The 72,089-nt window shown below is 40.6% G+C and overlaps 2 protein-coding genes and 1 pseudogene across 4 annotated transcripts; all 3 read right to left on the bottom strand.

Annotated features, from left to right (window-relative positions):
* Positions 1 to 14,471: 14,471 nt before the first annotated feature.
* LOC311081616 (uncharacterized protein) lies at positions 14,472 to 36,661 on the bottom strand. The gene is made up of 3 exons (XM_084112188.1): positions 36,599 to 36,661; positions 35,437 to 35,593; positions 14,472 to 15,534 (listed from the first exon to the last, which is right to left on the bottom strand). The coding sequence occupies exons 2-3, from the start codon at positions 35,519 to 35,521 to the stop codon at positions 14,606 to 14,608; spliced, it is 1,014 nt and encodes a 337-aa protein (XP_083968314.1). The 5' UTR covers positions 35,522 to 35,593; positions 36,599 to 36,661; the 3' UTR covers positions 14,472 to 14,605.
* Positions 36,662 to 45,869: 9,208 nt separating this feature from the next.
* LOC311081619 (uncharacterized protein) lies at positions 45,870 to 64,266 on the bottom strand. Of its 2 annotated transcripts, XM_084112193.1 has the most exons (3): positions 64,192 to 64,266; positions 63,347 to 63,503; positions 45,870 to 47,065 (listed from the first exon to the last, which is right to left on the bottom strand). In XM_084112193.1, exons 2-3 carry the CDS (start codon positions 63,429 to 63,431, stop codon positions 46,221 to 46,223), a joined length of 930 nt encoding a protein of 309 aa, XP_083968319.1. In that variant the 5' UTR covers positions 63,432 to 63,503; positions 64,192 to 64,266; the 3' UTR covers positions 45,870 to 46,220. The 2 variants fall into 2 exon arrangements, with proteins under 2 accessions (XP_083968319.1, XP_083968320.1); XM_084112194.1 differs by lacking the exon at positions 64,192 to 64,266 and having other exon boundaries at positions 63,347 to 63,547.
* A 993-nt stretch (positions 64,267 to 65,259) lies between these two features.
* On the bottom strand, positions 65,260 to 66,662 carry LOC311081384 (putative nuclease HARBI1; annotated as a pseudogene). Its single transcript has 4 exons — positions 66,230 to 66,662; positions 65,942 to 66,055; positions 65,717 to 65,828; positions 65,260 to 65,633 (listed from the first exon to the last, which is right to left on the bottom strand). The product of its transcript is annotated as a putative nuclease HARBI1 (transcript).
* Between the last annotated feature and the right edge of the window lie 5,427 nt (positions 66,663 to 72,089).

Raw genomic sequence — 72,089 nt, 5'->3', positions numbered from 1 at the left:
GTTCCCCAGATAATTTTACAGAGTTTACAGTGGTGGATTATAGCCCATTTGTGCTGAAATGCATGCACTAGCGCACTTTGCGCTTGAATTGAATTATGTCCCATTATCAAGTTCCAAACCCAACCTACAAACCTATGCCCTTGGTGCTCAGGGTGAAGCTTGTGATGTAGCAGAACTGCATTTTTTTGAAAATGAATTACTATTCAAGAGCGTATGAACTCTGTTGATTTCTACACACACACTCACACCATGAAAATTGTGTTTTGGCGTGTGTATGATTAGGAGTGTATAGCTGCCCTTTTTGTTTAAGGTAATTAGGTTGATGTTTTCTGCATAGGTGATTGACACCAGTGAGGAGGAGGAGGACGCCATCCCTCGGGCGGAGTCTCAGCGGCCAGGGACAGTGCCTGCAGTTTTTGTTGAAATGGATGAGGACAGTTTGAAGGCTCTGAAAGGTGGGTGGGTGTATATGTGATGCCAGGGTTATCTCTGCCACCACCTGAACCCTCCCATACACCTGCAGTCATTGTCATTGAGGTCATGAAGTCAACTTTATGAATTCAAGACATGCATCCCACTGTTAATTTTGAAGAACATGCATGTTACGTGTTATGTCTTAGAATACAGACCTGACTTCCCACATTACAAATTTAAAAATAATCCACTTAACTCTGCCATTTTTGCTGTCATTGACTACTGTTAATACTCCTTGTTTGAATTTCACTGATTAAGCAATATAGTTGGGTCATATATAGCAATTCCGTGACCGTGGAGAGGGAAGGTTCGTTTCTCACTGGATTTGTAATCTATAAAGGTTAAAGAAAAAAATTAGTCGGGGTGCCCCTCACAAAAATGTGGGGAAAATCTTTGAGAGCCCTATATCCAAAATGGCTGCCTTCGCTCTAGAGCCCTGTGCTTTTGGTTTGTCGCCCGGGGCGGGCCCAGGGTTCTCCATGCCGATTTTGGGGCCCCCGGGACCTTTCTATAAAACTCCAAATCACCAATTAAATGTCAGAGGCTGAGAATATTAGTTTTAGGCTCAGGGTTAGGGAAAATGTTTTGCCTTCTCTCTAGAGCCCTGCCCTTTCGGTATGTCACCCAGGGCTTGGTCAGGGGTCACCGTGCCGAATTCGGGGCCCCTGGGACCCTTCTATAAAAATCCCACTCGCCCATTAAATGAATGCATTTGCAATAGTGGTTTGGCGGACACCTCTTCGAAAGGGCCAATCGACTAGGGGGCGCCATTTTCCGTCTCATCACGGCCCCCCGGAGCGGGCGGAAAAGTTTGGTGGCCCTGCGACCTCGTTCAGGGGTCGGAAGGTCCAAAAAGACACCGCACGTCCGTGAAAGCACTACGCCGACAAATGGCCCGTGGGACGGCCCCCGTTCGTAGACGCAGGGTCGTGGCACCTTGATATTTGAGATTTTGACTCTCCAGGGGCCCCCGACGCACGGCCCCGAAGCGTGAAAATCTAGGACCTTCCTAACAGAAGTGTGCCACTTATACCCAACTTTCACTCAAAAGGCTCTTAGGGGTTTATGAGTCAAAGAGACTTGAGACAGAGATTAGGGTTAAAGGGTGAAAATGTGTTGCCTTTCGCTCTAGAGCCTAGCGCTTTCGGGGTGTCGCTCGGGGCAGGCCCAAGGGTCACTGTGCCGAATTCGGGGCCCCTGGGACCTTTCTATAAAAATCCCACCCACCCATTAAATGAATGCGTTTGCCACAGTGGTTTCGCGGACACCGCTTGGAAAGGGCCGATCGACTAGGGGGCACCATTTTCCGTCTCGCCACGGTTCCCTGGAGCGGGCGGGAAAGTTTGGTGGACCTACGACCTCGTTCAGGGGTCGAAAGGTCAAAAAAGACACCGCCCGTCCATGAAAGCACTACACCAACAAATGGCCCGTGGGACGGCCCCCATTCGTAGACGCAGGGTCGTGGCACCTTGATATTTGAGATTTTGACTCTCCAGGGGCCCCCGACACATGGCCCCGAAGCGTGAAACTCTAGGACCTTCCTGAAAAAAATGCCCCTCCCCCGCCATCAAATCATTTAAAGGCCTGAAAGACCCTTTCAAGGGTGACAGTGAAATAGCCTTGAGGTAGAGATTATGCACAGAAGCTCAAACATTTTGCCTTCGCTCTAGAGCAGGGGTCGTCAAGTAACTTTGGCCGCGGGCCAATATTTTTTTTAGCCAGTAGATGGCGGGCCAGCTACACAGAGTAGGCCTATGGATACAAATTAAATACTCTTATATAGGCCTATAATCGCAGAATATGATGGGTCCGTCACCATCCGTGGATCATTCGTTCAATCGTTTTTTCAAATTAAAACCAAAAATAACAAGATGAAAAACGACTTGTTTTTCCATTATTTATTTCCTGAACTAAAATGAAAAAACGAATAACAACGGGTTTTCTGATTTTCTGATTGTGCTCAGATCAAAAATAGAAAAAATGAATTACTGGATTAGACAAATTTTAATTTTGATTTTTAATTTAACACCTTAGGCATATATCAAGGAAATCATTTTAAACAGATCAAGTACTATTGTGGTAACAGATTACAGCCATTTTAATAAAGGTGTGAATAGCAATCATACCTCATTCGCTTACAGTCCGACTTTTGAACTTTATTCCTTTTTTATTATTATTATTTATTCGGGACACACACATACACACCTAAGGTTTAAGGAGGTCTGCGCGGGACTGTTTTTTTTTCCGTCCCGCTCCCACAAGGTTCTATTCAGCAACCGCTTAAAATACACTCTGTGTTCACCCGCTTTATTTCCCGACCTCACGGGTCCGCAAAATTTAGATCTCATTTCCATAATCTCACATTCAAATGTCTCTAACGGAAAGAATGAGATTAAGTAGCCTATAATAAATGCTATACAAAAATTGTGTTCGTGTCAATTAGGCTATTTTAACATTGTAGCCTACTGTCAGCAGAGAAAAAAAATGCCACAGAAAAAATTATGAAATATAAATAGCCTAACATAAATTAAATAGGACAAAGCCTATCACTCAAATTTCTAAGCAACATAAACGAAAATCATATTGCCCTACTGACAAATAGGCTAAAGTAGGCTATTTTCTGCCGAACTATTTCAAACATCCTTGCAAAAAAAGAATGTTGTTGACTGACAATGGTTTCAGTACCAAACAGCTCCTCAGAGCTAGGTGTACAGGTGGTCAGAATTAAGTGCGGATACGCTGTCAAAAGATGTCGGGAGTGGGCTATTGTCAGTCAGACCGCCCGCTCCGTCCAAAGTACACCAGAGTTCCGACCGCTACCGTCTTTTGACGCGCGAATGGACACAAAGTGGTCAAGCGTATAACTAGACGCGGCAGGCGCGAATTTGACGCGCTATTCGCGTCCGGTGTGAACGCACAGTTACGCCCGTTTCACACATACTCCGTGTGCAGTGCGTGTGCAGTGCGTGTTGCAGTGCGTATGCAGTGCAGGAGCAGCACGCGCAATAGTGCTTTCACATATGCTGCGTTTGCAGTGCGTAACTGATCCGCTGCTGGCTATACCACAAATACATACTCTCAATTTGTATTTCAAATCAAGAAGTTATCAGCAACTTTTATTTAAAAAATGTTTTTTTGTCAGCATTGCTATTCTCTTTGTACACATATAGCCTACACTCTTTAATAGATGTATTCACGTTTAAACACAATTTAAACAACATATTATTAAATGCATTACTTCTATATAATTATATATTAAGTTGCTCAAGCAAGTGGTAAAATATTTTACCATGTAGCCTACTTAAAATCGCAAAGCTTACATTTTCAATTAAAACGTAAAATTGACAAAAACAGCACTCATACCCTTTCCTTGCATAATTTAAATCTTTATATAATAAATCTTGCATGTCACAAATAATGTTTTTCCACCTCCACGCATGAGACGAGTGTTGTTCATTATGTCGCCTTGTTGAGGTAAATTGTATTTTCCATTGATTTACCCCGGTCTTAACGTCTCAGCATTGCGATTCTCTTTGTACATAAACTCTTTAATAGACGTATGCACGTTTAAACACAATTTAAACAACGGCAGCCTATTATTCAATGCATAGCCTACTTCTACTTATATTAAGTTGCTCAAGCAAGTGATACAATTTAACCATGTAGCCTACATATTAAATCGCAAACATTTTAAATTAAAACTTAAAATTGACAAAAACAGCCCACTCGCATGCCTTTTCTTTTTCATTTAAATTTTAATACAATAAATCTTGCATGTCACAAAGAACTTGTTTTTTTTTACCTCCACGAATGAGACAAGTGTTGTATGTCGCCTTGTTGAGGTAAATTGTAGCTTTCCTTGCTTTACCCCGGTCTTGTGGAAAAAGTAGTATAATTAAATACATTTATGGTGAGATTACTACATTTTATTTCATTAATCGCATTTATGGTGAAATTTCTACATTTTCAGGTCAATATGTGTTCATTTCGACCACGAAACATGCGCTGTCACTTTAATTCAGCGTTTGCAGCACAGCAAAAATAGACTCGGTGCGGAAACGATCTCTGCACTGCTGTATACGCACCGCAACTGGAACGGATCGACGGACTGCAACCGCGTGCAGTGTGAAAGCTCTAACCTGTTAACATGGGTACGGAAAAAAAAAAACACCGCATACGCACTGCAAACGGAGTATGTGTGAAACGGGCGTTATACTTTAAAATGTAATCCCGCGCCGCATGATTCCCTATGGGTGTTTCACACAGTATGCGGCGGTGAAATCGCCGCGCGACTACGGCTTTTCTCAAGTAGTGGAAGAGTTTTGTGCAGCATTTAGGACTTCCAAAATAATCCGGCGGGCCAGAAAATATTGCTGGCGGGCCAGTTTTGGCCCGCGGGCCGCCAGTTGTCGTTCCCTGCTCTAGAGCCTCGGCGCTTTCGGTACGTCACTCGGGGCGGGCCCAGGGGTCACCGTGCCAAATTTGGGGCCCCTGGGACCTTTCTATAAAAATCCCACTCGCCCATTATATGAATGAGTTTGCCACAGTGGTTTCGCGGACACTGCTTGGAAAGGGCCGATCGACTAGGGGGCGGCATTTTCCGTCTCGCCACGGTCCCCCGGAGCGGGCGGGAAAGTTTGGTGGACCTACGACCTCGTTCAGGGGTCGAAAGGTCAAAAAAGACACCGCACGTCCGTGAAAGCACTACACCAACAAATGGCCCGTGGGACGGCCCCCGTTCGTAGACGCAGGGTCGTGGCACCTTGATATTTGAGATTTTGACTCTCCAGGGGCCCCCGACACACTGCCCTGAAGCGCGAAACTCTAGGACCTTCCTAACAGAAGTGTGCCACTTATACCCAACTTTCACTCAAAAGGCTCTTAGGGTATACGAGTCAAAGAGACATCAGGCAGAGATTAGGGTTAAAGGGTGAAAATGTGTTGCCTTCGCTCTAGAGCCCGGCGCTTTCGGTATGCCGCTCGGGGTGGACCCAAGGGTCACCGTGCCGAATTCGGGGCCCCTGGGGCTTTTCTATAAAACTCCCACCCGTCCATTAAATGAATGCGTTTGCCACAGTGGTTTCGCGGACACCGCTTGGAAAGGGCCGATCGACTAGGGGGCGCCATTCTCCGTCTCGCCACGGCCCCCTGGAGCGGGCGGGAAAGTTTGGTGGACCTGCGACCTCGTTCAGGGGTCGGAAGGTCGAAAAAGACACAGCAAATCCATCAAAAAATGGCACCTGGGACGGCCCCCCGTTCGTAGACGCAGTGTCGCAGGGCCTTGACATTTGAGATTTTGACCCTCCAGGGGCCCCCGACACATGGCCCCGAAGCGTGAAAGTCTAGGGCCTTCCTGAAAAAACGCCCATCCCCCACTGCCACCAAACTCAGTCCACTTTCGCATCCCCAATAGAGGCTGAATTTTTTTGCCTTCGCTCTAGAGCCCTGTGCTTTTGGTATGTCGCCCGGGGTGGGCCTGGGGTTCGCCGTGCCGAATTCGGGGCCCCTGGGACCAGACGATCCCTGACTAGTGATTGGACGACCTTTTCCTCAGTCTGCTTTCACATCCCCTAGAGCTGAATGTGGACCTCAAAAGTCTATAAAGGATCCCTGCACTGGTTAACCTTTGTCATTTTCACCCACGATTTTAACATTTTTTACACTCTCACTCTATTTCAATACCATTCACACACAAACACACACACCGCACCCGGTTCTTGACACGTTCCTCACCAGTTTTTTTTTTGTGCTCAGTTTGCTCATTGCTTTGTCTATTCCCCCCCCAGCCGTCCGAGCAACGGGAGGAGCACCCCTTCCCCGACCACGTGGCGGCTCTGAGTGAGTATCTGTCGCTTCTCCCTCTCACCCCGCAGCCGTTGTTCCGACCGCAATTGTTTGTGTTCTTACCCCATTGTTCTTGTGTGTTTTCTCTTTTCACAGACGTCCTCCTCGAGGAGTTTCGGGGCCACCAGCTGGGCGCCGACCCCTCTCCGCGCTTGGTGAACAACGTGGGGTCCAAATTGTTCCGGATCAGGAATTTTGTGTCCTTTATGGCGGTCGGGCAGCCGGACCTGGCCAGTCTGGGCTTCTTGAATGACACGGCGAGGATGCGGTCTTGGCACGCCTCAAGCACGCCAAGATCGCGGAGCCAACGGTACAGATGTACCTGAAGAATGTGGCCCAGTTCCTGGCCTACGTGGCCGAGACCCCACCGCCCACCTGCCGGCTCTCCCGCGTCACCATGGTCGGCCTCACTAGGGAGATGAGGTCTCTGATTCGTTCTGTGAGGCGGAGGCCACCATCTCCAAGGCCACCCTCCGCCGATGAGCTGCCTCCGCCAAGGCCGCAATTCCTGGAATCCTGGGTAAGTTTTTGCCCCCTCTTGCCTCTCAAACTTACTCGGCTTACCACACGCCCCCTAACGCTTGTCCTTTTTTCCCTCCCTCACAGCCCGCCTCAAGGCAACGGGTGACAGGAAGGCCCAATGGTCTTTTTATGGGCACCTCACCGCCTACCTGGCCTGTATCTATGAGCATCGCGGTGGGGTGTTCCAAAATATGACCATTGGGGAGGTGGAGGCAGCGCAGCAGACCGCCATGGACGGGTGCTACGTGATCAATGTGAGTGGTTTTATCTCTCTCTCTCTTTGTCCTTCTCCCTCCCTCTCTCTGTCTGCTCGGTTCTCTCTTACGCCACTTCGGGGCCGCTCAGCTGGCCTTGGTCGAGGAGGAGTACGGATGGTTGTCGGAGTTCCTGGCGGTGAGGAAGAACTTAGTGGGAGGTAGAAACGCCCACTATTTCTTTTTCACCTCAAAGCCCAGCTCATGCAAGAACTTGAACCAATACTTTCAGGAAGCATGGGCTGGGCTGGACCTGCCAGGAACTCCGACGTTCACAGACCTCAGGACCTCCATCGCCACCCACGTGAGTCCCCCCCCCACCCGTGTATCTGCCTCGTGAATTTCTGACGTGCGTGTGTTTGTTTCTAACTGTGCTTTTCTCTTTCCGTACAGGCCAAGAACACCCACAGCCCCGGGGACAGGCAGAAAGTGGCGAGGTTCATGTGCCACGACACCTCCACGGCTGACAGGTTCTACGCCCTTAACCTGGACGCCAGGCAGGCTTTGGAACAGCGAAGCCTCTTCGAGTCAGCCGTGGAGGGTGAGGATGCACCCCGAAGCACCCCGCCACCTCCTCCGGGCCAAAGCAGAGGACTCGTAAGCGGCCGTCCCCCGCCGCCATCCCTCCGCAGATGGCAGACGACGGCTCGAGGGGGTCCACTTCGGTAAGTCCATCTTTTATTGGGTCCGTTTAACCGTTTGTCTGACGGGTGGACGTGTTCGCTGACTCTTTGCCTTTCTCGCTCTTTGCAGGAGGAGCCCAGCCTGGCGAAGCGGCGGCAGCTGAACAGGGTGTTCGTGCCTTCCAACCTCAGCCTGAAGTACCCGGTCGTTCGGCTGTCTCCACTCAAGTCCCCGCACGCAGTCGCCCAGAAGCTCCTGAGTGCTGCCATTAAAAGGCAGCGCAGATGATTTTTTTTTTTTTTTTGATCTATTCTTCTTTTCTAAATAAATTTTTCAAATGATACATCTGTCTTGTCTTTTTTTACTGAAAAAAAATGCATAAACACATTTTATTAAAAAAAAAAAAAAAAAAAAAAAAACATTGATTAAAATATAGATTAGAAAAAAATCACAAGTTATTTTATTCTATAATTTAATGGTGGAAATAAGCCTCATCCCTAAAAAAATACTTGGTAACACTTTATAATAACTGCACACTATTAATCATCAGTTAAGCATTAGTAAACACTTGGTTCATCATTTGTAAAGCATTGATAGACATCATAATAAGCTGTTTACAAATACAGTTGTACATGCTGTATTCTTGATTCAAAAGCACATCTGTAATGCGTCTAATAATTGTATTTTCATAATTTATTAACGATCAATTAACCATTTTTAAATGAAGATTTTTACTTCATTTAGAAAGGATAAATTGATCGTTAATAAAGTGTGAAAATACAATTATTAGACGCATTACAGATGTGCTTTTGAATCAAGAATACAGCATTTACAACTGTATTTGTAAACTGCTTATTAATGTCTATCGATGCATTATAAATGATGAATTAACTGTTTACTAATGCTTAACTGATGATTACTAGTGTGCAGTAATTATAAAGTGTTACCATACTTTTTTAGGCCCTAGGCCTGAGCCCTGAATGGCTCAGTGGGCCTTGTGTGTTATTACATTGTTATAATGCTAGATCATAACTATAACATATCAGTACTGCCTGGTGACTTCACAGTACAAGTAAGTTTGGATAGTGATGGGGGGGAGGGGTCGGTGACAGTTAAGGGTTGTCATGGTGATTAACGAGCGCTGCTATTGGTTGAAAAAAGAGGTGTGTTAAATTCTTTTCACTGAGATGTTCATTCATTCAATCATCAGACGTCAAGGTGAGAGTCTCTAACCTCTTCTATAATATCTTAATTCATGCAGAACTATGTGTTGATACAACTACACTATTATCGTGTTATAAATGTAATATAGTGCAAGTTAAGTTAGTCAGTTGTGTTTATGTACAATTTTCGGTCAGGGTCAGGGTCGACGTTAATGTCAACTGACAAAATGTAAAATGTGTACGTTGAATGCAATGTAAGTCGCTTTGGATAAAATAAAATGTTTTTATTCTTTAAAGATAATGCCAAGACGTTATAGAGAGGGTAAGTTGATCGTAGTTCCTTACGCGGTCCTGTTATAAATGGTTTATTGCACATTACGTCATTTTGTGGTTCATGCACTGTGTGTTTGGACTTTTTTGACACGTCTTTTCTTGCAGCTATTCAGTGCCCCATGTGCCCAGCTCGGCTGGTGTACATCACGGAGCACTTGAGGGACGCCCACGGCATGCTCAACCTCGAGCAACGGGCAATTGTCACAAAATTTGCCCACCACAGAGTGAGGCTGGCCAACTTGGCCTGCCCACTCTGCGGGAAGGTCGTCAAGTACCCGGATAAACACCTGCTCAAAGGGCACCGGGACTTGACGGTAAGCCAGTGTTAAAACTGACACGATCGTGTTTGACCCGTTGTTTTAAATCAGTGTATGAAACAGCTGTCTGTCTATTGTCGATTTGACGAGGGCAGTCGTGTTTTTTATTACATTTCAGACCCGCTCGAGGTCGAGGGCAGTGCGGGCGTTGGAGAGGTCGGTGACCGTGGGGAAGCTGCAGCTGCTACGGGACAGCGACCCAGCCATCCCCATGGTCCACGACTTCTCCCAGCCGGAGGCCCCAACTGAGGTGGGGCCCCCGCCGCCTCAAGCGCTCGACTCACCGGTCGAGCTGCAGCTCATAATTGGTATGAATCCGTTTTTCATCACAATCCTAATAGTGACTAAAATTAATTATTAATTCTTAACAGCAAAACGTTTTTTTTTTTATCAGACGAGCTGTTTCCCCTCTTTGAGGAACTGTCAGAGGTCGGGGCGGAGGTCTGGGCGGAGGTCGGGGCGGAGGCCACGGCTCCAAACCTGGAGGCCATCAAGAGTACGAATCCCTAATAGTGTTGCAGTTTCTCAATAAGCGGTGCACTAAATTGATGGTTTGTTTTTCAGACGAGAGCGCTTCCCCTGAATTCACCTGCGAGTGTCTGTTTTATTTTTTTTTTGTCTGTCTCTCTTTTTTTTCCTCTTTTTTTCTAAATACATTTTTTACAAATTTTAAGTCGATTGTGTTCTTGTCTTTTTTGGTCTTTTAGCACACTCTACCGGACATATTCCACAAACTTTCAAGTGATTTCAGTGCTTGATTTTGCATAAAAATGCATTTAGGTTTAGGACCTAGCACAGTGTCTAACCCTAACACGGCTTCGAAAGGGCCGATCAACCAGGGGGCGCCCTTTTCCATCCCGTCACGGCCCCCTGGAGCGGGCTGAAAAGTTTGGTGGACCTGCGACCTCGTTCAGGGGTCGAAAGGCCGAAAAAGGGTGAAAAACACACTTTTTGTATTTTGCACTGAACGAGGTCCCGGAAGGTCACAGCAAAAATGTTGGCGTTTCACATTTAAAACTATCATTTCTCAGTCTAAACCTAAAGTGACGTTGACAAACTATACATCGTTTGAAAGCTCACAGCATCTAGTTTCGATATTTGGTGTCTGATTTTCAATACACACGATAAAGGAACAGAAATGTATTAATTTGTATTCATTTAACTGTTTTTAGCTTCCGGGCCCTTTTTTTTTTTTTTACCACTGAAATGACTGGAAAATTAGTGGATCGTGTACAGTTGAGCGTGCTTAGTACACCAGGGGTGGTTTAATACACATTTTCATTACTTAAAACAAACGAGGGCCCCGTTCAAAAATGTCACACACTGACAGGGGGTCAAAAAGGTCAAATAAACGGAACGCGCGTCCGTAAGGAGACGGAAGGTCGCAGGACCCCGAAACTCGGCGAGTTCCGTCTTACCGGGCCCTTGAGTCGGGCCCCAGAGTTTGAGGGCCCTAGCCGCTTTCTAAGCATTTTTCCATCCCTCGTTCATGACGAGACCATAGACTGTGGATGGTGACTGAAGATTGTGGATGGTGACTGAATTTTTTTATTTTATTTCGTTGATTAAACCACCTCTACTGTACTGAATACACTCGACTGAACACGTCACACTCATTTTCGAGTCATTTCAGTGCTCGATTTGCATAAAAATGCATTTAGGTTTAGGACCTAGCACAGTGTCTAACCCTAACACCGATTCGAAAGGGCCGATCAACCAGGGGGCGCCCTTTTCCAAAACGTCACGGCCCCCTGGTGAGGGCTGAAAAGTTTGGTGGACCTGCGACCTCGTTCAGGGGTCGAAAGGCCGAAAAAGGGTGAAAAACACACGTTTTGCATTTTGCACTGAACGAGGTCCCGGAAGGTCACAGCAAAAATGTTGGCCTTTTACATTTAAAACCATTATTTCCCAGTCTGAACCTAAAGTAATATTGACAAACTATATATCACTTGAAAGCTCGCAGCGTCTAGTTTTGATATGTGGTGTCTGATTTTCAACAAATACGACAAAGGAACAGAAACGTATACATTTTTATTCATTTATTAGTTTTTAGCTTCCAGGACCCTTTTTTTTTTTTTTTTTTTAAGCACTGAAATCACTGGAAAATTAGTGGATCGTGTACAGTTGAGAGTGCTTAGTGCACCAGAGGTGGTTTAATACACGTTTAAATTATTCAAAACGTACGAGGCCCCGTTCAAAAGTGTCATACACTGACAGGGGGTCAAAAAGGTCAAATAAACGGAACGCGCGTCCGTAAGGAGACGGAAGGTCGCAGGACCCCGAAACTCGGCGAGTTCCGTCTTCCCGTGCCCTTGAGTCGGGCCCCAGAGTTTGAGGGCCCTAGCCGCTTTCTAAGCATTTTTCCATCCCTCGTTCATGACGAGACCATAGATTGTGGATGGTGACTGAAAGACGATCGACTAGGGGGCTGTCAGATAGGTTACAGGTGGGATGCTGTTTTTGACTTAGACATTTTCAGCCGGTGAATCCCTGTAAGGAACTGGGGATTTCAACACATGTGCTGAAATCCACAATTCCTTACAGGGATTCAACGGACTATTGTATGAGGTCAAACCTGCTGTACACCACACAGGGGACACAACGGACAGCTCACAGGGGCCCTGTCAGATAGGTTACAGGTTGCATAAAAACGAGTGTCCTCGAAACCACTATTTGGAGGGAAAACAGTGGCTTCGCGGACACGGTGGATTTTAAGATTAGCTTTCGAAATATTTTGATGAAAACCATTTATCAGCACTCAGCGGGCTCCCCCGAGTCTGTGGCACCGAGTGTCATCCCAGAATTCCACTGTCCGCGAACCCACTGTTTCGCACAATGGAACAAATGCTACGTGGGATCTCCATATCTCAGCTCTGGAAGGCTCTAGAGCCTCCAATCCTGCACTCATGTCTGCGCCTCATCGCCCTCTGTCAGAATCCAGAGTTTCAAGAAGATCAGAGAAACTTTAATTTTAAACCCAAAAAATCTAACACCTTACATATTTTTGGGGTCGGAAAATAAGGTTTCTCGGATCTTCTCGAAACCTCGGATTCTGGTAGAGGGCGGTGAGGTGCAGACAGGAGTGCGAGTCCTGGCTCTCTACACCTCTCCTGAGCTGAGATATGGAGATCCCACGTAGCATTTATTCCATTGTGCAAAATAGTGGTTTCGCGGACAGTGGAATTCTGGGATGAAACTTGGTGCCACGGACTCTGGGGGGCCTGCTGAGTGCAGTGAAATAGTTTTTATCATGACAGGAACTTTAATTCAAATGTCTACCAGAGAAACTGTCTGAAATCCCATGCAACAGACTGCATGTGGCACTGTGTTCAATTGCAGCTTATCGAATGAATGGCGGAAAAACATTTTAAAAATATAGTGGGTTATTGGACAAATAGTGGGTTCGTGGGACGGGGGCGTGGCATGGGAGTGGGGGGGGGGGGTCAACGTGACATTTGGCCACTTTAGTGGGCAATCGGACAAATAGTGGGTTAGTGGGATTGGACACTCTAGTGGGCAATCGGACAAGTAGTGGGTTAGTGGGATGGGGGTGTGGCTTGGGAGTGGGGGGGTCAACGTGACATTTGGCCACTTTAGTGGGCAATCAGACAAATAGTGGGTTAGCGGGACGGGGTGCATGTGGCGCCACACTGAGGATGAAGGCCGAACTGCTTCGGGGGTGCTCGAACTTCGGGGGCCGGGGCCCCGCGTCCCTGCCCGTGTCGATCGGTCGTCCGGGGGAGTCTGATCGTGGCGTCGGCCGACCCCCCAAAAATTTCGGGGGGTCGGGGCGCACGTCCGCAGACCAACGTCCGCGAGCCATCGCCCTGTTGACCGTTTGGACGTTTTCTAAAGTTTGGGACTAGCTAAAGTTAGAAAAGTGAAATCATACTCAACCACCCCTTTAATTATTTTGATTACAACTGAATGACATGTAACGCCCCCACACAGTCTAAATGAAAGGTCGTCTACCTCAACAACAAAAAGAAAAGAAAAAGCCTCAAGGGAAAGTATAAAGAGATGAAGAATATAAATAACAAATAATAATACAAATAAAAGAAGTGGTAATGAAGGTTAACAGTCAGACGAAGCCCACATTCAGCTGCGGTAAAATGACCTTGATTTCAAACAGATACACATTATCTATTGCCGTACTCTTTAAAGGTGCTGTATGTAGCTTTTCTACCAAAACGAATCCTTTTTTTATTGCCTGTGTGTGAAATGGTTGTAATCTCACATTAAAATTATCCACTTTGCGGGTTTTGCTATTACCTCTGAAAGCAAGTATTCTTATTTTTATGTGAAGGTCCCGGGTCGGATTTACCGCCAGTGACGTCACCTGCTTGCGCGCTCCCGAGCCTCTCGCCTGAGTCGCCTCATCTAGCCTACTGACTTTGCACTCAACAGCGACGACACTGCAACTTATGACATGGACTTATGACTTATGCTCCACATATTGATAAAAAACAAACAAAAAAGTTTTTTCTGCTGAAGCTCGTAAGGCCAGACGGGTAAAAAACACGGATCAACATCGGCAGGGCATTTGAATCATGGAGAAACCTTATCTACAAACCTAGAATGTACATTTCCTGAAGAAAATGTGAAGTGGTGCTTGCAGTGGCAAAATTCAGCACGGTTGATAGGGTTCCATAGCCTACTTATCATAGTACGAGCATGGAGCATTAGTTCAACGTCAAGCTGATAAAAGTAGCCTATTATTGTAACGTTGCAGTGGGAGTTTACCTGAGTTTCCAGCATGTTGTGGGATGCTTTGTGTGTTGCGTCTCAGTCTGGCCGGTACCCACAGTGCTCGCTCATAAATTCGAGCACGCGTAAGAGCACGCGCTTGTAAACTTATTGGTTGCAATCTGAAACATCACCGCTAGAGGCCGCTAAAAACTACATACAACAACAAAGAACACAAACAGGGTCTCACATTTACATGACTTTATGTATTTTTATTTATGTATTTGTAAGCGTGATGTTTTTATTACACGGATCACAACTGAATCGTCTTTCTCCAGAGTGAATGCGCAGATGATTCTTGAAATTTCTCCTTTTTCTAAACCTCTTGTCACACCGAGGAAAACAACATTTTCTTTTCTGAATGAGTTTTTAAATGCCGTTTCAGGTCTGAGTGATATTTGAAACTCTTCTCACACTGAAGACACTTGTAAGGCTTCTCTCCAGTGTGAACTCTCATGTGACTTCTAAGGCTTCCTTTAACCCTGAAGCTCTTTCCACACTGAAGACAGGTGTGAGGCTTCTCTCCAGTGTGAACGCTTATGTGAATCCTAAGGCTTCCCCTAACCGTGAAGCTCTTTCCACACTGAGGGCAGGTGAAAGGCTTTTCTCCAGTGTGAATTCTCATGTGATCCTCAAGGTTTGCTCGGTGTTTGAAACTCTTTCCACACTGATGGCATATGTAAGGCTTCACTACAGTGTGAATTTTTACATGATTCTTAAGTTGATTCATGTCTGTGAAACTCCTTTCGCACTGATTACATGTAAAACAGTTCCCTCCTGAGTGAATCCTCATGTGATGATTAAAGCTTTCATTATATCTGAAACTCTTTCCACACTGAGGGCATATGAAGGGTTTCTCTCCGGTGTGAATTCTCATGTGAGTCGTAAGATTTGCTTGTAGTGTGAATCTCATTCCACAATGTTGGCAGGTGTGAGGCTTCTCTCTAGTGTGAACGCTCAAGTGAACATCAAGGGTTTTTTTCTGTGTAAACCCCTTTCCACACTGAGGGCATATGAATGGCTTCTCTCCAGCGTGGATTTTCAAGTGGGCTTTAAGGCTGTCTTTTCGACTGAAACTCTTTCCACACTGTTGGCAGGTCAAAGGCTTCTCTCCAGAGTGAACTCTCATCTGGGGGTTTCTAGTTTCTGTTTTATGAGTCTGTGAACAACTAAAAGATTTCTCCCCAGTCATGAAATCACAATATTTCTCATTCATTTCATTCAGTTCTTGACTCTCCTGTTTCAGCTCCATCAGGTCTAGGGTAAAAAGAAACAAATCAAGTTAACACCAGTTTAATGGCACAGAGACATGAACACATTTAAACATGTAAAACAAAACATCCTACAACACGTATGTTGAATCCAATATCCACTAAACAACTAACAAAGGTGTAACCTGTTATATCGGAACCTAATAATAATAATAATAATAATAAATTGAATTTATATAGCGCTTTTCACAAACTCAAAGTCGCTTTACAGGGCAGGTAGATAATGTAAGAATTAAGAAATTAGGAAATACCGGACAGTCTGGTTGAAGAGCGAACCAGATCCCGAGAGAACAAAGGACCTCTTTGGAAATTACCATTTGAACTCACCATTTGAAGAGGCAAAGTCTCACCTCAGAATACATCTCTCCCCCTCTTCCCCACTTCCCCTCTCTCATGCTGAGACCACATGTAAATCACCCAGAAATCCATATGGTTTAATGTTAACAATTATCATCCAGTTTTATACATGTTTGGTATCATTTAAAATGTCACAGTGCGACTGGTACAAATGTCTTATTTCCAAATAAGTAAAACCAAATGTAATAAGGTTTTTAAGAGTTTAAAGATAACTGGCAGACAAAGAAAGATGATCTCCTAACAAATGGTCACACACCCTCAAAAGGTGCAACCTCTGAATGCAAATTTCTTTTGTTAGTACATGTTTCCATGTGAAAGGTTTGTCTATATAATGAAATGCAGCAGGGAATTCGGGGCCTTTTCTGTAACTCAGATTCGCCCGTGAGGCTGAGAGGGAGACCTCTTAGCCTCATGTATTTCTTAATGTTGGGTTGCATCTCATAGCATTTGATGTTTTGTATCGATTATCTTTGAATTGATTATGAAATTGGCATGATACATTTACCTGACATAATAAATTGTTACATTTGATTATTCTAACTGACTTTGACATTATTTTCATTAAAGAGTAAAAAGGTATAGTCAAACATTCGCTCACAATTAATGATCCAAAGATATCATTAAAACCTTTTCATTTATGGAGTCAGATGAAATACCTTCCGCGCTGGTCGGATGCCGGTTTTGGGATGAACGAGCTTACAATAATAAGAAAAAAACAAAGAAAAAAAAACAAAGGTAGAGGTGAAGAAATGGGTCTTGAGGCGGGACTGAAAGATGGTGAGGGACTCAGAGGTGCGGATCTCTTGGGGGAGGGAGTTCCAGAGCCTGGGAGCTGCCCTGGAGAAGGCTCTGTCCCCAAAACTGCGGAGGTTGGACTTGAGGATGCAAAGTAGACCGGCTGAGGTGGATCTGAGGGACCGTGAGGGTTGGTAGGGGTCATTGGGGTATGAGGAGGCCAGATGGTGGAGGGCTTTGTAAGTGAGGACCAGAGTTTTGTAGGTGATCTGGTGGGAGATAGGAAGCCAGTGGAGTTGTTTTAGGACTGGAGTGATGTGGTGCCAGGATTTGGAGCGGGTAATGAGGGCGGCAGTGGCTTTTTTTTGGGGCGGCAGTGGCTCAGTGGTTCATGTAGGTTGTCTACAAACCGATAGGTTGGTGGTTCAATCACCGGTTCCACCTGACCAAGTGTCGAGGTGTCCATGAGCAAGACACCTAACCCCAGCTGCTCCCGACGAGCTGGGTGGCGCCTTGCATGGCTGACACCGCCGTCGGTGTGTGATGGGTGATGGATGAGTGAATGGGTGAATGTGAGGCTATGTAAAGCGCTTTGGTGGCCATAGGTCTGTGAAAGCGCTATATAAATGCAGTCCATTTACCATTTACCATAATGAGTCAGGCAGCTGCGTTCTGGACCAGTTGGAGTTGTTTGATGTAGGTAGAGCTGATGCCAAGGAGAAGTGAGTTGCAGTAGTCCAGTCGGGAGAAGATTAAGGCGTGAATGATTCTTTCAGCAGCAGGGGGTGTGAGAGAGGGTCTAAGTTTGGTGATGATGCGGAGATGAAAGAAGGAGGTTTTGATGACATGACGGGTGTGTGGCTCAAGGGTGAAATCAAAGATCACGCCAAGGTTGCAGGCCTGGGGAGATGAGGAGACAATGGTGCCGTCGATGGTGAGAGTGGGGTTATTGGTTTTGCTGAGTGTGGATTTAGAGCCTATGAGGAGGAATTCTGTTTTATAGCTGTTGAGTTTGAGGAAGTTGTGTTGCATCCAGGTTTTAATAGCTGACAAACAGGAGTTGATGTGGGAGATGGGAGGATTGTGGGGCGATTTGGTGCTGAAGTAGATCTGGGTGTCATCGGCATTGAAGTGGCGGAGTATCTGACCAAGGGGGAAGATGTAGATGATGAAGAGGAGGGGGCCGAGTACGGAGCCTTGGGGAAGAATAAATCTGTTTGAAAGGAAGGAAGGATTGGGAGAAGAGGGGCCATGGTAGGTGCCGGAGTAGATACTGGGAGGTCAGATACAGGGGATAGAGATTGGTAAATTATGTTGATTTTGTCCGCGAAAAAGTGTAGGAATGAGTTGCAGAGATCTGGAGTAGAGGTAGGGAGGGTGTTGATCCGAGGCTTGATGAGGTTGTTTATTGTAGAGAAGAGGGTTCTGGGGTTTTGACAGAGGTTGGTGAGGATGGTGGACAGGTAGGCAGATTTGGCAGCAATGAGGGCGTCTTTGTAGGCAATAAGGTTGAGTTTATAGGCTTCATGGTAGAGATGTTCCGATACCCTTTTTTCCTTCCCGATACCGATTCCGATACCTGGACTCAGGGTATCGGCCGATACCAAGTACTAATCCGATACCTGGGTGTGTATCTATACAGCTGCAATTCATACTAGCTCTGTATGAATTAATAGAATTATTTTATAAAAGGTATTTTAGTTTTACAATATAACTATATAAAAAAGTGCAACAAATAAATCTAGGAATCTAAAAAATGATATATGAATAATAGGGGTGTAACGGTCCACAAAATTTACGGTTCGGTTCAATACGATACACTGGTGTCACGGTTCGGTACGTTTTCAATACAGCAAAAAGAAAGAAATGGCAGAGAAATTTCCTTGATTTACATTTTTTATTTTTTATTAAAACTAACATCATAAAGTATGATCATTTTTTACTTCGAGCAATGATGGAGCTATAGCCTACTTGACATAAAACAAAAACAGCTCCTTATAAAAAAATAAAATGTAATATTTTAGTAACGTTAGTTATAAACTAAGGTTTATTTTATTTCAGATTAACATTGGAGGGCAGCAATTTTATTCATAATGTCAAAATAAAACCAACGTAACGTTACTTGAAAGCACAATGTTCCTGGTTTCCACGTCAGCGCTGTTTGATCCATTAATAACGGAGAATGTGAATGCTTCTCACTAGATCTCGCAGCGATGTTATTAAGTTACTTCAGTGGCGAATTCAAATGCTTTCTTTACTGGATCTCTTAGCGCTGTGTAGTAACAGTGTAGCTTGATCACGATCGGCTCGCGCTGCATTGTTTAATGGTCCGTGAACTGTTTAATGGTCCGTGAACTGTTTAATGGTCCGTGAAGCACAAAATAACGAGTAGCGCAGTTTTGTTCCGTTTTCATTACGTTTGCCATTTGATGTTGGGCGCCAGCGTCTCTTACATTATGCGCTTGCTGCGCGCCTACATTTGAAAATTTGCGTTTTCATTTCTTCTTCGCTGCTCTAACAGCACAACTTCCTGTGTTGCCACAAGCAACCACTGTTTAGAACAGCGAAGAAGAATTGATCTCCGTTTGCAGCGTTAAGCAAAGATAGCGTGCATAACTAGGTATTGTTTAATAAAATGGTATCGGATCGGTAGATGGGTAGATGCACTCGCCGATACCGATGCCAGAATTTTTATTGGTATCGGCGGCATTTCCGATACTAGTATCGGAATCGGAACAACCCTACTTCATGGTGGACTGTGAGAGATTATTTTTTTGCCAGACATTCAAGTTGGCGGCCAGTTTGTTTCAATTTCCGGAGTGCAGGTGTGTACCATGGTGAAGAGGTGTCAAAAGTGACGGTTTTTGTTTTGAGGGGGGCCAGAGTGTTGAGGGAGGTAGACAAGGTGGAGTTGAGGTGGTTTGTGAGATCATCAGGTGAGGTGAGGGTTGAGAGTGGTGGAGAGCAGGTCAGAGAGATGGTGGGGATCGATATATTTAAGGTTGCGGAAGGTGATTTTTATGAGGCGGCGGCAGCGTGGGTTTGGAGAATAGATGGTGAACCGTATCAGTTTGTGATCAGAGAGGGGAAAGAGGCATGGATGGAGGTCGAGCACCGGTTGGTTTGTGGAGCAGACCAGGTCAAGGATGTGTCCTTTTTCATGGTTTGGGAATGTGACATGTTGGGTGAGAGTGAAGTTGTCCAGTAAAATGGTGAATTCTGATTACAGCTTGCAGGTGGGGGAGTCTATGTGGATGTTTAAGTCACCCAGTAATTGCATATGTGAAGACAGAGATGAGACTAGTGTAAAGAGTTCAGTAAAATCAGGAGGAAGGAGGGATTTGGTTTAGGTGGCCGGTAAATGAGGATGACTGTCAAGGAGGAAAGAGCTGTGAAGGCAAGATATTCAAATGACGATACTGAGGGGAGGGTGAGTTCTGCAATCCGGAATTTCTTATTGAAAATAACGGCGAGGCTACCGGCACGGCGGGATGGGTGGGGTTTGCAGATGTAGTTGTAGCCGGGGGGATGCTTGGTTGAGGGAGAAGTCGTCATTGGGTTGTTGCCAGGTTTCGGTGAGCATACATATCGTTGATTCTGATCTCAACGACTCTGGCGGCCACACGTTCTCGAGCCCCAGGCCCGAGCAGAGCGAGAACCGTGTGTAGGAAGCCAGCGCATGGCGGTTCTCAAGTTTTCAGTAGGCACTTGTTCCACCAGCCACTGTTAACGTGTCCCCTCTACTAAGATCAAACTTCATTCAAGGTAAATATATTACCTTGGTTACTCTGCTGTTTCCTTCACCAGCGGCAGAGCGACAAATGGTGGACTGCGGTGACGTGGCAGTTTTCTTAAAAACTGCTGATCCCAGACCATTCCTTTTCTGAATTTGTTATTGCCTTCGGCATTTACAGAGACGTTATTTGCCAAACATTTCCCAATCGCCGGGAAGATCTCGATTTATACCTAGCACTGATTTCAGACTTTAATCAAACAAATGAGGGCACATTATTTTATGAATATCACAGATCTTTCTCTGCAAATCGGGCTCTTTTATCACGCTAACTAGGGGTGTAAATCGGACAGTTTATCACGATACGATACGATATCGATTCTCTCAGCCAGCGATACGATATTTTCCGATACTTCAAAAAATTCCACGATACGATTCGATTCGATTCAGGGCTATATCAATCGATTAATCGATATTTAGATATTATGTTCACACAACCAGTTATGTTTTTATTAACTCACAAATGCAATCAAAATATATAACATGAACGTTTAATTAAACTCTTTGAAAATTGCACACCCTCTCCCAATTGGGACATTTATAACAGAAGTGGTCATTTGCAAGTACTCGTTCTTGTTCATTTTCTTTATTATTATTGTGCATCCAAGTAATAAACTGCAGCTGGGTTGTTTTGATTAATAATAATAATAACTTAAAAAATACAGGTAAATTACAAAATTAAAGTTAATTGAAAGTATGCTTTAATATGTTAAAAAACATTTTTTTTTAGCAGAGCAGATACATTAACATTTCATCTTTCTGAGTCAAACAAAACCAAGTAATTGCTATGATAAATAATACAACACTCGGTTAATCTTCATAACGTTAATCTCCTCAGCTGACATAGACACCTAACAAACTTTGTTGTTGTGATAATGTACATGCAGTAGAGGGAGCTTTTCCCTCACCACTAAACGAGCTGTAAGGTTCCGTGAAAATGTTTCAGGTTTTATTTTTCTTTAACGCCCTGAAGAAGATATCACGAGTTCATTGAAATTATCCATCCTCGACCACTTTTAGTCAGCTTTGACGAAACTCCTCTTAGCCAGCGCGTCTTTTCAAAGTGACATCTGACCTGAATACTGCGCGCTGAGTCGCTAAAACGGACTTATCGTGTTGTGTTCACCAACAAGGGTGCGACTGCTTGTCTGTTTCTGCTGTAAAACATGAACTCGCGATGCCTTGACAGCGGACAATACCGACTTTTGTGAAAAAAACTTGTTTAGGGTTCAGTCAGTCTTGTCAGGCGTCTTTTTCAGATGAGGAGATTAACGTTACACACCGGCAGGCGGTTGGTGAGTAAACGAAAATGTGCGCTTTGGCGGAAGGATGTTACGTGAGAATGTGGAGAGTGGCAAAATAAAGGTGTATATCGATATTTTAAGTGTGGAATCGATGCATCGTATCGTTAGACGTTATATCGATGCATCGATCCATATCGGTGTATCGTTACACCCCTAACGCTAACTAACACTAAATTAGACCGGTCCGTTACGGACACTGAACTGCTGTTACATCATTTTGGCAGCCAAAAACCTCTGACTTGTGCAGTTTGTAGTTCTCACGGTCACTCTGCATCATTCTGCTAAAGCTCTTGTCAGCAGAGCTCCAGTCGCTTTACACGGTGCTGAACCTGTAAGCGCCACTTTCAATGCTAAAGGCCATCCTATTACTGTGTTCAAAGGAATTCCTCTCTGCAATAGGCAAGGCAAGGCAAGGCAAGTTTATTTATATAGCACATTTCATACACAATGGCAATTCAAAGTGCTTTACATAGAAGAAATTAAAATAATAAAAGAAATAAGAATAATTAAAACAGTTTAGAAAAATAAAATAAAATACAGTACAAACATTCGGACGAACAGTGGCACAGTGCTCATTCAGTAAATGCATATCTAAACAGAAGTGTTTTGAGTCTGGATTTGAAAGTGACTACAGTAGGAGCACATCTGATCTCCTCTGGAAGCTGGTTCCAGCTGCGGCTGGCATAATAGCTAAAAGCAGACTCGCCATGCTTAGAGTGAACCCTTGGTATCTCTAGCTGATATGATCCTAATGATCTGAGTGATCTGTTAAGTTTATATTCAGTGAGCATATCTGCAATGTATTGAGGTCCTAGGCCATTGAATGATTTAAATACCAGTAGTAATACTTTAAAATCAATCTGGGAGCCAGTGTAAAGACCTGAGGACTGGTGTGATATGTTCATATTTTCTGGTTCTGCTCAGAATCCTGGCAGCAGCGTTCTGTATGAGCTGCAACTGTCTTATGGTCTTTTTGGGAAGGCCAGTGAGGAGTCCATTACAATAATCCACCCTGCTGGTGATGAAAGCATGCACAAGTTTCTCTAAGTCTTGTCTGGAAACAAAGCATCTAATTCTTGCAATATTTTTCAGATGATAGTATGCTGATTTAGTTATTGCTTTGACATGACTACTGAAACTAAGGTCTGACTCTATTGACACACCGAGATTCCTGACTTGATTTTTAGTTGTTTGACCCCTAGAGTGAAGGTATGCGTTCACCTTGAGAACTTCATCTTTGTTTCCGAACGCAATGACTTCAGTTTTGTCTTTGTTTAACTGAAGAAAGTTTTGACACATCCAACTGTTGACTTCATCGATGCATTGGCACAGGGAGTCAATGGGGCTGTAATCGTTAGGCGATAGGGCTAAGTAAATCTGTGTGTCGTCTGCATAGCTGTGGTAAGCAATTTGGTTCTTTCTCATTATTTGGCTCATTGGGAGCAAATACAGGTTGAACAGGAGTGGCGCAAGAATTGAGCCTTGAGGGACTCCGCATGTCATGGATGTCCACTCAGACTTATGATCTCCTATACTCATTCAATAACTTCAATGAATCTGTCTGCACTTTTTCTAAATGCAAATTTTCACACTTTTATTTTATTATTATATTATTATTTTTGATACATTAAACAGAGAATCAGTAGGCGTTCCTCTTTCAAAAGAGAAAACATTAGGCGCATCAACTTCTCCGGAGCTTCTTGGCATTTCACTAGCTTCAGTCGGTTCTCATCCGTATAAATTATATTAAGCAAGTTCTATATAATAAGTTAAGAATATAAGTTCTGCATAATTAAGGGCTTGGCCACTATAGTGACAGGTAATTGCCGCTGCTGTTACTACTAGTGTTTAGATGTGTTGGACATCGGCTGCGTCTGGATGAAACCGATCGGCGAGAGTTGTGCAGGCGAGGAGGAGCTGAAAACAGAAACATGAAGTCGGACACTTTCTGCTTCCCGTAGTGACATTCGCGCTGTGTTTGCATACTTTATCACAGCTGAGGTGAAATATGCAATATTTGTCAAATACACAGACTGCAAATACAAAGTACTGCTTAATACAGTGTTTGTATATACAAGAATACAGTTCAAAATAAGCCTATACTATCAATGTAGTGGTGTCTATGTTATTTTATATCAGTTTTATTTTGATAAACATGACACATTATAAAATCATGACTGCATGAAAAGAGCTTTACTGTTTTTAAAACAGATTTGTGAGCATTAGTTGAACTGCAGGTGTGAGAATAAACACAAAACATGTGATCATAGGTGTGATTGTCAAAGGACAAAAAAGCAGAAAAATATACGGCGCACCTACCATGAAGCGGCGACAACCAAGTGTGTGTGCATTCATAATGGTGCGCGTCCACTGGCGCAGAGCGCGTCTTTCCAATTCATTACTCATGTAATGTGTGTGTATGTGTCCAATCATTTGGCCGGATCCCGTGATTTCCTCAGATATAATGAGGAACCAATGGTGGTGGTTGAGGAGAGATTCCCTGATATGATTGTAAAGCGCTTTGAGTGTAGGCCTACAGTAGACATATGAAAGCGCTATATAAATGCCTCATTCATTCATTCATTCATTCATAAAGCTGGATATCTCCATCTAGTCTGAAATGTGTCATAAAGTCTATTCCGGCGCAGTATATTTTATAACGTTCTATAATGGAAGTCTAATGCCATGTTGGTAGATTGGCACCTGTAGAATTTCCTTTTGATGAAAGCCCAGATAAAAGTAAAAGGCTATTATTTTGGGTAGATCCATGTCCGAGGCAGTTCGACTTCACAAGCACATTTCTTTACACACACACACACACACACACGAGTAATGAATTTGAAACACTCGCTCTGCGCCAATGGACGCGCACCGTTATGAATGCCTGTGCAGCAATGTGAAACAACGGCAAGCACACACGCAACTTCTATGGAAGGCTGTATTCTCGTACACTTTCGACTTCATTCTCTAAATATTTCGACTTCATTCTCGAAATGTTTTTCCGACTTCATTCTCGAAATGCTTTTCGACTTCATTCTCGAAATGCTTTTCGACTTTATTCTCGAAATGCTTTACGACTTTATTCTCGAAATGCTTTACGACTTTATTCTCGAAATGCTTTTCGACTTTATTCTCGAAATGCTTTTCGACTTTATTCTCGAAATGCTTTTCGACTTTATTCTCGAAATGCTTTTCGACTTTATTCTCGAAATGCTTTTCGACTTTATTCTCGAAATGCTTTTCGACTTTAATCTCGAAATGCTTTTCGACTTTAATCTCGACTTTCTTTTTTAAGGATTTCTTTTTTTGTTTTTCGTTGCGGTTCAGGGCTTCCGTAGGCTATTCTGATCATGCTATGGCATTTTCTCGTTCTGCAGCTGGCTCAGTGTTTTCTAACCATGTTAGGGGAGTTATTCTTATGCGTTTTTAGATTAATGTCACTTGCCAGGCCATGTAAGGGGTAGACTACAGAATTTATTATACTTGTCAAAACAATATGTCTCTCTTCTGACTAATTTGCCTAATCTTCACGGTACTTTAGACCGCGGTGGAAACGCAGACACCAACAGGTCTGGGGGAAAAAAGTTCCTGGTGAGGTGTCTAAGGCGCAACATCTAGCTACCGGGGTGCCTCAGGGCTCAGTGCTGGGACCATTTCTCTTTTCTACATGTCATCACTAGGATCTGTCATTCAGAAACATGGATTCCAATCACACACAACTCTACCTCTCATTCTAACTAGATGATCTGACGGTGGCTGATCGTATCTCAGCCTGTCTGACAGCCATTTCTTGCTGGATGAAGGAGAACCACCTTCCACTAAACCTTGCGAAGACAGAGAACTGCGCAGTACAAGCAAATGTGAATTGAATATCATGAAAAAATTAAATATCAATTGTATCAATATCGCTATCTGCGTACCCGCAAAATAGTCACATCACAGGATGAGAGATGTCATGCATGTATGTTAGTTGAGCAGTTTCGGTTCAGAACGCATGCGATTCACGGATTAATTGCAAAGTTTACCCATCGTGGAGTGAAAGTTTATCATTTGCATGTGTTTTTAAGTCCTGTCAGTTTAAACATCAAGCACAAGAACAAGACTGGAACTTGCGCGCTGTTTAGTGCGCGCACACAGAGCCTGCGTTATGCGTAAGATCCCTCGTTTGTCTTAAAATGATAGCAGCCAAATATACCCACAGCTGTTTGTTAAATCAAACAACAAAAGAGAAAGAGAAAATCACTTTCATAGGTTTAACACAGATAAATTGTATAAATTACATGAATACATTATAATTTGCCTGAAAAACATAAAGCACTACTTATTTCATGTGTGATGACGACAGCTTATAGGACAAGTGTGCTGCATGAAGTGTGAGTACCAAGCAGATCTCCAGGTGCTCCTTTGAGAACCAGACCAAAATAGTTATGTGCACCCCTGGTTATAATCAATAAAGCTGTCTACACTGCATAATTAATCTCTTATTTACATAGTGTCAACACTTTGTTATAATGAAAGGATTCGTGAACGTGCAGAAAGAACTCGGAAAGCCCAGCATTTTGAGCGGTGGATGGAATCTGACTAACTTAAACGCCTCTGATTGACCATTGTCTCCTATGCCACGGGCCGGTGTAGCAGTCGATTCTGTTCCCTACCGGAATTCCTGTTCCCCCTCAACAACCGTGTGTCTGCTGACAGCGCATGCGCATCAAAGCACAGCTGGATGTACGGAAAGCGAAAAAGGCCAAAAGCATTGGCGCAACATTTAATTGTCTTGCTACACTGCAGCATAATAAAATGGTTCTCACACTCCAGTAATATTTCTGTGAATTGAATTAATCTTGCACTTGTTCATAGTTTTTGTATTATGTCTGAATATATTCAGTTGAATTTTGCCCATACAAATTGCCTTATCTGACCGTGTTTATGTCCAAACTCAATGCCTCATATTATGGTCTTATTATTACTTATAAAGATCGCAAAACGTCAGAGATGACAGGTTTAAGATATACAACTTTGTAAACAGTATACAAAATGTATTAACAATCCTCATATTATTGTCACAAGGGAAACACATTTTCAGGTGACACCTTTTATGTTCCATGTATGAAATAAAACTAAATAAATAAATATGAATAAAACCATACATTGCCATTATTACCTTCTTTAATATTTTTCACATGCAAGATACATGGTTGCAACATAACATTCTAATAGTAATTAATTACCCATTTCAGAGGGCAATAATTAGCAATCAATTAATCAAGTTAATAAATGGTGTTATAAATTGGGGAGATGACCACACAACATTGTCACCTGAATCTCTATTCTTGCTAGCACAATCCAACAATGGATCCAAAAATGGTTGAGGAAATCATGAGCTATAAAACGCAAGGCACATACCCATTTGGGATAAAAAAAAAGACCATAAATATGTAATTCGCAGATGTTCCTCCAATTTCCAAATTTATGGTAAGTAATCTATTCTAAATTATCATTATTCTTGACAGTGGAGATAACTCTAGATAACTCCACATAAAAAATTACCTATCCTGCAATTTCAGTTTAAATAAGCATATTTCTTTCATTGGGCCTTAAGAACGTCCTTGCAGGTTATTGTTTAGATTTTACTAACAACAAAGCTATTTCAATAGATGGCCAACTTTACTACATCTCCTCAAAAAAATAGTATGGGTTTGAGGAAAAAAGTGGTTGTTGGACAAAAAGAGGCCAACCAAATATTCACAGAATGCCATGCCAGTCCCCACGGAGCACACTGTGGAACAGAAAAAAACAAAGCTTGCCATTTCAGCACGGTTCTACTGGCCTGGAATGGGGCTGGACATCGATAAATGGGTAAATACTAAATTATTCCCTTTTAACTTTGCTGTGGAACATACAAATGGATTATGTTTTGGAATGCATTTCTCATGTGCTTATTTCTGAACATCAGGTTTTGCAGTGTACCCAGTGCCAATTCAGCAGACTATCCATCAAGCAGGAGCCCAAGTACATCCCAATATGTGTAAGCTTGTCCACAGATGTGCATGGGTTTTGAGACTGGTATTTCATGAGTTCACATAATGTAAATGTATTTTTTGTGCTATTTTAATTTTAAGGTGGATACGCCTCTGGAACTGCTAGGCATGGATTTAGTGAGGAAAGTCACCAAAACAAACCAGGGAAATGAGTACATTTGTGTCCTCGTTGACTATTATACTATAAATGGTCCAAGGCATATGCATTTCCAAATAAATCTGCAGATGTTGTCTCGCGCTGCATTATACATTTTTTCTACAGGTTTGGGGCACCAAAGAGAATACTCGCTGACCAAGGCACTGAGTTTGTAAATCAGGTTTGTAGTTTGTTGAATGAACTGCATTCAATCTGCACGAGAATTTAAACAGATCAATGAAGAGCCCTGTGCCATCCTCAATGTTGAGAGAAGCCTCTGTGCCCCATACCATCCACAAACAAACGGGCTCATGGAAAATGAACCTTCATTAACGGGTTGCTTTGTGAGAATGCAATATTCAGAGAAATATTGGTGTCTTTGAAAATTGTTTACTCATAACTTTCAGTTTCTTTTGGTCATGACTCCAGAGCCTTGTGTAAACTAGTGGACACAAGACCAGAAGAATGGGACGAGTACCTAGATGCGGTAATGTTTGGTCTAAGAACTAAGACACAGTTGACAACCAGGTTCTCACCATTCTTTTTAATGTTCGGCATGGAGGCACGATATCCTTTTGAGGTGCCCGAGACATATGAGGTATGTGATAATTTGCATTGTTCCATATCAATATCATGTAGTATCAATTACAAGTTAGTGAAATAACTTCAATCTTCAATGTTTCTGAAAAGGTCAACAGCACAGTGGAATCTGTGATAGCAGAGGACACCATATCAAAGGCTATTTCTCTGAAGGAGAAAATGGAAAGCATTGTAAAAAAAAAATGTACGAACAAAACAGGACAGGAGACAGAAGGTGGCAAATCAGGCACCATTTTTTGTAGGGCAGAAGGTCCTACGAAAAAACATAAGGAGCCAGCAGAGGAAAGGGGGCAAGCTTGAGCGTAGCTGGTTGGGACCGTATGAAATTATCCATTTGCAAGAAAAAAGCGCAGATTTAAGGGATGAAAATGGCAAGATATTCCCCAAAATAAACACTGACTACCTCAAACCATTTAAAGAAGACACACCCAGGATACCCCATAGAATCAGCCAAGAACCACAACATAAGAGCACATCAAGAAACGTCACATCCTTCACTCACACCTGTAGACCCCACCATCACCAAGTCACATGAAAACCAGCCCCCACCATCACCTCCATCCTCACCAATTGACTTATCAATTGGAACACAATCTACTAGATAGAGCCCGACCGATTTATCGGCAGGCCGATATTATCGGCCGATATTAGGCATTTTCCAAACTATCGGTATCAGCATTTATAATGGCCGATAAATGAATATTTAAAAAAAAAAAAACGGCCGAAACACCCTTCAACCATGTCATGAGTGTTGGCGTTGTTTAGTTTGTCCACCAGAGGGCACTCTACACCATCCCTGTTGGCAACACTCGTGTATAACGCGCCACACATCCTGCAACCTGCTGATCCAGCCAGAGTCGGGCAGAGAGAACCAGTTATCCGCGAGTGAGATCATCAGTGAAGTGTGTTCATGGTGAGTTGGTCACGAGACATACATTGCTTGAATAACAATTAAAAGAACATCCCCATCAGTTAGTTGACTGACTGTCCTTTTAACTTTTGACAATGTGACTGAAGTATTTCTTTAACAGCGTGACAGTTATAGCAATGAGACGTATAATCTCTCCTTGGCCTGTTATATTGAAAATGTATGTTTTACAATTTGCAGTATGACGTTATCCATTGCTAAATCATGGCTCATCATAGACTAGCTAACCACAAAGCTAGCTAATGCCACTATCAGTGGAAGACCGCTAACGTTAACATTAATGAGCTTGGAAACCACAACAAACTTATTCTGCCTAAATAAAGTAATGATTACTGTATTTATAACTAGCATATCTCTAGTTACAGTCCCTGCATTGTAAAATGTAAGTTAGACTTGCGAGGAGTGAACATTTAGACATAGAGAAAAAGTATCAAACGTAGCTTGTGCATAAAAGTTAGCTTTTCTTTTACACGTGTGTGAAATCCAATGACGCCAAGTGTGCGTTGCAGACTGTCGTTTAGCCGCAGCATTAACGAGTCACATAATGGATTTAGATCGCTAAATAGTAGGTTTTAGAAGGCAGGCAGCAACTGATGATTGTAAATGGTTTGATGTAGCTTGATGGAGAGAATTTAAAAAGTGCAGGTAAAGGGATAAGCAAGCTGACATTGTAATTATAAGGTAGCTTATAAGGCAATGTAGGGACTAATTATTACACACGCACACAAACATTTAGGAGTGACCTTTATCTTGTTTAATGATAATATAAATGATGATGAGAGTAATAATGTCATTATTATTTTTTGTAATTATTACTGTCAATAATAATAATAATAATAATAATGCTGGTAGTAATAGTTGTGGCTGTAGCAGCAATCATTTTATTTGTATGTTTATGTTACGTTTTATGTTATGTTGTTTTTTGTATATCTCACCTGGCTTGTTTACTTTATATTTTGACAGATGGCAAGTGGTGGACGAAGTCAAGTATGGGAGCATTTCACAAAAGGCCCATCAGGTACAGTCACATGCAACATCTGTACAGCCTCTGTGAGCCAGGGATCTGGCAACCTCAAATTTAAAAATCCATCCAACTTGTGGGCACACCTTAAATCAAAACACAAAGAGATCTACGAGAAGACGCAAAAAGAAGCACAGCCTCAAGTTCCATCATTGACACAGCCAACCCTAAAACAAGTGCTAGAGAAAACCACAAAATGGACTCTAAATGATCCAAGAACTGAAGAAATGGACAAACTCCTGATGGAGATGATAGCCACTGACATCCTGCCTTTTGCAGTTGTTGAGGGTGCAGGGTTTAAAAGGGTTATGGCCAAGGCAGAGCCCAGATACCCATTAAAGACAGAGAAATTTTTCGTACAAAGAAGATGGATGAGATTTACACAGGAGTTGTAAACAAAATCAAGAAACTGCTGTCAGTTGAAAATGCAGGAAACAGCATTTCTTTCACCACCGACTGTTGGTCAGGGTCAAATGAGGCACTCATGAGCCTGACTGCTCATTTCATTGACAAGAATTGGAAAAAGGTCCAACTTGTCTTGAACGTGAAATCCTTGTCACAGTCCCACACAGGACAGTACATTGGAGAGACATTTCTGTCCATGCTTGAAGAATGGGAAATTGATGAGGAGCGGGTCATGCTTGTACTCAGGGACAGTGGGGCAAATATGGTGAAAGGCATGCGCCTTGTTGAGATGCCAGACCTGAGCTGCAGTGCTCACATACTGCACCTAGTTATCAATGATGGCCTCAGTTCCCAGAGAGTGGTGGTGGACATTCTGGCAAAGCTGAAGAAAATTGCAACTCACTTCAACCACTCTGTTACGGCACAGCAACGCCTATCTAAAATTCAGGAGGAGCAAGGCATTCGAGGCATTCCCACAGCATTCGATCATACAGGCAGTACAGACAAGGTGGAATTTGACACTGCACATGTTGGTGAGGATGATTGAACAGAAAAGAGCCATCACTGCGTATGCTAGCGACCATGGACATTTCTCATGTCTGTCAGCAGAGGAATGGTCCATTGCGTCGAACCTGGCAGAGACCCTTGGACCACTGGAGGAGGTGACACTGGAATTCAGCAGAGAGGACTCATCCACATCCTGCATTCTACCATGTTTAGCAGTGTTACAACGTTTACTGGAGTCAGAGGAACCAACCACCAGGGGTATTCAAACCACAAGAAAATTCATGCTGGACAGTTTGCAAAAAAGATTTGCAAAAGTTAAACACGCTAAAGAGGTGGTGCTTGCCTGTGTCCTGGACCCACGCTACAAAGAGCGGCCTTTGGTACCAGAAATTCTGGTAAAAGTGAAAACCTGGCTAAAAGAGGCTATGGAGACCAGTCCACCAGATTCTGCCACGGAAACTCCATCTGAGGAGACCGATCCCAAAAGGCCGAGAACAGAGGACCAAGTACCAAGTCTCTTAGACTCGCTGTATGACACTGTGCTCCTTCCATCCACCAGTGAGGCAGTGGAACCAGAGGGGATCATCGAAGAGCTAGAACGGTACTTCAGAGAGCCTGTCATTGATAGAAAGAGTGGGAATCCATATGATTGGTGGAAACACATCACCAACCGTTTCACCAGACTGTCAGCTTTGGCAAGGCAGTACCTCTCCTGTCCACCCTCCTCTGTGGCGAGCGAAAGAGTGTTCAGCACCATAGGGAATATTTATGAGGATAGGCGAAGCTCTTTGAAAGGAGAGAATGCAGAGAAACTTTGCTTCTTGTACTACAACCTGCCTCTGCTGGACTGGAGCTATTGAGGATTGACTGATTCAGTACACTACCTCATATACTGTTAGCAATTTATAAGTAGTATAGTTGAAAGTTATATTTATGAAGCTTACCAAGTCTTTTAATACTGGTAACTTTGATTTGGTTGTTGTTGTTATTGTGTTTTTGTTCAAAGGACTTTAAAAGTTTCATATCTAAAGTTTCTATTTTTATACATTTTATTTATCAGAACTTTAATATATTTTGATGTTCCTCTGTTCCGTTGTGACAATAATATTTTAGTGAATACTCATAAATAACTACAAATAACTATTCTTGTACTAAAACCTGCCTCTGCTGGACTGGAGCTATTGAGGATTGACTGATTCAGTACACTACCTCATATACTGTTAGCAATTTATATTTTGCTGTTGTTGTTATTTATCAGAACTTAACAGAATTTGTCTCCAGTCCTATTCAAAGTTATATTTATGAAGCTTACCAAGTCTTTTAAAACTGGTAACTTTGATTTGGTTGTTGTTGTTTTTGTTCAAAGGACTTTACGTTTCATATCTTAAGTTTGTATTTTTATACATTTTATTTATCAGAACTTTAATATATTTTGATGTTCCTCTGTTCTGTTGTGACAATAAAAGAAACAAGTTTCTTTTTAAAATGCATTATCATATTATTTTAGTTAAAACTCATAAATAACTACAAATAACTAATGTTAGGGAAATCTGTTAATGTTTTGTTGCGCGTTTCTGAAATGAAAAAAAATAAATAATATATATCGGCCGATATATCGGAATATCGGATTTTAAAACCAACAAATATTTGTATTGGTATCGGCCTTCAAAATTCTTTATCGGTCGGGCTCTACTACTAGATCCTCTCCCCTGTCTCCACTGAACTTATCAATGAAAATGCCACTTTCCTCTCCTGTGTCCCACACCCCTACAGTGACGACAGAGGTACCAGCTGACCCCACAGACACAGTGCATAGCTGTAAGTATTGATGTAAAGTCAGATCTTCTAATAGATCAATATTAGTCTGATTTCTAATATATTGGTGAGGTGGTAGGTGCGATGCTGGTTGTGGTTGTCCTCTGTATAGGTATCAAAAGTGCCTGGTCTGGAAATAACAGTTGTGTACTGCTCTCCAGAGTGGGACCCTATAAACTATTTTACAAAGACCTACAGATCGGCCCTGGAAGGGAGTTGGAGAGTGAGGGAAACATTTCATTGATTTTGACAGATAAGCCTTTCATCTGCTATGCTAATATTTTGTATTAATGTTTAATTTTGCAATGTTTGTAAAGGTTATAAATGCATATCTGTCCCTGAAAGCGAGGGAGCACAATTTGACTACACCGGGCAAGGCATTCCACATGGACACGTTTGCCATGACAGACATGTGGAAGGGAAAACATGAAAGGCTCAAGGTGTCCTGCAAATATCATTTATTTAGCATTTTATTACTTGTGTAAATGCCCATTTTGTTCAGGGCTTTGTGTACATTCGTTTGTATGTGTATATATTATATAATGGTGTGTTTTTTTTTTTTTTTTTTAGTTGGATCCAGCAAACTATGAGGTCATAGTGGGCATTGTAAATGAGGGCCACCACTGGTTCCTAGTTGTAAGTATTTGTGGTATAGAACGTTTCACTTGAGTTTTCCCTTTTTCCCCTTAATACTGATTAGCAATAATATACCCCTATCGTGTGGTCTGGATATTTTTGCATGTTGCTTTCACCCATCCCAACAAAAAAACATTCTGCTTGACTCAATTGGAGAGTCAGAACTCAAGAAGAGAAAGTGTTTGGAGACGACAAGGTATTTTTCATGCACCACAATCATATGTAGTGTTACTGTGTGATATGTACTGTATGCTTGAAAGAACCAATCTTGTTTTTAGAGCCCTGATGATGGCTAAAGGTATTTCAGTTTCAAACTGGGTGTGTGAAAGCTTGCCTCACCCACTTCAGAGGGATGCTATTTCATGCGGTGTGTTCGCTTTGAAGGTGTGTCATTATAGCATTGTAGCAAATATTAAATGTTCATTAAAATGGGATGATGCTTAGTTAATTTTTCCTGTTTCTTCCTCAGTTTGCAGAACACATTCTGCAAAACACCACAACTGACTTCTCCAATGAGCTACAAGACATAACACGATTCAGAATGGAGATTGCTTTAGCTCTGCTCCGCCAGTCTGGTATGGCTTTATAAACTCATGAATGTTATTGACGTGCTTTTGGATGTGTGCATCACTTTCATTAGTGTTCTACTGTACCACATAGATAACCTAAGTGACCTGTGCCACTTTTGTGGAGAGGCAGAAACATTTGATGACTCTGCAGATGTTCTTTGGGTAACTATGGCTGAGTATTTTTGGTTGGTGTAGCATACACAAAATAATCATGAATGGACCATTGCTTTAAACCCTTTTTTTAAAATTGTTACTCTTACATTTATATTTATAATTTTTTTAATTTTTAGTTTTTTACAGATTGCCTGTGATGACTGTGGGTGATGGTTCCACTTAAAGTGTGTGGGCAATCCATCCACAGAGGATGAATACAAATGTGCTTCTTGCAATAAATAACTAAATTATGAAGCCATTGTTTTTGGAGTTTGTTTATTTTTCCCTTCATTTTCACTTTGGTTAAACCTACTCGAAAATCAGTCTTTCAAAATAAGCATTATTTCTTTCATAAAATGTGACATTAAAAGCACCTGTGACGTGATAGTGGTTCAAATAGTCTTCCGCTAGTGGCTTGTCTGTACTAATCAAAGCCTTAATAAACATTACATTGAAATCGGTAATAACGTTTTAAATTTGAAAAGAAATAATCTGGATTGAATTGACAGATGGGGAAAAACTCGCTTAAAAAAAAAAAAAAAAAACGCTTAAATTTCGGGAAAAAATACAATCCTTTTTTAACCTTTTGGCTTCCCGTACATCCAGTTGCGCTTCTTGCTCGTGTTACTGTCTAGGGCTCGTATTCAGTTCTGATGGTACGTATGGTAACTGGGCAACTACGCATGATTTGTAGTATGATTGCGTAAAAGGAACAGGAATTCCGGTAGGGAACAGAATCGACTGCTACACCGGTCCTGCTTTGGGGAAATGCACCCCTGAATGTTTAGGGGTATTTACACAACATCTTTTAACGGAAGTTTTCAGTTGAAAAAGTGAAACACATTGTGGGGTCGACAGGAGTGAAACACACAGTAAAACACACAAACTAACCTGTTTGTTCCTCAGTTTCTTCATGTTTGACTCTGAATGTTTCTTCAATCTTCACGTCTTCACTCTCCTCTTTAATAAACGCCATCTTTATAATAGTGTGTCACGTGGATCTCAGTCGCTTCACCAGGAGTTTTTCTGTGTGTTTGTACACTCTGTCCTGTTTAAGAGGAGAATAGTTAACAGAAAGAAAAACACTCTAAACTAAATCTCTGAGTGTGTGTCAATCAGATCTAGTTCAGTAGTTCAGTTCACTGGTAAGAGAGTCAGTCAGAGAGAGAGTTAATGATCTGATTAGACTAAAAACACTCTAAACTAAATCTCTGAGAGTGTCTCAATCAGATCTAGTTCAGTAGTTCAGTTCACTGGTAAGAGAGTCAGTCAGAGAGAGAGTTAATGATCTGATTAGACTAAAAACACTCTAAACTAAATCTCTGAGTGTGTCTCAATCAGATCTAGTTCAGTAGTTCAGTTCACTGGTAAGAGAGTCAGAGAGAGAGAGTTAATGGACTTAAATGATCTGATTAGACTAAAAACACTCAAAACTAAATCTCTGAGAGCGTCTCAATCAGATCTAGTTCAGTAGTTCAGTTCACTGGTAAGAGAGTCAGAGAGAGAGAGTTAATGGACTTAAATGATCTGATTAGACTACACAGGCAATTAATATTTAGGAATTATGATTTACATGTGGTATGTATTTATTTCTAGATTAAACTGTGATGAAAACGTTTTCAGTTGATTTGTAGGAGTTGTCACTCCACATGTGTGTGTTGTTGTTGCTGCATTTACACTGGTGAACTGCAGGAGTCGTCAGCGGGATTCGGTGATTCGAGCGCTTACAAACTCTGAATCATTTGATTCATTTGAATCTTAACCGGTTTCAAAAAGCTCCGTTTCTCTATCATTACTCTCCAGAGAGCAAACAGCGTGTTTATGATGAACTGATTCACAATATAGGGAGCGAAATGAGACGCATTTTTTTCTACATGTTTACTCACAAAAACTGTTCATTAATGTTATTTATGCACTCTACTCATAAAAAACTATGTTCATTAATGTTATTAAATACATAATGTTACATAAATAAAAAAAAACATGTTATATCTATATAATTGTCCGAACTGGTTACATTGATTCAAACACTTTAAATGATTAAAACACAAACCTTTCTTCAGCAGAATCACAGATGCAGGAGCGGCGCAGCCTTATGACGTCATGTTGTCACGCCAAAATAAAAGTCCCGTTCCCACGAAATAGAAATTCACACACAGAAACACATTCAAATGAAAAGATAAAAGGATTCAAAGGAAGAATCGCAGTTTCCCAATGTAGATTCTTTCAATGCCACTGAGATTTTATAAAAAGCTTCTGGCTTATATCTAAATATAATTACTGTATACCAAATACTGAGCAGTTGTAGCTGAAAAAATAAGTTTGTGGTTGCAGAGAAAGATCTACCATTTAATTTATTAACTAAAACTGAATCCTTATCATGATGAATATATCATCTTATTTCATCTCAGTTTATCCACATAATATAAGCACATTTCAGCTTTGTTTCGTTAAAGTGCATTTTATTAAAATGGCCTTGACTGTAAAGTGTTATGATTGTAGGTTTAAAACAATTCATTTTGACTGTCTGAGTGGAAAACAAATTAAAATGGTTGAAATTATTTATTCTAAATGACACTTTAATGTCAAACTTTAATAAAATTGGTGAATGGAATTTGTGCTGAAATGTGACTAAAAATCTCTTATTGACTGACAAGTTGTATTTATTGTTTCATGTGCCATTGTAATGATAATACGGAAGGTGTATTAGTACTGCAACACACCCTTAAGTGTGTAAAGAGTTTTTTAGTTTAAGGACAAAACAGGTTTAACTGACAGGACACGCTGTCGGGACGGTTGGAACAGTGTTGCCTCCTGCCAGTTAAACCTGGTCATAGGAAAACTGCTTTTAATGTGTGGTCTCACTGTGTTTAAGCATTGAATAAAACAATAAATAATGAAAACATTTGAAAATACATAAGATGTGTTTTCAATGTTTAATAGTTATTTAATCATATGAACCTACAGAAAATGCCAAGAACAAGGAGAAAAACTAGGAGAGGAGAGGAGAGGTTGAGCCAGAGGTATTTGAAAGGGCCTGTTTAGATATAGTGTCTAGAGGTCAGCATTAGGTGTGCAGCTGAAATACACGGCCTCAACCGCGTCACCCTGTACCGTGACAGGGTGACGTGGTTGAGGCCGTGTATTTCAGCTGAAGAGTGAAGAGGAGAGCTGCCCCCAGGCTACTTGAACCCGAATAATAGGGTGTTCAACCCAGAGCAGGAGGGCAAGCTGCAGGCCTATCTCAAAAGAGCAGCTGCCATTTACTTTGGCTTGAGCCCTAAAGAGGTCAGTGTGAAGAAAACGGGGAAACACAAAATTAAACTACATCCTACATTCACACATGACCACCAATAAATACAGAACCATATACAGTTAAATATAAATACAAATACATACAGAACTATATACAGTTAAATATGAATACAAAACGCACACAAACAGTGATTACCAAGATGAGTAATAAAAATGTTGTTTCATCATAAAAATGTTCCATGAGCTCAGGTACGCAGGCTTACATACCAGCTAGCAGAAAGATTTCACTGCAAATGCCCTGCCTCCTGGAAGGACATGGAGATGGCAGGGAAGGACTGGCTGACATCCTTTCTCCAGCGTGCTATACCTCCCTGTCCATCCGCTGCAGCGCGCGATGAGTTTCAATGAGAGCAATGTGAACTCCTTCTTCAGCAATTAACAGAAGGTCCTGGACTGCCACAAATTCACGGGGAATGATATTTTGAACGTGGACGAGACAGGTTATTACACCCCGCCTCTAGGGAAATATAAAACACTAAAGAGGCGTAATAAATAATTAGTTGGGTTGTGGAAATGGAATCCCAGCACGCATCCCTCCGGTCGATAATCAAAAACAAATGCACAAAATTGAAGCAAAAAAGTAATAAATTTATTAAAGAATAACAAGTGAAATAAAGAGCAAATCTTCAGGGTGTCCAAAAGGCCAAAATAACAAACAAAACGAATATAAAAAGAAAAGAGGAGAAGATTAATAACCTAATCAAATACCAAAAGAAAATACATTTATCTTACCTAACTCCCTGCCCAAAAAACAGAGATCAAACAATTTCAAAATAAACAAGGCAGGACACCCCTACGCTCCACACTGTTAAGATGGTTTAGACAGGGTTCCTGCAGGTTTCAGTTAGTCAAATTTAAGACCTTTTTAAGACATTTTAAGACCATAAAGATTGAAATTTAAGACCTACACGAGGCATTGCCAAAAAATATTCAAATCAAAGAATTCATTTTATTTCAATGAATTCAGTCATTGAAAAAGCTTTAACTTAATTTACAGATAAAGCAATCACATTAGTAACCTTCCAGACCCAACAACGCGTGTCAGAGAAAAGAACAGAATCAGATATAATTTTTTTTATAGAAAATTGTACTTTGCATATTATAGGCTTACTGTAAAAAACACAATTAGTTGATTTTAGTTGATCATTTTCATTTAATTATTATAGTGCCAAAAATTATCACTGTTATCACAGAATCCTGTTCAAAAAGTACTAATACTACACAATGAAATCAATTCACCAAGTTTTATGTCGAAAAACAGCAAATAACAAATAAAATTAGCATCAATATAACATAAACATAACATAAACATTAAAATAATACGATTAAAAATGATAGCCAGATTTTAAAAGTGTCTTGCAACATGTTATATACTAACATGTACAAGTTCAAATAAAGTTGACAAAAAAGGTTTCTATAAAAAGATAAACCTCACATATTTCAGACTTTAATTGATCTTTTTTGACTTATTCTTTTTATAAAAAATGATTTACTGACATTTACAATACACTTTAGCTTATCTTTTATTATTAAAAGTAAAATTCGGTCACTTTTATTATTAATAGTAAAATTCGGTCAGATTTTCACGTGGCGTCTGTCGTTGCTATGCAACTATGCACTGCGCTCTCCACAATGACAAAAAAGTTTTAGTGGCTATGGATTTCCAGCGCCGAAAAACGCTTGCTGTAGCTCTGTTACAAGATTTATTTACGGGGGAGAGAAAAACACCCGTAGTGTTTGGGTGTACCCGCATCCTTCATGTCTTTTTTCATCTCGCTGCGCCTGGAAAAAAACGAGCGCGCGCGCCTACATTTGAATGAACTTGAGCGCGAAAAAGACGCGATATGTGAACTGCCTCTTGGCGAGCGACTTCGATACTTTTTTGCTACTTTGTAATAACTTTCTGCGGCCAGCGTTTCTGGAAATGAACGAGGGTAAAATCTTTTTTAAGACCTGACTAAATTAAATTTAAGACCGCGGATGAAAATCTGCCTGTTTTTAAGACGTTTTAAGGCCTTAAATTTAAAGTTCAGAATTTAATACTTTTTAAGACTTTTTAAGACCCCGCGGGAACCCTGTTTAGACATAGGAGAACGGTTTTCACAAGATGCACGTTCACTTGAATGAAAATAAAATCTCTAAAGCACAATTTGATCATCGGCCGGAGGAGGGATTCCGGAGCTCTCAACCCACGTGCGACCGAACCAAGAATGAGCTCCTCGATGAGTGTCAGCAGCGTCCTTTTAAAGACCCCGCCCCGACTGGGCAACCAATGGCTGCTTACAACCCATGATTGGATAACCTGTTTGGGATTAGAGAAAACAAGAAAGAGAAAAGGAACACAAAGCAATGGAAAACAAACTAAACACAGGTCGTAACACAGGTATATTCATGAAACTCATGTTAATAAATAGATAGATAGATAAGTAAATAAATAAATAAATGCAATACATCCATAAATAAATACTAGTCATAAACACGTGCTTAAGTTCATTTAAAAGTTAACATTTCATGTAACAGTTCATTTGTTTGTGCAGGCATTACCACTGTGCCGGTGCCGGACGGAGTGATAGCCGCCACGGGGGAGCGGCAGGTAGGAGCAATGACTTCTGCGGAGAGGGGGACATTGAACGGAAACCAAAATAAAGACAACTTGACCCCCATACCAAAACTGAAAACAGAGATAAAAATCAACCCGAGCCCCAAACGAACAAACCATTAAAGAAGATCCCGACAACGAGATTCACAAACACACTCCAAAAAACCCCAAAACAACCAGTGGAGGCTTTTCAATGGGGGCCACAAGGGACTCAGACGATGAAATCTTTTTTCCGACAGTGGAAGAGAGTGAGTGGGAAACACAAAAATCACCCACACAAGAGTCAAAAACCATAAAAGACAAAGAAACACTAATTCAAAAATTCGGCATTTTCGAAAGGCAAGAGCACTGCCAAAACAAACTAGAGAATTGGTCACTAACACCCAAAAAACCCATCATACTTCTAGGAGAGTCAAATTTCACTCACCTACCCAAAATCAAAAACCAAAAGATACATACAGTCAGTTACCCGGGAGCCAAATTAGAGCACATTTTCCACATCCTAAAAAACAAGACCGACATGGCCCCGGAAGTGCACTTAGTGGTCCTGTACTTCGGAACCAACAATAGAGAAGAAGGCAACACTTCAAAGTTACAAAAAATAGTGGAAGGACCACTTCGTCAGGGATGGTCCGGCTGGCTCCATTGGGTCTGCAAATGGATCCGGGTGGATGCAAGAGGCAGACTTTTTGCTTTTCCTCCAGCATTTTGCCATTCACACCCGTGTGTCCAAGGAGTCTATGCTGCTTCTGTTGCTGGACAACCCCCACTCCCACATTTCAGTAGCAGCAATAGACTTCTGCAGGGCACACGGGATAGTGATGTTGTCCTTCCCACCTCACTGTTCCCACCGCCTCCAGCCTCTGGATCAAAGTGTGTTTGGTCCACTCAAACACTATGTAAGCACAGCTGCAGAGCTGTGGATGAAAAACCATCCAGGCCTTCATATGACCATATATGATGTCCCCTCCCTGGCGGCAACAATATTGAACCTGGCGGCTGGGTTTTTCCTGAGGTCTTACTGCACCGGGATCTGGCCCCTGAATCCTGAGGTCTTCGATAAGGATGCCTTTGCCCCGTCATTCGTGACAGACCGTCCTCCTCCCCCATCACACAGTGCAGACCAGGTGCCCTCTGCGACTCCAGGTACATTAGATGGATGGATGGATGGATGGATGGATAAAAAATAAATGCATGAATGAATGTTAATTTTAAAATTAACAAGTTCTTTAAAAAAAAATGTCATCCTTCCATTTGCAGACATTGATATCCTTGAAACGGCCCAAGAATTTAGCCTGGAGGCAGTCCGTCCCTTTCCTAAGGCTGGTCCTAGGAAGGAAAATAATAGAGGAGGGAGAAGGAGGCAAGTGAAGTTTAGTGTTTGACTTTTCTTCCTTTTGTGCAGTGAATTCCAAGTTGTTTAACTATCATTAGCCTACATTAAAACATGATACAAACACTTAGGCCTATATAAATCAAGATAATTATTGCCAATGTCCTATTTACTGTTCCAGGACAACTGTGATCCTTACAGACACCCCAGTCAAGACGGCTTTAAGGAAGGAAGAGGAGCAGCATCTTCTGAAGAAGTCCTCCAATGCACCGAAGAAGCGACTTTTCATCCCCGCCACCGCCTCCGCCTCTGCTGCAGTCGCCCCAGCCTCCACCCCAGCCTCCACCCCTGCCTCCACCCCAGCCTCCACCCCTGCCTCCACCCCTGCAGCAGTTGCTCCGGCTCTGAAGAAGTGCCGCTGTCAAAAGAGACTCTTCTCCATCCCTGACAACGCCGCCTTTGCTGCAGCCGCTCCGGCCACCACTTCTGCCACCGCAAATGCAGGTTCCCAGGAGGAGGAATGTGTGGTGTGTGGCAAGGCCTTTAATTCCTCCATGCCTGGGGAAGTGTGGATGCAGTGCCTGTTCTGCCTCCACTGGTCCCATGAGGCCTAAGCGATGGTGCAAATGATACATATGTGATATTTGTGACATGAATTGAACCTGTTATTTATATAGTTGTTTATATATTTGTGTATATATATATATATATATATATATATATAACAATTCATATAGGCTACTGTTCCATGTTATCTCTTTAATAATCATCAATTGTCCAATTTTCAATAAATTTCATTTATCATCTTCCGGTTGACCTCATTTTCTTCATAATAACAGGCTATTCAACTAGCAAACACTCAATATGACTCAAGGAAGAAATGTAAGAATATGAATTGTAAATGGATTTGTCTATCTTCGTCAAAATAGCCTATTAGAAAGAGCACGCAAAATGCACATAGGCTTATTGCCTATTGTTTATTGGGTGACAGAACAAAAATGGTTAATATGAACGTTTAAATTAAAATAAATTACAAAATATGTTTGTAACAGTATGTACATAAGTTACTTGTCAGGTATTGTTCACAAAAACAAGCATTAGATGAATAGTTGCTGTTTAAACTGATGTTTCATCCGTCCCACCCGTGTTGCGATTGAAACAAAGCACAACTACCGTTCAAAGTCAAATTTTACTTAAATCATTCTATATTTGTACCGAATAACACATGATAATAAGAGAACACATATGTGAGTTGTTGATTACAAAAAAAAAAAAAAAATCTACCTTAACCTTATCTTAGAAAACGACGTTTATCTGAAAAGTGTTTCAACCGTCCTGGCTCTCCCCTACTATTACTACAGCCTACAGCAGGGGTGGGCAAACTGGGTTTTAAAATTTGACAGAGGGCCGGCCCAGTAGCAGATTATGAAACACGATCTCATGAAAGTGCGTATCTATACCACGAATTTAATTTCTCGTGCCATTTATACGGCAAAAATGTTTTTTGCGTGCATATGCTACACACTGTAAACCCCTTGGTTAGGATTAGGGGTGCGGAGTGCGTGCCTATTACACGCCATAAAGTGCGTATCATATGCACACGAAAACTGCGTATCATAAGCACTACAAATACAATTCGTGGTATTCGCACTTTCATGAGATCGGGCTGGGCAAACACAATTACGTTGTGGCAACGTCTGCGTGAAATTCAACAACTGAGAGACGACATTCTGACAATACATTTTTTATACTAAATATCCCCCATTTAGCATGTTATGTTTTGAGGTTAATTTTTAATTAGTCAGATGTTAGATAATTATAGCCTATACTTTTTAAATAGTGTTTATCCTTATTATGATTTAATGGGCCTAACAGTAAATTAGAAAGTGTACACTTAGAAGAGTAAAAATGACAGAAGGTTACGTTAATTCAACTTTATTAAAACTGCATATGGCAATCAATTTGCACTTCCAAAAGTCATACATTTGTGGAAAAAAAACGGAATAAACGAATATACAAATTTATTTTAAGAATAATAAAATAAAACAAAAAGCAAAGGCAGATCAGACCATTTAATGAACAAAACCGGGTTCTGTACATGGCAGACAGGGGAGCGTAGTCGAAAGCCGGGCGATAAAGGTCGGTAAACGGAATCAGTCAGGATACATCCACAAATCCAGAGGTGCAAAGAAACTAAATAGCAGACAAATCAAAGGAAAAACTAAACAGGTGTGCAAGCGGTTACCAAACATTTTTTTCTCTGTGAGTTTCCCAAAAAGGAAAAAACATTAACGTGCAACAAGTCTATGCGCTTAAGTCGCTGTCTGTTTGGTTTCCATGGTGACGCGTCATTGCTTGTTACGTGACACACCGCAGCCACAACAGCGCTGAATGAATGATGATCTGCTTTTATGTCATTTTTCCTTTTTTACATTTGTTAGCTATGGCATGAAATATCTGATATTCCGATTGTCAAATATATGCAACGCATATATATATAATGCAAAGTATTGCAAGAAAAAGGCAAAATGAAAGCGATCTTAAGACAATTTTTTAAATACTCGACTGGGCCGGATTAAACAGCCTAGCGTATGTGGCTCGCGATTTGCCCACCCCTGGCCTACAGTTTGCTAGCTAGCTATGCCTTCGTTGGAAATGCGTATTACCTGGATGCGATCACTTACAAAACAGATCGGTGTCCTTATTTAAATTTCTGAAAAACGATCACATCAAGAAGAGGTGGATTCATTTTGTGAAGAGCCACCTTGATGGAGAGCTGAGGATCACCATCAACACCCGCCTCTGTAGTGATCATTTGACACAGGATAGTTTTATAAACTTTTGTCGGAGACAACTGGGATTCACTATAATTCGCTGTTACTGGTGAATGGAGCCGAACCGACCATCTCCAGCCTCGGCCCAGCGGACACGCCCCCAGCGCTTGAGAGCAGTAAAGAATACAGCTCATTTTTTCAAGATTTTGATAGCTTATTTTATTTAATAAAATAAAGAAAGACCAAAGCACCCCGATAGCACCCCCAAAAATAATTTCTGGAATCAATTATATTCAGGCTGTGTTCTATGGAAGCCCTGAAACAAATGGTGCAGGAAAAAAAAGAAAACTTTCTATTTCAAGATATTAAGTTGTTATTTCGACATAATAAGTCGTTATTATGGCATAATTATCTGTTATTTCGACATATCTCGTTATTTTGACATAATTGCGTTCATATTCTGGGCTCAGCTGATTTTTTGTACATAGCATAGCCTACTTTATTATGATTTTAGTATCATAATGATTAATAAATGCATGCACAATTATCTGTGAACTTGATAAATGTTGCAGATATATTTTACTATGCACAAACAAATGCCTTTCAACTTATGTGTGCATAATTCAGAATTAAATGAATGTGCAGCAATTTGTACAAAGGGAGAGTCTGTAAGCCTACTATATGTGTTGTAGCCATTAAATAACATTAAATAAGCGCATTTAGTTTCATATTTGTTATAATGTTATTTTTTTTCCATCTATGTTGATTATGAAAAGTATACGCAATATATCGAGAGACATGGAGTGGGTCGACAGACATGATTTTGACCACTTCAATAAGTTTTGTTTTGTAGAAAACCTTTCTTTAAAGTGAATTTCGTTTTTTATAAATTGTATCTTAATTTTAATCAATTTTTCATCAACCAATTGCCTGGATTTAATTAATATGAAGCAAATATAGCAGACAATATAATCATGACATGGAGGCGCGGTCTCTTGCATTGCACGTGAACTGGAGCACATCTCATCATAAATGAAACGAAACTCAGCGTATGCCTCACAGACATGAGAAATATAGCCTATCTATAGAAAGCTTGAAATGTCTTTAAACAAAACAATTCAAAACAAAAATAGGCTACTCTCTGTAATCCATTATGTGCATTTCTCTCTATAGGCGCGTTCACTACGGAGATAGCGATCGTCAACTGTAGCCTAGTCTGTAATCTTCTGATACAGAACTGTAGCCTACAGAAGACACAGTGACATGTGAACACTAGTTTATTAATAAAATCAATGCACGCATCACTGGATTTACAAATGCACATCTTGCTTGTTGCACTCACACATATTATGTTGAAATAACGGCTTAATATCTCGAAATAACGAGATACTTTTTTTTTCTTCACCAAGCTCTTCCGTAATATTCTAATTAATAAATAAGAAAATAATTTAAGATTTCAAACAGATACACATTATCTATTGCCATACTCTTCAACAAAGAACACAAACAGGGTCTCACATTTACATGACTTTATGTATTTTTATTTATGTATTTGTAAGTGTGATGTTTTTATTACACAGATCACAACTGAATCGTCTTTCTCCAGAGTGAATGTGCAGATGATTCTTGAAATTTCTCCTTTTTCTAAACCTCGTCACACAGAGGAAAACAACATTTTCTTTTCTGAATGAGTTTGTAAATGCCGTTTCAGGTCTGAGTGATATTTGAAACTCTTCTCACACCGAAGACACTTGTAAGGCTTCTCTCCAGTGTGAACCCTTATATGAATCCTAAGGCTTCCCCTAACCGTGAAGCTCTTTCCACACTGAGGGCAGGTGAAAGGCTTTTCTCCAGTGTGAATTCTCATGTGATCCTCAAGGTTTGCTCTGTGTTTGAAACTCTTTCCACACTGATGGCATTTGTAAGGCTTCACTACGGTGTGAATTTTTACATGATTCTCAAGGTGATTCCTGTCTGTGAAACTCCTTTCACACTGATTACATGTAAAACAGTTCCCTCCTGAGTGAATCCTCATGTGATGATTAAAGCTTTCATTATATCTGAAACTCTTTCCACACTGAGGGCATATGAAGGGTTTCTCTCCGGTGTGAATTCTCATGTGAGTCGTAAGATTTGCTTGTAGTGTGAATCTCTTTCCACACTGTTGGCAGGTGTGAGGCTTCTCTCCCGTGTGAACTCTCAAGTGAACATTAAGGTTTTTTTTCTGTGTAAACCTCTTTCCACACTGAGGGCATATGAACGGCTTCTCTCCAGCGTGGATTTTCAAGTGAATTTTAAGGCTGTCTTTTCGACTGAAGCTCTTTCCACACTGTTGGCAGGTCAAAGGCTTCTCTCCAGAGTGAACTCTCATCTGGAGGTTTCTAGTTTCTGTTTTATGAGTCTGTGAACAACTTAAAGATTTCTCCCCAGTCATGAAATCACAATATTTCTCATTCATTTCATTCAGTTCTTGACTTTCCTGTTTCAGCTCCATCAGGTCTAGGGTAAAAAGAAACAAATCAAGTTAATACCATTTTAATGGCACAGAGACATGAACACATTTAAACATGTAAAACATCAAATCCTACAACACGCATGCTGAATCCAATATCCACTAAACAACTAACAAAGATGTAACCTGTTATATCGGAACCTAATAATAATAATAAATTGAATTTATATAGTGCTTTTCACAAACTCAAAGTCACTTTACAGGGCAGGTAGATAATAAGAAAAATGCTAAATAAAAAAAACAAAACCAAAACAAAACAAGATGCAGGCACAGATGAAAATGGAGGGGGCATGGGGCTAGGGGTAGGCAGAGGTGAAGAGATGGGTCTTGAGGCAGGACTGAAAGATGGTGAGGGACTCAGAGGTGCGGATCTCTTGGGGGAGGGAGTTCCAGAGCCTGGGAGCTGCCCTGGAGAAGGCTCTGTCCCCAAAACTGCGGAGGTTGGACTTGCGGATGCAGAGGAGACCGGCTGAGGTGGATCTGAGGGACCGTGAGGGTTGGTAGGGGGAAAGGAGGTCATTGGGGTATGAGGGGGCCAGATGGTGGAGGGCTTTGTAAGTGAGGACCAGGGTTTTGTAGGTGAACCGGTGGGAGATAGGAAGCCAGTGGAGATGTTTTAGGACTGGAGTGATGTGGTGCCAGGATTTGGAGCGGGTGATGAGTCGGACAGCTGCGTTCTGGACCAGTTGGAGTTGTTTGATGTAGGTAGAGCTGATGCCAAGAAGTGAGTTGCCGTAGTCCAGTCGGGAGGAGATGAAGGCGTGAATGATTCTTTCAGCAGCAGGGGGTGTGAGAGAGGGTCTAACTTTGGCGGAGATGAAAGAAGGAGTTTTTGATGACATGACTGGTGTGTGGTTCAAGGGTGAAAACAAAGATCACGCCAAGGTTGCGGGCCTGGGGAGATGGGGAGACAATGGTGCCGTCGATGGTGAGAGTGGGGTTATTGGTTTTGCTGAGTGTGGATTTAGAGCCTATGAGGAGGAATTCTGTTTTATCCCTGTTGAGTTTGAGGAAGTTGTGTTGCATCCAGGTTGTAGGCAATAAGGTTGAGTTTTATAGTAGGGATGCACCGATACTATTTTTTTCAGAATCGATCCGATCCGATACCAAAAATTCTGAGTATCGACCGATACCGATCCCGATACCAGTGCACTTTTTTTTTTATTAAGTAGAATGTCTATAACTCTGTGTTTAACACACAAAATAGTGATGATCAGTTCAACACAATTTACTTAACCCTCTGGGGACCAAAAACGCGCCCGTGCCCGCGCGTTTTGCTCGTTTTTTTTTTTTAGCAATGAAAAATAAACACTAAATGCTCTGTTAATTTTGATCTTTCATTTTCGTGTAATACATCAATCGATCCTGTTGAGTTTCTATTTTTTATCTGTATACTCACAATCAAAATAAAGTGTTTTGCTTTTTGACAAATAAAGAAAAATTAACATGATGCGATTTCTGCCTTCTCTCTGTCAGTAAACTCCCATTTGAAACGCGTTCGAAAATGATCTATAACTCCGCGAAAATTCAGTCAAACAGGCAAACAGACCCACGGGCATAAAGCTTGAGATCGCATCTGTTAAATGAAGTAATTTATATAAAAAACAAATATTCTCAGCTTCTGTAATCTGTATAAAAAGAGAGCGACTCCAGTCGAGCTCATTACGAGCTAATTCACAGTAATGTGACCACTCCCCGGAGAGCGCGTGCTATTCAAACGCAAATTCTGAGAACCATTTCAGACCTGTGAAACGCCCACATCAGCTGTAAACAAAGCGTCGCGTGTGAGACATAATATAGCCTACCTTATGGAGAAAAGATTCCTCAGAACAGTGCTGATATGAGGAGCAATATCTCCTGATATGAGGAGCAGATCCCGCTGAGGAGTGAGGTAGGCTGTTTTCTTTTCTCAAATGTTGATGTGGAATAACGTTATGGAATAACATTAGTGTAGGCCTATGTAAACCGCAAAAAGATGAATCGCATTTCTATGACTCGCCTTTCTGTGAGATGAATGAAGGGTACAATATTTGTAAAGACTGTTTAGCCTAAATATGAATCGCGCATCTGTGTGTGAAAGAATAAACTGCTTTGCTATAGCCTACTGAGATGAGTAAAAATCGACTGGAATATGTTGAAATAAAATGTATTTGTATAAGCAACGTATTAAACTGCAAATTAGCATTTATATGCCCTAATATTTCATAAAAACAACGTTACAGTCAGGCGAAGTATGAAAGACAACATTTTGTTGACTATTTGGGTACAGTTTTTAGGCTACTGTAGAATATACTGCCACATCAAATAAGCTTTTGTTTAGCAATTTCTGCTCATATCTAACGTTATAAAATATAAAATACTATTTTTGTCAAAAATAAAGTCATAGACTAAGATGTTAGATGTTCCAATGTTGGCTATATTCAAACTAATGAATACATATGATAAAATGTAGGCCTATAATCTTCTTTCTTTCTTTTTTTTTTTTACAAAGAAAGAGTACACTTGAAATGTTGTTGAAATTGTAATTATTGTTGTAATTGTAACATTTTTAATAAAATAGCAAAACATTTACAAGATAGATGTAAGCAAAATCTTAAATGGTCAATATAAGTCTTCTTCTAAATACATCTTTTGTCCTTGCATTGTGGCTCAGTCAGTGTCACACCTGAATGAATGGCTCATTAGGCAGAGTCATTATGCAGAGTGGGTGGGACATTTGTAATCTAAGGTGTAAACTACTCCTCCCCCTCGCATATTGGCTTTCCAAGCAAAACCTGTTTTACACCATTTAAATCAATGTATTTTTTTTGTGAACGATAAAGCAAGACTATTTTCACATCATTTTGAAGCTAGAACTCGAAGGGACAACATCCATTAGTCAAAAGTCTTGTGGACACATATTCAATATGTGGTTTGTGGTCTTAATTCAGCAACTTTCATTTTTATTTTTTCCAATAACCACGCATAAACATTATTCTCTTAAAAATACAAACATCTACATACACATTGCTCGCATATTATGGTAGCCCTGTTTGTGCTATATAGAGTGAATTTACACCTTAGCCATTAACATGTTTATAAATAACTGAAAAAAGCACAAATGTCAAGGCATGTCAGAACATCTCAAGGACCCCAAAAACAGCTTGGTCCCCAGAGGGTTAATACAGACAACTTCATTATAAAGAAAAAACACAACAAATATATGATCATAATCTGACATAAATGCTATTATAAACTAGATTAGTGGAGATTAAATTTAGTCTAGAAAAATCACAAGTGCACAATAATCGTATAACATCTGAACATTTTGTAAAAAAAAAGTTTAGTGGGGAACAAATTAGAGACGATAAGTGTAACACTAAATCTGGTTAACTTTACACATTTGTATCTCTTTGTATTGTTGTAAAATATCAATTATCAATTGATAATTCAATTATTATATCAATTATTATAAATCAATTATTTTATATATAGCCTACTATAAAATTGAGACATTTTTTAAATGTATAGCCAGGGCTGCGCGTCCATGTAGGCGAACTAGGCAATTGCCAAGAGCGGCACTTTTGTAAGGGTGGCAAAATGTGTGCCAACCGGGAATGAACAATTCATAAAATAGGCTATATGATTGCTGAGCTGCCGCTGCCGCGCCCCCTGCTCTCATGAGTCATAACTGAGTGATGGGAAGTTCGGAGCATTTTACTGACTCTCTTGTTCGATCTCGTTCATCAAAATGAACGAATCTTTATTTAAGTCATTTCATTAATTTAAGTGGCTTTAAATGTTATACTTTTAACAGCCAAATTCCTCGATCACATCCACCTACGCATATATATAGTGTATATGTATATATATTTGCTTCCTCTTGGCCTACTAAAGTGTTCCTGCGGGAGTGTTCTCTGGCTAGATCGCAGAACAGTGGAGTTTGTATGGACAGAAGTGTATGCCTGAGCTTGTATTTTGGGTTAAGCTGCGTTGCTTTGACATTGTGGAAAATAGAATAATAGAAGCAAAATGTATTAGCCCTTTTACCCGTTATTATCAATCTAAATTAATTTAGTTTTTAATTTAACTTAATTTCGTTTTTCTTTATTTAAATTTTGTTTTTTCTTTATTTAAATTTCGTTTTTCTTTATTTAAATTTCGTTTTCCTTTAGTTAAATTTCGTTTTTTCTTAAAATTTCGTTTTTCTTTATTTAAATTTTGTTTTTTCTTTATTTAAATTTAGTTTTTCTTTATTTAAATCTACCCTTTACTGTGTCAGTAATTTGTTAGTCAGAAAAATATTAGACTACCTTAAAAGTAAGTTAACAGACCTGTGTGTGTGCGTTTAATATCAGTGTCCCATCTCGGAGCATATGCCCTGCCCGCATGAGGTGCGTCGCTTCCCGCTCGCGCTGTTCTGTAGTTTACTAAAAGTGTATTCATTCTGAATGTGTCGCGTCTCGCGTGTCTATCTATATTGCACCAAATGCGACTGCACTCCCTTGTGAAATTGATTGGATGAACTGTTCTCGAAATAATCAAAATGCAAACAAACAGACAGACACAGAGAGAATACTGCCTTTATTAGAGAGACGAATATGTTCAGCACCCTCTCTCCGAAGCTTTGAATATTCGATGTTCATTACAACCGAAGCTTCAAAGCTCAAAAAATGGTATTTGGACCAGCTCCAAATGTTCCTGCAAAATAATCAAACGACAGGCGGCACAATTGTTTTTCGCCTAGAGCGGCAGAATTTCTTTATTTAAATTTTGTTTTTTCTTTATTTAAATTTTGTTTTGGCCCTGTGTATAGCACAGCTGTTTAATGAGGTAGCAACATATGATAGATAGGACAGAACAAGAACGGCTATTAATAATCTTTCACTGTGTCACTGTATTATGATATGAAAGGCTCCAATACAGTGCGGCACACAGCGCTTATGCGCATCCCGAGCGCAGAATGTTGCGCTTTAAGCAACGAGTCACAGCACGCAGCGCGTCGAGTCCGCATTGAAAAGTTTAAAGCACAAAGAAAATACATATTGATGCGTAGTGTATTATACAGTATCTATCTATGCAATAGTCTATTCAGCAGTTCCTTTTAACAGTTTTAAATTTCAGTTACTGTGCGCGTGAAGAACAAATAGTGCTCTGACTTTACTCCAGTGTTGTGATCTAACAGACACCCGGTAGAAAGTAACACGATTAAGGTACAGCAATAAAGTCCAGCAAGATAAAGTTTGTTTTATGCAAAACCATAGACATTTATCTACAGATCAAGTATAATAATAGGTGTTAACTGTCATAACCGAACGCAGCGCGCTGTTTAAATGCTGAATGGAGAATGATTGACAGCCGCAGCTGAAGGAAACATTTACGTGATCTTGAATTTAACGACTTAAATATTAATTTATATCTCACATTATACTATATAATGGCTTCAGAACACTTATAATATTGTGCACAAAAACGTATGGTGCTTTATAATGTTTGTGTGCCTTTTGTGGGGCTTAACAATAACACTGAATGGTATACGCACAATATCGGATTTGGATAGGCCTCGTATGACCGATACCCGATCCAGCAAAAATGGCAGTATTGGAGTATCGCATCCCTAGTTTATAGGCTTCATGGTGGACTGTGAGAGATTATTTTTTTGCCAGACGTTCAAGTTGGCGGCCAGTTTGTTTCAATTTCCGGAGTGCAGGTGTGTACCATGGTGAAGAGGTGTTAAAAGTGACGGTTTTTGTTTTGAGGAGGGCCAGAGTGTTGAGGGAGGTAGACAAGGTGGAGTTGAGGTGGTTTGTGAGATCATCAGGTGAGGTGAGGGTTGAGAGTGGTGGAGAGCAGATCAGAGAGATGGTGGGGATCGATATATTTAAGGTGATTTTTATGAGGCGGCGGCGTGGGTTTGGAGAATGGATGGTGAACCGTATCAGTTTGTGATCAGAGAGGGGAAAGAGGCATGGATGGAGGTCGAGCACCGGTTGGTTTGTGGAGCAGACCAGGTCGAGGATGTGTCCTTTTTCATGGTTGGGGAATGTGACATGTTGGGTGAGAGTGAAGTTATCCAGTAAAATGGTGAATTCTGATTACAGCTTGCAGGTGGGGGAGTCTATGTGGATGTTTAGGTCACCGAGTAACTGCAGACGTGAAAAGAGAGATGAGACAAGTAGCTCAGTAAGGAGCTCAGTAAAATCAGAGAGGAAGGAGGGATTTGGTTTAGGTGGCCGGTAAATGAGGATGACTGTCAACGAGGAAAAAGCTGTGAAGGCGAGATATTCAAATGATGATACTGAGGGGAGGGTGAGTTCTGCAATCCGGAATTTCTTATGAAAATAACGGCGAGGCTACCGGCACGGCGGGAGGGGTGGGGTTTGCAGATGTAGTTGTAGCCGTGGGGGGTGCTTGGTTGAGGGAGAAGTCATTGGGTTGTTGCCAGGTTTCGTTGAGCAGAAGGAAATCCATAGTGTTGTCGAGGATTAGTTCATGGAGGGCAGGAGCTTTATTGTTTCAAAATGAGATTCAAAATGAGATTCAGGACAGGAGTGAGTGCGTGCTTGGGGACGTGGTCTGGCTCGGACTGGTTTAAGGTGGTCAGTTGATGGATGGCCCGTGCATAACCAGGCTCAGACCTTAGGTCTGGGTCTTGGATCTTCATTCCCCTAATCCAGCCAGTGCCTCCATCTCTGAGCTTTGGGAAGACCCTTGTTGGACCTTGTCTGTAATGTGCTTACTTCTCTTGCTTGTTTATTAAACACAAAAAAGATTATAGATACTCTGCAAGTCATGGATGAGTCCAGGGTTAGCAACAAAGTAGAACAGTATATAGAAACAGATATATTAATACTGTGGTTCTATATGTAAGAGATGAAATACAAATAAATAAGACTCAGAAACAGACATCCCAAGTCTCCCGGAAGTTCCGGGAGTCTCCCGCATATGGATAGCGGCTCCCTGATACCCGCAAATGAGTTAAAATCTCCCGGAATCTTGAGCGAGCGAGCAAGAGCGCGCATGGGAGACAGAGACTGTGTTCCAAAGTAAACCGTGTAGCGCGCACACGGCAGAGAGAGAGGGAGCGAGTGTGCCCATGAAGCGCATGTAAGATAGAGAGCATCCTGATTGGCCTGTTTCAGTAAGTCAACCAATCAATTGTCAGAGTGGACGGGCTTTTATCTCTTTTCCCGAACCGAATCAGTTCAGTTCAGTGTATCTAGAAACAGGAGCGCCATGGAAGAGGGAGAGTGCCACAAAAAACGAAAGTATAAGACACATTTTACGCCAGACTACACTAAAGTGTACCCCTGTTTTATAAGAGTAAAACATAATGACAGTTTTGCACGCTGTACAGTTTGTAACAGTGACTTCAGCATTGCCCATGGTGGGTTAAATGATTGTAAAAGACATGTTGAGGTGAGTTCAACAAGTTTCATTTCATGTGCATATTATTCAGGCCGGCTAGTTGCCAAGGCTACATTAAAACACATTAGTAAACTCAACGCAAACTCCTTAGACCTGTTTAAAGTTCCAATGGAATATAAATAAATGCAGTTTACATAAATAGTACAAGCAGCTTAGGTAAAAGTAATCTACATATTTTAACATAATTAACAATTGCATGGGCCTATAGCCATAGAAATGATATATTATGCTTTTATATCTTTTAGTGACCAAAACTCTGAGGTGAACCTCCCTGAAATGACTTTTTGCAGGTTGGGATGTCTGCAGAAAGAGAAATTCATGAGATTAAAGAGAATTCATGCATCTAAGTTTATTATTAAAAAGATTCATCAGAACAAAAAAATATTTTGACATAAGAGGAAAGAGTATCAATACACATATACTGTATATACACACATATAAACGAGAAACAAAATCTACAATTAACCTTTACATCAAAGTGTTATGATATATAGTGTTTGGTGATATAAATCCCTGTATATAAAGATAATAATAATAAATAATAATCCTTTCCTCTTTAATTTACTCATCTCACTCTTTCCACATAATGTACTGTTTTTCAATATTTTCTACATTGTTCTTGAGTAGGATTCTTACACATGAAGGAATCAAAAGTAATCTTCACTTCTATCTTTGTATCATCTTCATTTTCTTCTTAAAAAAGGACTATGATTTTTGTGATAGAGATTGTTCCCATCAGAACTATACATATCCCATCTTTGAAAAATTAAAAATCATATTTAAAGTTGAAAATATAACTCATTTCATCTGAATATCAGTTAAATAACATATTTACTACACATATACGCTCATTTTGACATAAAAACTAATTTGGTTAAATTTAAAATGATCATTCTCCATCTGAGGAGCACATTAAAAATAAAAAATAACATGTAATATTAAAAATAAGATTCATCTTACCCTAATATCAGTTGATGGAGATCTAGGGGATATGTTAAACATGATTTGAGATATTAAAACATTATATTGGGATTAAAAATAAACATTTTTCCTCATAAGGAAAGCCACATTCCACACGACGAACGATGGTGATGACGTCATCCGATGTTCGAGCACTTTAAAAATTAATAACATGCACAGCACATAGGCTATACAAGAATATTTTTACATCCACATGATTCAATACAACTCTGGCTACATCTACATACTACTCCCATGAAATTAGAACAAAAATTCGATTTTATATCACCATTTTGCTTTGCGAGGTATGGAGTTTCACTCTTGCTCGACCATGTGCGGAGGAGAGAGTGACCTAGTTTCACTAAAACTCGACATAACTCTCATTTCAACTCTTTTCACAAAAATCTTTTTCTACAACTGTCCTTTTACTTACTTACTAACAATTCGCGGATTTGTATTTGTATTTTGACCGTTTGAAGCTTAGTTTAGCCGGCTCGCGGAAAGTTAATTAATTATTTTTTTTCAAACGGCAATCTATATAAGGGCGATGCGCACGTGCGCGTGCACATTTCTCTCACTTCACTCTGTGTATGTGCAGACACGATTTCGCTCTCTCTTAAACGTTGACTTTCAGAAAGAACACTACTCAAGACAGGTGACCAGATTCATGGAATGGATTGTCAGTGGTGGAAGTAAACAAACTTGCCGCGAAAGCTTCTGGGGATGTAACGGGGTCGACGAAGAAGTCCGAGCTGTTTGATGACTGGGATGCAGGATGGAGTGGGGTAGTTGTATGACCGGTTGCAGAGTTGAATATTTGAACATGATGCTGAGCGGAGGAACTGAGAGCTCCGTGATAGAAGTTAGCCATGGACTACAAGCACAGAGGTGGATAACTGATGTGAGTGCCAAAATGATCCGCGGCATGACAGGGGCGAGATGAAGTCCAGTCTCGGTCACGGCTCGCATCTGGTGGAGGTAGCCTGTGAGGAGGAGGTAGGCAATCGGGTTAGCCGCTGAAGCAGCTAGGATTAGCTGCCACACATTGGGTGAACGAGGGCAGCCAGATAGCGGCTAACCGACGAGGCGACAGTCCAGTCGAAGAGCCCAAGCGGTTTCGGGAACCAGCTGAGAGGCTGTCCAGAGGTAGGGGGTACAGTGAACACAAAGAAACAATCCACAAGAGGCAATAGTAGACGGAGAAACGGCGATTAAACAGCACGCACAAATCTAGCGAGATCAGGCATTTTTACCTTTGCTGCAGGTGGGAGGTCAAAAATATACAGCTGGGGCCTCATGTACAAAGACTTGCGTTGAATTCATACTAAAACATTGCGTACGGACAAAGCTGTAAATGTGCGTACGCACAAAAAAACCCAGATGTATGAATCTCTGCGTACGAAGGATCCTACGCATATTCTCTTTGTACATCCCAGTTAACGTAAAATTGAGCGCACATGCACGAGCACAACGCCCCACCCAGTCTCCTCCCTTAATTCAAGTAATTTAAATATGGTAATGAGTCCACTTTGGCAAAAGAAAGCAGTAAGAAAATGACGGCAAGAAACGAAACTTTACAGAAAGTGAATTGGAGGTGCTACTATCGGAGGTAGAAACAAACAAAAAAAATGTTTTATTTGGAACTTTGTCCTCCGGAATTAATAACAAAAGGAAAACATATGAGTGGGAGAGTTTGGCTGATGCCGTCAATGCGGTGGGATCTGAAAGTCGCACTGTAGAGTATACCGAGTACAGTTGAGACACTTTTTGCGTTTTGATTTTTCACACAAAGATAGACACTGAAAAGAAGTGAATTTCCACATGACACGCCACATGACATTTCATTAGCTTGTAGACTAAGATATTATCAATCAATAATACCCACAAGTAGTTTATATTTTCCACAATTAGCTCATAAAAATAAGGTGCTTTTTGTCTCAACTTTGTCTCAACTGTACCAATGTGTGGTACAGTTGAGATAGTGCATGGTACAGTTGAGACACCCATTATTAATGATGTGATGGTAACTAACCATTCATTATAAATATAAAAAATAAAGACAAATAAAGAAAATAACAATTGGGCAACATTTTTGTTTATTCATCCATTTATATTCATTCATTTTATTTAAATTAGCACTGGTTAAAATGTATAAAGCAGGAACAAGATATGTAACAATATTTATTAATAATACACAGTTTAAATATCACAAATATCAAATTTTATTTTCATTTGCGTCCTATACTGGCTAATTACAGCGTTTAAACTGTTATCATAACACTGAACAACTAAACAGTGTGTTTCCTATAATAAAACTCTTATCGGGGGTACAGTAGACGTGTCTCAACTATCCCCCGCTGGCCACCTCGCACATTTCTCTACATTTTGCAATTACCTTGCATGACACAATACCATGAAATATGCCAGTTTTTAGGGCACAGAATAATGTTTGTGGTGATACCAGTTACGTTTAACAGTCACATAAGGATAATAAGCTATTCATTGTGGAGAGTGCATGGTGAAGTGAACGTCATATCTTAGGAAAAAAAAAACTTTTCCGATATCTTCGGATTGGAGATGCGTCCGTTGTTCAAATTTCCCACGATCAAAGAGGACACTAATACACACGTGCACAGCAAAAATCACAACTTGTTCTTGCTGCGAACGCAAGTTATTTAAGGTGTCTCAACTGTACACAGTCTACCTTAAATGACCTTAAAAAGAAATGGTCTGATATAAAGGTGGACATTAAACCAAAGCTTTCATTGCCATAGACTAAGAGTTGTATCAGTTTGCATATGCTTTTATATGTTCTTACTTAATTGCATAATTGATAGAATATTCCCATAAGGCACGTGTGACAATATATGTCAATTATTTTATAAATTGCAAATTAATAGCAATGCTTCCCACAGGTGGTGGTGCGATAGACTTGTAGAACCATTCGTTGTGTAATGTTTGCAGCTTCACTTCATTGCTTGTAAGAGTCGCCAACGGACAAAAACAATGAGAAATGTACGTACGCCAGTCATGAAATTGGCGTGGAGGAACGCACATTCTCGCGTTAATTTCACTGTTAGTACATACGACCGTGAGTGTGAAAGCGTGCATACGCAAGATTGATATATGAGGCCCCTGGTTCGGGGATTTAACAAGAAAAATTGAGTCAAGAAATGTTCAGAAAATATTAAAGCGTGTTTTTACTACACAACCAAAAAAAGGAAAGTTTGATATTCTGACAAATTTCCCTGTTGTTACTTGTAATAAAAATTGGGGAACAATTGATTATGAATTTTTCTGATAAATCTTCTTCTGAAAACCCCCCAGAAATTGAATATATTAAAGACTGGTTGAATGCATTGATTGTAATGGATGAAGATGAAACAGAAAAAAGAAATGTTAATGTCACAAGCAAAGTTGAGGTTTTTATGGACGATCTTATAGTTCAACACCTCCAGAGGGACAACGCAAAAAGAGCTTGCAAGTAGAAGGAGAGAAAAATGTTGGCGAATGTCTTCCACTAAGGCTCAACTCCCTCGAGATGAACCAATTCATCGTGCTCAGCAGTTAATAAAGATTATCAGACAAGCCGAATGATTAAATAAGAAGATAATAGACATTGCAAACAGTTTTATGGTTGAAAATGAAATAAAATGTTCAAATAAGGATGTGTTGAATTTGCAGAGCAAGCTCAAGTTACTTAAGACAGGACACTACAGGTGAATAGGGTAAAAATTGTAACTAGCAGATATCACCATAAAACTTTCCCAGTTAATTACCTACATTAAGATGAGAAAAAAATTATTACACGTTTTCTGTAATTTAATGTTTAAATATGCAAATTAGGCAATATCTAATTAAATATGCACTAATTTGCATATATTTAAAAAAAACTGATTATCTGAACTGAAATCTGAGTATTGGATAAAGCCAGATTAAAAATTATTTTTTCATTGTGTTCACATATTAGATGGGGAAAAAAATATTTTAAGTAGATATTTATGGATATCTACTTTTGTTATCCTGTAAATCAGAATATACTGTCAATAGGCGTAAAAAAAAAATTTTGCCATGTTTTTTGGAATAATTTGTTATATAAATCAGGCTAGGAATAATATATTTATAAATCCCTCTGTAAATTTCTTCATAATATAACTAGGTACAAGACTGTAAAGTCTGGTGTATATCGGTGCTACTGAAGTGGAGATTTCGGACTTGGAGAATGAGAGAAAAGTCGGCTCCTGTGGCAGATGATGATAGTGAGGAGGATCAGGAAAAGTCGGCTCCTGTGGCAGATGATGATAGTGAGGAGGATCAGGAGAGAGATGAGAAAGTGTAGAGTCCGCGGTAAGCAGAACTACTTTCAAAACACTTAAGCTATGTCATGAGTGTAGGTGAGTGACATAGCTTGAGTCACTTTTGAGAAAAATCTAATTCAAACGGATATCGAATATCATGCAATGTATTTGAATATATTCAAATATCTACATGCCTGCCCCCCCCCCACCCATAAAAAACAAACAAACAAAAAACACTGTAACAGAGATTCAATCACAAATTAATTAACAGTCTGACAGTCATAAACAGGACTGTCTGGATTTTTTTTTTATACTTAATGTTTGAAACAGCAGGTTATCAACTTGTATGAAGTGCCACTATGCATAGCCAATCACACCATTAGGCTACATGGAAAAAAACAGAATCAGAACAGGCACAAACAATAATGTGACAACTTAAACAGCAGCAGGAGTAAGGCGTATAGCCTAGCCTAATTCATTTCTTAATATTGTTTGCAAGAAACACCAATCTATCAACTTGATCTGGATCAAGTGCAGCTCTCTTTTTATTGACGATGTTCCCCGCGGTGGAGAACACACGTTCAGAGCGCACAGACGTGCCTGGCACACACAGGTATTTGTGCGTCAGTGTTGAGTGAAGTGGGTATTTGTTGCAGCCTGTGTCTCTCCACCAATGCAGCGTGTGTTGCTGTCTGCGGGGAGAGGAGGTTCAGTCATGTAGTTTTTAAGGTCCTGGATACCATTACTGTTGCGTCTGGCCGAGTCGATCGATTAATACATGTCCCCAAACAAGCTTCCCATGGCACCTAAGGCCGGAGCCACGTCTTCCCTCTCTTGCGCGCAGTCGCCGTCGGTCTCACTCTCAGCTTCCTTCAGCTCCTGAGATAAGCTTTCAATTACGAGGTGTTTCTGCCCAGGCGAAAGGTGAACCAAACGGCTGAACCGGGGATCCAGAAGGGCCGCTTTATTGAGAAGCATCCATTCTGTGTTGTTTTCACAGGTTTAACGTGTGTGCAGCTGTGTGACTTCCCCTTAGCTCTTTCATGCAAAGAACAACATTCTCTAGGTCCTATTTGTCTGAAATGAAGTGAGTCACGTAAGCATGTGTGGCCAGTGATGTCCACCCGTCTGTACTTAGAGCGAGTTTCTTGTCCCGCAATAAGGTCTTAATGTTTTCTCGTGTGGTGTCATACAACTTTACTATGCAGGCTGACATAGTGGTGCGACATGGAATTGTGTATCGTGGCTCCAGTTCCATTATGAGGTCCTGAAACCCGTCTCCCGTAATTACACTTATAGGTCTCATATCCCTGCAAATAAATTTTGCCATCTTATCGGTGATGGCCTTTACCCGTGCATCTGGCAAGGTGCCGACCGGTTGTGCATGAAAGTATGCAGTCATACGATGTTGGACGCCCGATGCTCTGGCCGTCTGCTGTGTCTCTAACTCCGCTGCCTCCTTTGGATGGTTACTCGACAGGTGAGCGCGAAGATTGGATGTGGATGATGTGTAAGTAAACCGTTTTTTTGCAAATTCGGCAAACTACTTAATCTTTTACGGTTATTTTACCGTCTACGGTGTAGAACCCAAAATTTTTTCCAGACACTACTTTTAAGATGCGTTGGGGTTGTAATTGTCCGCTCAGGCTGGCTGTTATGTTCGTTCTCTTCCATTTTCAAAACAGGGTGGCTTTTGGTATTATTCGCTTGATTTGGTCATGGGCCTACGCTACAATACGTCTAGAGCGCCCTCTACTGGATGAGACGGCAAACAATAAAATAAAAAACAAACGGTCTAATTATAGACTGTAAAAAATGCGCTACACATGGCACTTTAAAAACCGGATAGTTTATTTATAGTTCGATTACGGATATTTCACGTCATGTTCGAATGCATATTCGAATATCGAATAAAAAGTGACAGCCCTAAAGCCTAGTTCGAGCTTGGCCGGCAAACTTAAGGGTCATTGTTAGAAGTGTGATGTATGCGTGTAGCTATAGGTACATGACATGTTTAGGGGTGTTAAAATCCAATGTAGTTTTGAAGAGAACTTTTGACGTCTCTTGCTTCAAACATAGAAAATGTGTGAGGTTAGAGAAGGGTCAAAAGGAACTTACCATATAAAGCTTTAATGTACGTGCTGCATAAAATAAGTGTGGAAAAAATAATAGATAACTTGAACATGTGCTTGTGCAAGCTTAGGCTAACAGAGGGACTAGGATAAGTCCCAAGTAATTACCTTATAAGGGAATTAGCTGTACTATAATGACAGCCCATAATTAGAAGGTGCCCAAAAAATAGGGTTAGTATAAAAAGCTTAGAAGGGTTTTTTTCGGGGCCGCATTTCGAGTGAAGACTTTTACGTGTTTGCTATTTTTGCCTTTGAAAATTGTGTCTTTGTATTATTCTGAATCTTTCTAAAATAACAAAATCATGTGGTTTTTCAATAAGCCTCAGAGTAACTTTTTTCCTATAAATATATCTTGATTTTGGTCATGGAACATTAATACTGGCAAACGCCCAGTGCATTCGAATTCATGATTGATCTGGTTAAAGGCTCCGCCAAGGACCCTGAATCGACATCCTACATCCTTGATCTAACCGGTAAGAGCAATATTTAATTGCAGCAGATTATGGATATGTCTGAGTATGATTTATTGGTTACAGTGGTATAGAAATACAACATACTGAAAAACTAAATGGGAAAGAATTTGAGTTTGTAGGTTGCAACAAATATTCAAAATCATTCATATACAACGGGCACAAATCTGGCACCTCTGGGTTCCTTCTTCCACATACTAAACAAGACACTACTGAGAAATGTGTTATCACAGCGTTTAACCGTTATTATTATTTGTCAAATATAAGTGTGTGTTATTGCACATAAGTTTCAATATTATGTTTTGTAGGCTCCGCTGCAGCCAAACTGTTGTAGCCTAACAAAAGTTTAGGCCAACTACTAGGGCCAAGTCATTTGTCATGCATGGTTCTTTACTTTAGCTTGATTTAAACACATTTATCTTATGGTATGTTTAATTGAATGCAATTTTTTAAGTCTGTAATTCTGAGGTACGTTTTCCTTAAAACAGGGTTGTAAATCTCAGTTCCTGGAGGGCCACATCCCTGCAGAGTTTAGTTTCATTCCTGCTTAAACACACATACCTGTAGTTTTCATATAGGCCTTGATTCTCTGCATAGGTTTTGTTTAATTAGGCTTGAAGCTAAACTCTGCATGGCTGTGGCCCTCCAGGAAATGGGAGCTCTAGCGCAAGTTCTGCTGAGAAGACTCTCATTCATTAATCACGTTGTTCATTAACCACAGTTCTCACCACTCGACATATAGAATTTAGCGTGCAGAAAGAACTCGGAAAGCCCAGCATTTTGAGCGGTACTGTGATACTGAACTTAAATGCCTCTGATTGACCATTGTCTCCTAAGCCACGGGCCGGTCCTGCTTTTGGGAAATGCACCCTTGAATGTTTAGGGGTATTTACACAACACCTTTTAACAGAAGTTTTCAGTTGAAAACGTGAAACACACATTGTGGGATCAACAGGAGTGAAACACACACATGAAACACACAGTAAAACACACAAACTAACCTGTTTGTTCCTCAGTTTCTTCATGTTTGACTCTGAATGTTTCTTCAATCTTCACGTCTTCACTCTCCTCTTTAATAAACGCCATATTTATAATAGTGTGTCACGTGGATCTCAGTCGCTTCACCAGGAGTTTTTCTGTGTGTTTGGACACTCTGTCCTGTTTAAGAGGAGAATAGTTAACAGAAAGAAAAACACTCTAAACTAAATCTCTGAGTGTGTGTCAATCAGATCTAGTTCAGTAGTTCAGTTCACTGGTAAGAGAGTCAGTCAGAGAGAGAGTTTATGGACTTAAATGATCTGATTAGACTAAAAACACATAACTAGCACTACAAATCAACAAAGGAACACATATTATACAGACAAAAAATATTTTGGCATTTGTAAATAATATTTAATGGATTACACTGTGGAAAAAACTGGCAGTTGTCACTCCACATGTGTGTGTTGTTGTTCTTGTTGCATTTACACTGGTGAACTGCAGGAGTCGTCAGCGTGATTCGGGGATTCGAGCGCTTACAAACTCTGAATCATTTGATTAATTTGAATCTGAATCGGCTTCAAAAAGCTGAGGCGTTTCTCTATCATTACTTGCCAGAGAACAAACAGTATGTTATGATTAACTAATTCACAATATAGGAAGCGAAATGATATACATTTTTTGTGTTATACATGTTAACTCACAAAAAGTGTTCATTAATGTTATTTATGCACTCTACTCATAAAAACTATGTTCATTAATGTTATTAAATACATAATGTTACATTTAAAAAATAACGTTATATTTCTATATAATTGTCCGAACTGGTTACATTGGTTTAAAAACTTTAAATGATTAAAACACAAACCTTTCTTCAGCAGAATCACAGATGCAGGAGCGGCGCAGCCTTATGACGTCATGCTGTCACGCCAAAATAAAAGTCCCGTTCTCACGAAATAGAAATTCACACACAGAAACACATTCAAATGATAAGATAAAGGATTCAAAGCAAGAAGATTCCCAGTGCAGATTATTTCAATGCCACTGAGATTTTATCAAAAGCTTCTGGCTTATATCTAAATATAATTATTATATTATATATATTTATATTATATGTAATTATACCAAATACTGAGCATTTGGAGCTAAACAATTAAGTTTTTTTTTTAAAGTTTTTTAAACCTCAACCCCCCTCCCCCAGTTTTTTTTCTGTGATGTGCGGCTGGAACAACAAACAAAGAGTGGCAATGATAATCTCAAGTACTGTTTATGCGCTTTAATGTTAAAAGCATGCAATGTGACTTTGAATATCGTTTAGTTCTCCAGCTTTGTAGCTGTAAAAGCAACAATGGATAATTCACCTCAGATCTTGAAATTAAACAAATGGAAACAAGAATGTTCAAACTGTGAACATACAAGTGTATACTGGCCCTTACACATCTCTTTTATTGTAGGATTTTTCACAACCTGCCCCAGAAACTGAGGCCTCTACCTCAATGGGCTACAGAAAGAATGTGAACAAGGTAATGCTTTAAACCCTTGACATAAATGACAGTCAGTCCTATGTTTGTAGAAAGTCATGCCACTTTTTGTGATTTGATCAACCTCCAGAAAAGGTGTAATGATTGTTTGCGGTGGAATTGTTTCAGGTGGAAACAGACTCAGTCAGGGCCCTGTACAAAAGGAGTCTAGAACTAGACTGTTCACTGAAGGAGCCGGACTGTGAGCTGAGGAGGCTCCAAATTAAAAAAATTAATTGGAGATCAAACAGCTGGAAAAAACATCTCAGTATGTGAACTTTTTTTAAACAAGTAACCCTTTAGTATGAACAGTATGAAAGTTTATTAATGTAATTTTTCTTGGTCTCTTTCATCCTCCCTAGCCACATGACCAATAAAACAGTTTGAGACCTATCTGCAGTGTCAGTGTGCTTTTATTAAGTAAAATATTGTGTTGTGATTGCATCTCTGACAGCTGCGCCAGCTGGGTGGTCAAGTGTGATGGGGTCAATTTCATCAGGGAGAAGCTGGTTTAGTGGTGGTACTCGCTCCTTTCTGATAGTGGCTATATTATGCAGAATGGCACATGCAGCCACTATCTGTGATGCCCGCTCTGGTGACACTCTTAAACGCCTAAGGCAGATGAAACGTGCCTTTAGGATGCCAAAGGTCATCTCGATCTTGACCCTGGTTTTACTGAGGGCCACATCGAAGCGTTTTTTTAGCCCTGTCTGAGGGTCAGGATAGGGGGTTAGCAAAAACCTCTGGCATGCATAACCTCGATCTCCTACCAACAGGCCATCAAAAAGCCCTGTCATAGAACAGAAAAGGGGAAAATTTCGTACGTTTTGCTATTAAAATTAAAACTTTAAAGTGTACTGTAATTTAACTTGCCTTCCTCAAAGCGCTGACACAAAATAGACTCACGGAAAATTCGTGAGTCATGCACCGAGCCAGGCCATTTGGCATCCAAACTTGTGATTATGCATTCATGATCACAAGTCATCTGCAGATGAAATGTACAGTAAATAATTGTCCTATCTGTTAGTTACTATTTATTTAAAGATTGATCTCAAAGCAAATAAAAATCATTTCACATAGGCTATATAGTAGCCCTACCTGAACATTAAGGCTGTGACAGGACTTTCTGTTCACATAATCTGCCTCATGTTCTCCGAGAGCTGTGGAGATTGCAACGTGTGCAGTCTATTGCTCCTATGACTCTAGGGAATCCTATCATAGGAATTAAAAATATACATTTAAAATCATTCTTAACAGGTAGCTACTGCAGACTACTGTATAATAGATTTCTAAATTTGAAATATGCTTTTTTGAAGAAGAAAAAAAAAAAACGAGTGTGAAAGGTTAAATTTGTTTATGTGATGTCACCCTATCAAGATATCTTACCGGCAATTTTATGAAAGCCCTCTTTTATGGACATGGACGATAAATGTCCGGGGAACACAATGAAGCTATTCATGTACCCCTGCAGAGCCAGGACCACCTTGCAAATGGTTCGACAGACCGTGTTTTCCCCTAGATTCTCTGCATCACCGACCGCATACAAGTATGTACCACTTGCAAAAAAACGCGACGCAATACATACCATTTGCGGTACAGTAAGGGCATGGCTTCGACGAGTCACATTTGTTATGTGCGGCTCAAGAAGTTCACAAAGAGAAGACTTTACTTCCGCGGAAAATCTGTATCTTTCATACAAGTAAGTATCAGGAAAGTCACATGGATTTTGTCTGTCCCTAAAAACTCTTTCTCTACGAAGTGCTCGTCTAACAACTTGCGCAGAGATGTCCACAGGATTTGGGAGAAAAGGTGAAGCCATTGCAACAGAGAACAGACGCTGGGAATTAGTTACGTCACCTATATGTTTCTTTGCTCTCAGCTGATTGGTCAAACTTCAGTCTGAGATCTTGAATCCAGAACATAACTTTCCCCTGGAGCAGGTTAGCCGTGCAGCGTAAGATACCATGGCAACGAACACCGATTAAAGCCGAGCTACTTTCATAGTACCTAAAACCCAGGGTTGGCGGAAACTAAACTGGAACATAGCTGGCTAGCCACCTAAACCGGCTTCATGGTATAGGCCCCTGGTAAATATCCACAACAAACAAGTCACTGGTTTTGAAAGGGTCAAAGCTACCCTGGAGCTGGGCCTCCAGCATCTCTCGAAGTGCTGATTGCGTCATTGGAATGTAAGTTTGTTGCCGCGGATCTTCAACAGGAACTGGTCCATCCCAATCAATACCCAGTCAGACATTTAAACCTATAAGAACAACAAATAATAAGGTACGTTAATAATTTGCAATCAGATTTGTCAATATAAACATTGGTCAAGAATCAACATTGATGTACATCTGGAACTGTCTATACCTCTTCAGAAAGCTGTTGTGGTGCAACAAGTAGCCCTGCCACCCAGAGCTGCTTGTCAGGGAGAGACACGGATTCAGTTGCAGGTAAACAGAATAGTTTATTTTGCTCTCAAAAGAGCCCAGGAAAAAAAACAGGAACACAAAAAGAAAAGAGGAAGTCCAAAATAAATGTCCTCAGGGCCAGGAGAGCACTTCTCAAAAGAAACCAATTATAGCGTCACACTGAATTCCTTGAAGAAGATGATGAGCACACAGAGAAGGTCTGGGGTGGTTCATCCAAGTCCCAACAGAAGATCACACCTGGGCAGGTGTTACACCTAACACTAGGCCTGGCAGGATGAGAGGGAGACAGTGGAAGCAGGACAAAAATCAAAATGTCAAGACAAAGCAAGAGTCGAACTCAGGAAAAGCCTTACTCACAACAACAGTCTTGACAAAGGACTGAACACAAAAGGATCTAAAATAGGGGAGATAATGAGGGATTAATTGACAACAGGTGTGAAGAGAACAAGGATAGTTAAGCAGGGTTGCCAACTTTGGGACTTTGGCTGGAGTGAGACTCTGTAAAATACCAGTGCACGCGCAAAACCCTAACCCTAATTTTAAAAATGTCAGTCCTTGTTTACTTAGTATAAATCCTGATTTATGGAAAAAAAAAGAAAAAAAACTAATAGAATGGAAAAGTTTTTTCAAAATGTACAATTCATTTATTGATTGCACTATAAAAAATAAAGATAAGAGGTGATTAAATAACAAACATGTAAAACAACAACATCAAAACAATAAAAAATCTCAAAACAAAAGGGACACATAATAGTTACTCCACCTCCCCAGAAAACCCCAACACAAGTTCCACACATTAGGCCTGTTGTGCCACAGTGGCAGTGTTGGCCTGCTTCACCATCTCTGCAGGAGCTCGTATCTGAAGCAGGGTTCAATCCGTTCATGAACCGTAATGCGTCTGTCACGTGACAAATGAACGAAAGACTCGGAGGGTAAAGTAATTATTTTATGTTCCCTGTAAATTATTTTTGACTGCATTATAATGATTTCTTAATTCAGAATATGATAAAGACTGCGTAGGTGGATGTGTTCGGGGAATTTGGCTGTTAACCCCCTGAGGTCGGCGGTATCGCCGGCGATACCAGCTCGCTTTTTTTTTTATCAGTGTAAAAGAAACTCATAAAAACTCTGTTGACTTTGATTTTCCATAGGAGTTTCATACATCAATCGATTCTGTTAAATGTGTATTATTTTTGTGTATACTCACAATAAAAACAAAGTGTTGTGCTTTTTGCCAAATATAGAAAAATAAACACGAGGCAATTCTGCCTTCTCTCTGCCAGTGTAGTCCATTCTGAAACGCGTCCGAAAATGAATAACAACTCAGCGAATACTTCTCACACAGGCACGTGAGATATGTCTCTATGAAGCTCGAAATCTCTTCTTTTAAATGAAGTAATTTATATAAAAAACAAATGTTTTCAACTCATGTAATCCGTTTGAAAGCAAGGAGAGGTACCGTTTTTCCTTCTCCCTTCATTATCTCTAAATGAGCTGAGGCCGCCCCGCCCCCGGCGCGATTCACATGTAAATAGTTAGGTGATCTAGTATGCAGCGCACCCACCCCCCCGATCAATGCCATAAAAACACAGTTTGTTCATCAGACTTACTGATAGTTCATCGCGTTTTGAGTATGACACGCTTCTCCAGTAATAAACACGCCCTTCAGATGATTCTGGACAGCGAGGAAGAATGCACCTTTTCCTCAGAGGACGAACGGCAGCATTTTGAAGAGCGAATTCCGCCGAGAACACAATTTCGGAGTAAGTTTTACTTAAAAGTCTTTTGTCTTTTATTTTTCGTGTTCGAATTTATGAGGAAAAAACAATATTACGTGATAGTTCTCCATTATGGACGCGAGCGCTCTAAAAAAAGCACTAAAAGACTTTCAAACTTTCACAGAGACCTCAAAACAGAAAGTACAAATCCTTTCTTTAAAACGAATTTCGTTTTGTATCAATTGTATCTTAATTTTAATAATTTTTTCATTAACAAATTTCCTGGATTTAAAGTAAATATAGGCTAGCAATCACAACATAAGGTGCTTGAACTGGAGATCATCATGGACCAGACCGTAGCCTACTCGCCTCACATGTCTAAAAAATGTGAAATATATTTACAGAAAGCTGGTTCTAAACAAAACCATCCAAAACACTAGCCTACTGCGAAGATCGCGAGTCAATAGCCTATCGTCAACTTCATCTTTGCCAGAAGTTAAATTTAAATCGCGTGTGTGAATGAATGATGATGTTTTAGCAAACTGTATTGCTATACTGAGATGAGTAAAAATCGACTGAAATATGTTGAAATAAAATGTAGGCTATTTGTATAAGCAATGTATTAAACTGCAAATTAACAATATGCCCTAATATTTCATGAAAACAACGTTACAGTCAGGCGAAATATGAAAGACAACATCTTGTTGACTAGATTTGGGTACAGTCTTTACAGTAGAATATACTGCCACGTCAAATAAGCTTTTGTTTAGCAATTTCTATATATAAAATACTCATTATAAATAAAATGATAAAAAGTCATCAACTAAGATGTTAGCTGTTCCAATGTTGACTATATTCAAACTAATGAATACATAGATAAAATGTAGGCCTATAATCATTTTTTTTTACAAAGAAAGAGTACACTTGAAATATTGTTGAAATTGTAATTATTGTTGTAATTGTAACCTTTTTAATAAAATAGCAAAACATATTTACAAGATAGATGTAAGCAAAATCTTAAATGGTCAATATAAGTCTTCTTCTAAATATATCTTTTGTCCTTGCATTGTGGCTCAGTCAGTTTCACACCTGAATGCATGGCTCATTATGCAGAGTCATTATGCAGAGTGGGTGGGACATTGTATTCTAAGGTGTAAACCACTCCTCGTTCACGCCCCCCTCGCATATTGGCTTTCCAAGCAAAACCTGTTTTACATCAATTTAAATCAATGTATGGTTTTATGTGAACGATAAAGCAAGACTATTTTCACATAATTTTGAAGAAAAAACTCTAGGCGAGGACATCCATTAGTCAAAAGTCTTATTGACACATATTTACTATGTGTTTTGTGGCCTTATTTCAATAATTTTAGTTTTTAGTTTTTTCAATAACCACGCATAAACATTATTCTCTCAAAAATGAAAACATGTACATACACGTGGCTCACATATTATGGTAGCCCTGTTTGTGCTTTATAGAGTGAATTTACACCTTTGCCATTAATATGTTTATAAGCAACTGAAAAAAACACAAATGTCAGGGCATGTCAGAACATCTCAAGGGCCCCAAAAACAGCCCAGACCCCAGAGGGTTAAAAATATAACATTTAAAGCCCCTTAAATGAACGAAATGACTCGAAAAAAGATTTGTTCATTTTAATGAACGAGGTAGAACAAGCGAGTCAGTAAAATGACCCGAACTTCCCATCACTCACAGGGTGCCATCAAGTGACAGTCTGATCCTGGTGTCAGTCTTGTTTAGGCCAGTAACTGAAAAGGTCAGTTTAGCATCCGCATTTGAGTGTGGCAGACTCAACACAATCTGGACAACTTTGATCATTTGGGGAATTTTAAAATGCCACTTGCCCGATTTGCCAAAACGTAATTTGTACCATGAGCCTATTTTTATTGAGCAAATAACTAGCCCACATAACGCATGTCAGACAATGTTCGCAACTATAGTTGAAGTCTGTACTCTCGGCACACAGACTGATTAGGCAAGGCTACGTCTGTAGTGCAAAGTGAGAGTTGGAAACCCTGGTTAAGGATAACGAGTGGGAGGGAAGACACCACAATGACAGTGGAGCACATGGCGATCTGTCAAAACAAACACTCAAAGACAATGTGCTCAAAGACAACAAGGCACACAGGGAAAAGACAAACACACAGCCGATCAGACCAAAGTCATGACACTGCTGGGGAGACCTGTAGCCCTCCGAAGACAGGGTATGTCGGGCCCAGCTGTCAGAAAAGAACTTCAGATGCCAGTTCAGCCTCGTAATCATCACATAGTGTAGGCATGTGATATGAACATCACTGTTCGGGTCAAGAACTGCAATGTCCTCCAGGTGCAGGAAGGCCGCATAGTAAATATGGATGACTGTGCACCATAAGTCCCGCCATAGCCTCTCTATGCGTTGATTATGGACACTCTTGCCCGTGATGTAGCTCTTGCGCTCTGACAGAAAATGAACACATTTAATAAATATAATTTAACAGAAAAGGTACTTCCAACAAAAAAACTGCAATCAATGGAAATATGCACTGATAATCTGACTAGGGTCAGATGATTTATACAACAGCCAATCCTTTTCTAAATGTGATACAGCAATAAACACGTGGAGAATTTTATATATAAAATAAAAATACCACATTGCAGATATGAAGTACTGAAATGTACAACTAACACTAGTGATGCAGATTTGTATTAACAAGTCATAAGACTCTAGTATTTTGTACTCTTGTCTTACTGCACCTACCAGGTCCTCGATCAGGATGTTCAAGCATGAACCCTGCCACATCTACATCTTCCCCACCATGGTCACTGCGGACACGCTGAGGCAGACCATGAACATGCACAGCTTCCAAGAAGCATTGCAGTACAGTAAGAGGCCCTGTTGTTATCGCTGGCTTTCAGGTACATTATTTTACGGCTAAAGCCATCAATGCCCCCATGGACAACTATTCTCCAACTGTGAAAACGGGGACGAAAAGAGAATATATAATTAGAACAAATGATTTAACAGGAACAGTTGACAATGTGCTGGTATTGATATGATTGCTGATTATTGTAATGCCTCAAATGATAAATCAACTTTT

This window comes from Abramis brama, assembly GCF_963993115.1.
Source record: "Abramis brama genome assembly, chromosome: 4".
Taxonomy (NCBI): domain Eukaryota; kingdom Metazoa; phylum Chordata; class Actinopteri; order Cypriniformes; family Leuciscidae; genus Abramis; species Abramis brama.
The sequence above is the reverse complement of the archived record's forward strand: the minus strand, read 5'-3'. Positions and strand labels throughout refer to the sequence as shown.

Coding starts and splice junctions, on each gene's coding strand:
- LOC311081616 (XM_084112188.1), bottom strand. CDS start 35,521: ATGGCGTTTATTAAAGAGGAGAGTGAAGACGTGAAGATTGAAGAAACA. Junction 15,535..35,436: donor AGAAACTGAGGAACAAACAG/GTTAGTTTGTGT, acceptor TTTTTACCCTAG/ACCTGATGGAGCTGAAACAG.
- LOC311081619 (XM_084112193.1), bottom strand. CDS start 63,431: ATGGCGTTTATTAAAGAGGAGAGTGAAGACGTGAAGATTGAAGAAACA. Junction 47,066..63,346: donor AGAAACTGAGGAACAAACAG/GTTAGTTTGTGT, acceptor TTTTTACCCTAG/ACCTGATGGAGCTGAAACAG.